The sequence below is a fragment of the Temnothorax curvispinosus genome, unplaced genomic scaffold (assembly GCF_003070985.1).
Source record: "Temnothorax curvispinosus isolate PA1 unplaced genomic scaffold, ASM307098v1 QBEX01004791.1, whole genome shotgun sequence".
NCBI classification, from domain to species: Eukaryota; Metazoa; Arthropoda; class Insecta; order Hymenoptera; family Formicidae; genus Temnothorax; species Temnothorax curvispinosus.
In genome coordinates this window covers 198,227-257,256 of record NW_020214571.1, presented here as the reverse complement: position 1 = coordinate 257,256, position 59,030 = coordinate 198,227, and the positions used below count along the sequence as shown (strand labels likewise).

General features: G+C 41.2%; 2 protein-coding genes across 2 annotated transcripts in view; both read right to left on the bottom strand.

Moving 5' to 3' along the window:
* LOC112454115 (otoferlin-like) overlaps positions 1–8,324 on the bottom strand; it is a 20,029-nt gene extending 11,705 nt beyond the window's left edge. The window contains exons 1-13 of the mRNA XM_025015333.1: positions 8,154–8,324; positions 7,255–7,399; positions 6,821–6,974; positions 6,531–6,699; positions 6,141–6,330; positions 5,246–5,448; positions 4,654–4,831; positions 4,003–4,196; positions 3,356–3,670; positions 2,441–2,773; positions 2,156–2,272; positions 757–891; positions 344–509 (exon numbers count right to left, since the gene is read on the bottom strand). Coding sequence (XP_024871101.1) covers positions 344–509; positions 757–891; positions 2,156–2,272; positions 2,441–2,773; positions 3,356–3,670; positions 4,003–4,196; positions 4,654–4,831; positions 5,246–5,448; positions 6,141–6,330; positions 6,531–6,699; positions 6,821–6,974; positions 7,255–7,399; positions 8,154–8,324 — 2,470 coding nt within the window. The remainder of the gene's footprint in view (positions 1–343; positions 510–756; positions 892–2,155; positions 2,273–2,440; positions 2,774–3,355; positions 3,671–4,002; positions 4,197–4,653; positions 4,832–5,245; positions 5,449–6,140; positions 6,331–6,530; positions 6,700–6,820; positions 6,975–7,254; positions 7,400–8,153) is intronic.
* A 22,394-nt stretch (positions 8,325–30,718) lies between these two features.
* LOC112454120 (LIM/homeobox protein Lhx9-like) lies at positions 30,719–45,072 on the bottom strand. The gene is made up of 7 exons (XM_025015344.1): positions 44,553–45,072; positions 43,161–43,430; positions 39,709–40,056; positions 38,197–38,370; positions 37,323–37,546; positions 33,821–34,056; positions 30,719–33,533 (listed from the first exon to the last, which is right to left on the bottom strand). Exons 3-7 carry the CDS (start codon positions 40,014–40,016, stop codon positions 33,282–33,284), a joined length of 1,194 nt encoding a protein of 397 aa, XP_024871112.1. The 5' UTR covers positions 40,017–40,056; positions 43,161–43,430; positions 44,553–45,072; the 3' UTR covers positions 30,719–33,281.
* Positions 45,073–59,030: the final 13,958 nt, after the last annotated feature.

Genomic DNA, 59,030 nt, shown 5'->3' with positions numbered 1-59,030 from the left:
ATTTCAGCACATGTCGCACAAATCAATCGGTTACAAGAAAACAGGATGGAAAATTTTCGTTAGCACTCCGTAATGTGTAAGTCTTGTTTTTATAATTTAAGCGAGTGTTTCTCGAAAAGTCGTATTTTGAAGTCGATAATTAGTAAAAATTGAAAATTAAAAAAAATTAGAAGAAAATTTTTCTTGGCTCACTCGGTATACATTTTATATCGAGTTTTACGATGTTTTTTCAAAATTGTAAAACAGAGATAGATTATTAAATAGAATGTATTGTATGAAAGAAAATTGAGAGATGACACTGTTGGAACATTGTTGACATTTGTCGAGAAGGAAAGTCGATAACTCACTTCTATCAGCTCGAAAGCTGCGAGGACTGAGCCGGTGCAATCTTTTTGCGACTCGAATTTGTACCACTCTAATTTCGGTGGAAAATCGGGCGGCGAGTAAGTTTCCGTGACGAGTTTTACTAATGGCACCGCGATACACCTGCCACAGAATTCCCTCGTGCCCTGCATTATTTTTCGTACAAGAGATATGTAACATTTAAATTCAGTTGGAACACTACTAAATCTTCTTTTTTTAATTTCTACTTGAAAACACCGAGAATAATTACATCTGTACATAAACAACAATATTTTTGACATTTTTACTTCATACTCGTATTCCTTTTTAAGACATACTATTTTATTTTATTTTATTTTTATTTTTTGGAAAATACTACTCAGAAATTTGACAAATTTATTGGTCTTTGCTTACGCATAAATCCTGCTGGAAAGCCTGCAAGACGACTTCGGGTGGTAGAATTTTAATATACTCCTTAGTACCGTGCAAAATAATCGGAGGAAAAATTAACGTCTGGTCCCAAAACGGGTCTAAACTTTGTCTTATTGTCTGGAAAAATTATAAAATTAGATTTAATATATACTTTAAGGTTTTACAAAATAAGTTCGAATATTCCTTTTTTAAATAAATGTTTTATCGTACAAAGCAATTTTAGTCTAATTACAAATAATTTTTTTTGCCAAATGTTATACGATTATTGTATAATATTTTGATAATGCAAATCTTAAAGATTAATTAGAATTATGAATCTTAATATAAAAAAAGTTACAACGTAAATGTAATTGCAAATAATTCAATTGTACATTTTCATATAATTTTGTATTGCATTATTGCACTGTGCATTATAATATAAATTGTATAAATGGTAAAAAGTTAAAAAATGCGCAATAATAAGTTTGAAATCGGCAGAAGTATAATAGTTGGGTTGTTTTTACTGAATAAAACTTGAGTTCAAAATTAAAACTGAAGATCGATCAGTTTGATTTAATTAGAAAAATTCGAAGTCACTTGACACATTTAGTAAATATAATCCAGTAAAAGTAGAGCAATTTGTATAAAAAAAAATAGATTTGATTTCTAACAATTATCGTCAGCTATAAAGTTAAATCGCCAGGGTGAATTCAGAATCTACATTTTCAAACGGTCTATCACGACTTAATTGATCATTAACCCGGCCTTATTAATCGCATTGCACAATATCGGGGTGACGATAATAAATGACGTTGCCGACGTCATTTTAAAACTTGTCGAGCGTGAATAATATTACCTTGTTAATGCGGAACGAATCGGCTTCGAGTTCAACGGTATTACGGCGCGCTTTTAAGTAGCGCAAATACAGCACGTGTAACTAACTATATTTTAATAATTGTCAACCACGTAGCACGAAACGGTACGAAATGTTGCGGCTGCAACATTAATCACGCTCGTATTACATCGGTCATTACTCTCGCGCGTTTCAAGTGAAATGTCATAGGAATACACGCCGCAGAAATTTCACGGTATCATGATCGTGTATGCATGCGGTATGATCATCACGGCGGAGATATATAGAACATACCCGGCGTGCGCGAGTGCTGTCGCTCGCTCAAAATTTCACTTTTTAAAAAATTAAAAAATCGGGAAAGTGGCACGTTTCCTTAAAACGTTAAATATTAATAAACAATTAGTTTGTCATGTTCGCATGATATAAATAATTTCATAAAGGGGCTATAGCGAACAAAGCTCGTACTTAGTGCTTATAATTATATATTACAAGCGACGAATATATATACATATAATTAAATATTAATCAATGTTATTAAATATTAATCACCTGCGTGGAAGCCATGTGTCCCTGAAATGCGACTCGTATAAACGAATCCAGCAAGCCGGAAGCGTCCATTCCGGGATCGAAGCGACCTTGGAATATGTGGGCTCGTAACTGGAACGTCTGTAACGATCACGTCGCATTATCGCGGTGTCGTTCTCACGCGCGTATATCGATGTAATGTTTGTCGAGGCACGTCAAACTGATTTCTCCCGCGAAGTCAGACGTCTCGGGTTATGCATTTCCATGCATCGTAATGCCCTCCCGCGAATCTTTTTACCCATCTCTCACCGAGGACTGATTGTACTCGATGTACTTCGGGAAGGTGTCGACGTATCTGCCGTGATCGATCTCGTATCCAGGCGGAATCGCGCTCCAACACGCTGCGGCGTACCTCGCGTTGCCGAGCCACAGAAATGCCTCGATTTTGCAGGCACTGTATTCGACAGGCTCTCTTTCGTCGTCCGGATTCCTGGGGAATAGATTTACTCGCCGACCGCATTTCCCGCCCATTTCCGTCGCTTCCTCGGAGTAGATGATCTGCTCGGCTGGCAGTCGTGAGTAAGCGACCCGTTTCGACCCGGCAATCATCCAGACGAAGACGTCCGGGAGACCATGTTGGGGCTAATTAAACAATACATCAAATAAATTAAGAAAATGTTTAACTAACAATAAGTCACTCGGTCAGCGCCTGACTTTTCTACACGCATATTAAAAATGACACATTTGACTGAAGCTCATTTTACATGTTTTGTTGTGTGTTGAATTAACACGTTTAATTGTATTGATACGTTCAACCGTGTTAAATGACGTCATTTAAAACGGCAAGAAATGTGTAAGAAGAGCTTCAGTTAAAATAACACACTTGGATTTGCAGTGTAACCGACGCTACATCGAAATTCTTTAAAACGTTTGTGAAAATTAAATACTATTTAATATAAAACTTTGAATGACATAAGTAGGTAACAACGTACATAAAATAAAAAATATATAATTTATACTACGTCATATTTTATCATTATATACACAATATTTTATCATTATATACACAATATTTTATCATTATATATTTATAATAAAGAAAATTTTACTGTGGTTTGCACGATAAGTCATAAAAATCGCTGAGCAAACAACGCGTTAGTTATTCATAACATTCTGAAATTTTACGAAAGGGATGTTACGTTAGACACGCATTTGTTAACTTACGTCATCGCACAGATTCCTCAATTTTCTTAAATACTGATATGCGTGGATCATCGCGATCCTCATATAATTGTTATTAGGGAGTTCGCCGTTGATCTTAATCCTCTTGAGTATGTCTTCGACATTTTTGCGACACAAGCTCACCCGATGGCGGTCGAGTTGGGTGGTTCCTCCTTCGTTTTCGTACCTGCCGATGTCCAACGCGTGTAAGTAACGCGTGCAGTGAGCTTTTAATGTGCGAATCGTTTCATTGTAAGCCTCGAAAGCTATAGGATTCTCCATAACCATGAGAGCCTCTAGTTTCTCTAATCTTATCTCCTGAAAAGATTGAAATGACTTCTGATGTTCTTAATTCGCACAAATAACACTTGATGCTTTAAAAAGTTCTGATAACTTAAGATACATCAAAACTTATTATTATATTGATTTTAGCTTTAACAATAAATTAATAATAATTTTACATGTTTTTTGAAAATTAAACAAGTTAAAATTAGTACGTTAAAATACGTTTGAAGCTAATTAAAGGCTCTGTAATTAACTTCTGATAGACTTTGAAATTTTGTCTTGAATGAATAGAAGCTATTAAAATGCCAAGGTCTACCAGTAATTAAAAGTTTACTCGCTTTTAATGTCATGCAATTACGGCATACCAAAAAGTTGGATATATAGCGCAAATTATTGCTGTTGTACATCCGCCATTCCAAATTTGGCCACCAAGATCTCACGTACAGACAGGGCTTTCTGGATCCCAAAGGTACATAATTATACTTGCCATCCATAGTGCCGGTCGTTCGCGGGGCTGATTGACTCTCGAAGTTTAATCGCTTTTCCAGCAACTCGTTTTCTGCCAAAGTCAAAAATAAAGAAGAAAAAGAATATTTTTATCATTTTATTGTTAAATGTGACCTCCTGATTCCCATCTCGCGTTGACGTTGAAAGCATACTTCACGTCAGACAAATACAGAGTGGCTGTAACCAACAGCGACAAATCCGTAGAGATGCCGTTGTAAGTTGAGGAGGAAAAGTAACAAGTCGCGCAACATAAATTTCGCCCTAAAACAGTCGTTTCTCCAATAAACTCGAGAATTTGTCTCTCTTGTCGAGGACCACCCTCTAGAAATCGCAATCAATGGCGACTGCATTGCCGAAATTGCAAAAGGTAAAAGAAAATAATTGGGTACTTGAAACAAAGTGTATCTAATTTCTCATATCCGTTTCCATTTATAGTCACATTTAGCGCTAAAATGTTTTTACGACAATCGCGATAATGTGATGAGCAAGAATAAAAGTTTATGGAGCACCTGACTGGCTGTCATTAGTGTTTTCGACGCATTGACTATACGGAAATTGTTGATTTCCCGCGTTTCCTAAGCTCAGTTCGAAGCTGATTAATTTCGATCCGAATCGAGAGCGGTCGATCAAGCACACATCGTACAAAACTCCGACCAGAAGATATTCCTCGGTCGACCACAGGCTTTTCTAAATTTTTTAAAATAAGATTTTTATAAGTCTTTTATTAAAAATTATTTCAAACTAAGAAATTATTCTTTTTTTTTTAATTCTAGTATTTGTAATTTTTTAAATTTATATCAATCTTTACATTTTATTTAATCAGTCTTTTATTTATTTAAAAAAAAAAGAAATTTATTAGAATAAATTAGATTTTGAAGATATTTTAGACATTTTAACTTGCTGAAATTTGTCTTTAACTGAGGTTATAAAATAAATTAAATTTACGTTAGGAATTTTGACAGAATTATAAAAATTATCCTTACCGAAAAACGATTTTTCTGTAATTTAACTGTAAATTGGACTTTACCATAAATGAAATTTAACTATAAATAAAGTAAATATATAGTCGTGAAATCGGAGCATAACAATAAATCTAATCACTTCGATAATGGGAAATACTGGAACAGTCTCAACTCCGATTCCGGGGGATGCTTCTGGGTCATCCATTTCAGTTTTCAGCGACAGAAGCACCCTTCCGCGATACAAAGGCATTGCCGTCAAGCATTTGCCCGAGCAGCCGTTCTTCTCCACCGAGCCGGATCCGTAAAAGTGGATGAAAGACGGCCCGTAAGTCGGCAGGAATCCTGTTGACAGGACAAATGCATGCTATCTTTCGCAATTTTTCACACGTCGCTCTCTTACTTTATTACTTTCTAACATTTATCTGAACTTTATACACATTTGCGAGTTTGGCTCAAATCAGGTTAAAGATGATTGATATCATACTTACGCGTAAATTTATATGTATAAATATTTATCTCTATTTAAGAAGAATTTATCATAATATAAAAATAATTTAAAAATATGAGTCTATTCCCGGGAAAAAAAACCTCTTATTTATTCACATTAGTTTATATTAGTTTATATTAGTAGAAATATGATTATATATGATCATATAAGAAATGGAAAATATAATCTTAAACAATATTATATAGCCATATATATATGAGAGTATATAATTTATATATGGCCATATATAAACATATATGATTATATACTCGGGAAAAAATACCTCTTATTTGTTCATATTAGTAAATATATAATTATATTATATATGGTCATATAAGAAATGGAAATATAAACTTGAACAATATTATATCCATTGTATGAGTTTATCGAATTTAAAGCAAATATATTGAGGGGTGAGAGATAAAGAAGTTTAAGACAAATGGAAGGCATGTAAAGATATTTATTTCAAATTTATTTCTTCCGGAAGCAATTGCGTATCCTCCACGCCGTTTTTTATTCTTGGCAAGGAATTATTTGGCAATCTTACCGTACTCTCCGGAATTCGAGATCTTCGTTGTGTCCAGGATATGGACTGCTACGATGCAAGTCCGGCAACTGTCGATACGGTGTTTTATGGTGATTCTCACGCGGTGGCGGAGAACGGGAAACATTTTCTTGAAAATGATGGCCTCGTAGAATTTCGGGGAGTAGGTTTGCCATGCCTCACTCGTCGATCCCTGGAAGCCTTACAGTTTGTAATCGTTTTGTTCGATCGCGTAAGGCCGTATCGGCTCTAAATAAATAATTCTCGTCGATAATAACGGGGTTACGATGCATTAAATGTCTGTAATGTTATATAATCATCCTCGTAGCAACTAAAGGCATTTCAAAACTTTATCGCGCGGAAATGAGAGTTCAGAAATTATCTCTTTTGTACCTTCATTCCAGCGAACGATATTTGTACATAGGGATTAACGTTCTCGAAGTCGGTCTTCCTGCACAAGCTGCTCATATCGGGCAAACCGTCGGCCCGATAAACGATGAAGATATATCGAGCGCGTTGCCTGAAAGGCAGCCTCTCACCACCGATAGGAAGCAGTAGATTCCTATATATGTTTAAACACAATCCCATGAGATTCAGGCACAAACGACGGAAATTCTGACAAGCCATTTAGTATAAATTACGGATATGTCAATAATGAGATAATTTATCTTGGGAGGGATTACCCTTCGATGTCGTCTTCATCCAACGTTTCTGGATGCACCCTCACTTTCTCATCCTTGACGTTCACCGTGATGTTGCATTTTACGTAACCCTTCGGGCCCGCCGTCAGATCCTTCGGGTCTGTCAACACAGCCCACTTGTGGTAGTACTGACGATCTATGTGCAGAAGAGCAATAACATATATCTGGCAAATGCTTCTTGAAAACTCGAACGTGTTTCTTTTTCATCTCTGAAGCGATATTTTTCCGATATCTAACATATTTCTTCATTTTTATTTGTAAACGGAAATGTTTATACTTTGCGAAGATAATTAAGCTGTTTGTCATTTAGGAAGAATTTATCTCTTTCCTTTAATTCACGTATTCAACTTGTAACAAAGCTCTAGGTAACATCCGCATTTTCTTTATCTCTCTTTTCATTTTTTCTTTTTAGTAACCTGGTTGCTCCCATACTGTGGCAACTTCGAAAGAAATGCTTCCGTGAAACTTTAATCGCCGAAGAAAGTTCCGCAGGTACACCGCTATCGTGATGCCCGTGTTTAGCAGATTCTCCAAACTGCACGTGAAGTCGAAAACGAAGTACTGTATTTCAAAGGGCAGGGGGTAAATGTGCGTACAATTCAACGCGAATAAAACATATTCGTTATAAAAGCGTCAGTTTATTCCGAAAGTCAAATGTCAGGAAATTTTAGAAAGACTGAAATCTACAATCTTGATAGATTCTGATGTACTTCTTTGAATTTTAAAGATTTATAACTTTATAATAAGGATACATATACTGAAGAACTCATTGAACTTCTAAAATGTTAATAATCAGTGATTTTTACTATAAGTCGTAAATGCTCTGAAGTAAATAAATAAACTTTTACTTAATTGAAGTAAATAAACGACTTTTATAAGTTAAAAATTTGTAATTTTGAAAAAGTCGATAGAGTTTACATAACATAAATTTACAAAACTTTGAATAGGTTTTAAGTTTAAAAAATATGTGAGTTGCATATCTTATATTGACAATATGTCATTTATAAGAATCAAAGAATTCCAGGAAAAGAAACTAAAGTCTTTAAACTTTAAGTATTAAGTTTTAAATTTTAAAAACTTACATTAACAAGGATTCAAATATTTTATTACTCAAAGACGTACAGATGTCTGCCAATTTCGGAACAGGAAAAGATTTTCTTTAATCTTTCAATTTTAAGTTTTAAATTTTAAAAACCTAAATTAAAAAGGACTTAAATATTTTATTATTTAAAGACGTACTGACGTTTCAAATTCTAACCGTTATAATTTCCAGCCGAGCGATTTAAATCAGTTTCGAAAAACTGAATAACTTCACCTCGTTATAAATAGGATTATCGGTCCTCTCGCGTATCACTGTCCTTCTCTTGCGATTTCCAACTTTGACGACGACCATCGGATTCGCATTTTGCGGCAAGTGCTTTACTTCCAGTATAGTTACGCAAACTTGGTAAATGGAGAACTTCGGCCTGAATTTCTTGAAAGGCATCGTGGGCCGCAAAATCGATCGTTGATATTGGCCGCACGCCAGATGCGATTTGCATTTGTTTAACTTGCTGTTTGTTTGTTTCTGGACACTTCAAGTGCGACGGCTTTGAATTTATGCACGGCAGGCACAATACAAGGCGGCAAACAAAATACGAGAACACTCCCAACGCGTTCGATAAGCTTTCTCGTCAATATAAACCTTTCTCCATTCTCCTTTGTAACTCTCAGTGGGTTCTTTTGATACTTAAAATATCTTTTTTAAATATCGCGCGAAGTGTTTTCTTTGTGTTTAATAGTTTCTTTATTTAATGTATCTACAAATTTTTACTGGCACAATACAAGGCGGCGAACAAAATACGAGAGCACTCCCAACGCGTTCGATAAAAGCTTTTTTGTTGTAATTCTCCGTGAAAGTTTATTTTTATATTTTGCTTAAAATTTCTTTTTCAGATATTAATTGTTCGAAATGTTTTCTTCGTGTATTCAATAGATTTTTTATTTAATATATGTATATCTACAAATTTTTTTACTGGCAATACAAGGCGGCGAACAAAATGCGAGAACACTCCCAACCCGCTCGATAAAAACTTTCTTTTGTTAAAACTTTTTTCATTCCCTTTTATAAATCTCCATAGAAGTTTTTTTGATATTTTGCTGCATAGCGAGATTGCATATTTTACATATATCTATTAAAAATCAATAATTGTTTTTTATTATTAAAATGATTTGAATTCTTTATATATTATATAATTTCTAATTATGTTTTTTTTATGCAATTAAATTCACAAACTTATATTTTTCTTATACATACATAGGTATATTTGCAAACAAAATAACTTATCAATTATAGATTTAAACTTTTATTTATATCTTCAGATGATATTCAGTGATCTTTAGATGATATATAGTGTGAGAATACTAACTGATGATATACTCTCGACTGTAATCGATAAATACAGCAGTCCTTTTATTCGTGCTTACCTACTGCTGATTTGCTTCAACTTGATTAAAAGTTCCATCGCTTGCCACTTCTTTCATAATTCTAAATTTATTTATAATTTTGAAAAATCTGATTATAATTTTATTTCTAAAAAAAAAATTTTGTAAATAGCTAATTATTTAATTTCGATATAAATTTAATAAAACATAAAAAGTTAATTTTTAATGTAAATGTGTATTATTATTAAATATATAAAGTTTAAAGACAAATTTTTGGGAAATAAGATTCGAAATTAATAAAATCATACTTACCGTGCGATATTATAATTCTATAATTTCACTTTTGAATCTGAAACTTGTTCTGCAGTGCGTATGTGATCAGAGTGCAATTCTTTTCTTGGATTCTGGAGAATTAAGTCGCTAGCTGTGTCACTTATATTAATTTTTTTATAACTTTTTTACAATTGTGAAAGTTTGCTTCATTCCTATTTTCAATTCGCCGTACGGCAAATAACTTGAAGACAAAATTGATTTATCAGTTTCGCTGCCTTTATTTGGAAAAAATAAGCAGTCTGGAGCTATTTTTATAAAATACGAATTTCTGATAATATGTGACCTTAACTTATTAAAGTGTTTCTTCGAATCGGGATTGAACTATGTAACACGTAATCTATATCTCATAACGATTTTTCTATAAACAGAAACTGCGCATATTCGGATAATAGATTCCGCTCCGACTCCACGTCGTTTCCCGTCGAAGGCCACCCTGTCAGACACAAGTGCGTGCTTCACACGTCAATTTTATGTCAGTGCGTGTAAATACAGGCCTCACCTGACAAAGTACTTATCTCACGTTCTGACAGCAATCGAAATGCAGTCGTAATCTAAAATATCGACGCATAATTAAACTAGGAATACCACACCTTGAATACATAAATATATTTTCATAAAAAGATAAGCATTTTATTGCGTGCTATTATAATATAGGTACATTATTAATTTTTTTCTAAAAAATTTCTTTTTTTTTCTTAAAACAATTTCATTTCAATCAGTGTAATATAAATGCATTTCCTCATTAAATAAGATCCATGAACAGCATAATATTTTATTAATTTGTTGAAACACTATTTTATCTTAAATATACAAGATTATTTATATAAAATTTAGAATTGTCATAAAATTGGAGATGTACGAACTTTAAAATATTTGCTGTTTATGGATCATTTTTAAATTTGAAGTTTTAGAAGCAAGAAATTTTTTATTCTTACACAGAATTTAGTTTAGAAAATATTTAATCTATAAAACTAATTTAGATATATTGAATATGTAAAATAGTTCTTCTATCCATTTGTCCCTTTGACAAAAGGGACTGGTTTGCGGCTAAACTTACAGGAAACGCACGCATAAGTGATTTACAACTTGCAACAGCACGTGGCGAAACATACGAGACGTGCCCGTAATAGTTTCCGAATATACACCCTCCATTATATACACGCCCTTACTACTGGTTCATTCGAATCGTTGTTCCTCCCTTACGAATTACCAACTATGCGAAACGTATTGACGACGTCCGTCATCGATATCGTGGCGCGTTTCTCTTTATTATTATGGAAATCGAGCGTGAAAAAGAGCCCTCGGCACGATAAAACGCGTACGATAAAGGCCGAGAATGCGGATTGTTGTTAATGAGAGTGAATATATATAGGTATACTCGTTCGGCGCATGAAATTTTCCCATGCGCATCTCCGCAAAATTAATTTTCCTTTATGAAGAACTCGCCAAAATTGACAATATTAAATTTTATATTAAAGACAATAATCGAAGACTTAATTAACCCTTTGAATTTATTTAATATAACAGAAAGTTGAAAATTGTGAACAATTATAACTTGAAGTCCAAGGTCAGTTATTTATCCTACCGCGTGTAACATAAATAGTTAGTCTTCCTAGGAGAGAAATTTTAATTATTAATAATATTTATAATAATTGAAGGATGTAAGAGTAATTTATTCAAACTTTGGTAACATTGATTTAATTGTCAAAATAATCTTTTACTGACTCGCCAATAAGTTTTCTCCTTTAAGGTTTCCTATAACGGATCAAATTATCGCTCTTCGTCTCTTGTCCAATTTTCTAGCATAATTCTGAATAGGGAAAATAATAGCAAAAAGTAGTTTCATAGGGTCAATTATTTGAGATTTCGCTCGGCGAATTCATTATCGCGTTACAACGTCATTATCAACTTAAAACCAACTTGGCTTTAATGAAGGTCCAAATTACAATGGCGCAATGCGCGCCGTAAATTTTTCGTCCCCCCGAAAATGCGGAAAGCGGGCGAAATTACCGAGTAATCGTCGCAATGACGCGACGGGGAAAAAAAGGAAAAAACGTAATAAAACGAGGGAAAAAAAGCTAACTTTCAGGGGTCGAGACAAGCGTGTTAGCCGCGGGGTTGTAAGTTAACCCCGCTAACTGGTCGCGGAACACGAGCGTCCCCGACGGGGGGCCCTCGCCGTCGGGGGTGTTCGTTATGCTACGAGCCCTTTGAGAGGGTCACGTGCCCGTGCGGCGGACCCCTCAAGCCGATATCGTATTTGTACAACACGCACGGTCATTATTGTAATACGTCTGTTTGTGTGTTTTGCGCAGTCTTTGTGCGCTTCCACCCCCTACATGATCCGTCTCGTCTCTCCTCCTCCTCATCCTCCTCCTTCTCCTCCTCCTCTCCTCGTCTCTTTTCCTTCCATATTTTTTCTCGTCTCTCTTATTCTCCGTTTCTTCTCTTTCCTGTCGATTTCCTTTTCTCACCTTTCTTTCTTCTCTCCCTGTTTTCTCTGCAGCCAGTGTTAGCGCGACTAATTTGCAAACACTTAACAAAAACGTGGCTCGATGTTTTACATCTTATTTTTTCCCACAAATTAATCAAGGCATTAATCAAGCTGCAAAGAAGCATTGTATTAATACTTCTGGATTAAACTCGTCTTAATTATTTTTTACCTAAAAACATTTTATCTTTTTATTATGTATAAGTTTGGCAATTTCTTTATCTTATGCTCATATATTTCTTTGTTTTCTTTCGCTTCCCCCTCTTTTTTCGACTCCTTGCAATTTCCGTTCGTCGAGTTTTCGCACACTTGTCGCACGGATTATTTTTACAAGCGGCGGATTATTATTGTTCTGTGAAACAATGAGCACTCGCAATCTGCAGGAGGGTGGACTCGGCCTCCCTCGCTTCGACGGATCACGTGGGAAACGTCGTGGCTTTTTTTGTTGGGCGCGACACAGCTTTTTCTCTCGAACATCGTGGGATGCGAGAAGGCGGCTGTCGCGCGTCAATTCTATTAACCCTTTCGATTCTCTTACTTGATGACTTCATCAACGCGCCATTTTTATGATACAATAATATCACGATAAATACCTAAAGGAGATAGATCTGATATCTAAATTACGTTAAACCTACGAACTCTTCTCATTTTTCTTATTCTACTAAATTAAGCTATAAACATTAGCATTTAAACAGAGCGCTCAATAAAACTAAAACTAAAAACAGTTAGATATAGCTTCCCTCAAATTTGTTCTTCAAGATCGGCCAGTGATGGTAGGATCCAAAGCTCCCTATAGTACAACAAGACGTCGTCATATTTTATATAGAAAGAGATTACGCATTCGTATACTAAAAAGAGTACTGGACTCGCGAGATCGCGATCTCTATGAGACGCGATATCGATTTCAGTCGTCCACGTTCGAACATCCGAATGTACCACCGGATTTAATTGAGCCGTTGCACGATCACAATGGCATGTCAATCGGACGGGCCGCGAGCCATCAGCGCGGCCTTCTTCGGGACTTCGCTCTTCATGGGTGGCTGGAGGCAGCCCCGAGAAGTGGGCCGCATCGTATAAATAGCGGAACATTATCCTATCTCCCGCGCGGTGGGTACACCGCGTGGCATACACTCGGTCTCTCCTTTCGGTCGGTAAACCCCCTTTCGTCCTCCCTACGACTTCGGCAACGGCTCGGCTCGGCGTGTCGTGCACGGCCGCTCGAACGTAGATGATGGGATGACGGACCGCGGGCGTGTCCGAGTAGCCGATACCGGGCGCGTGATCGGGAGACCTCCCGGGGGCCGACCACCCTCGAGGGGCCACGAGGGTCGACTTGTTAGCCAGACACAACGGGCTCTCGAACTAACGGAGTGCTCTCCGCGGCCGACGACAGCTACAAGCCGACAATGTTTCTCCTGCGCCTCCGCGTATATCGCCGCGCGCGCGCGCGAATACGCTGTATTTGCATTTCCAATACTGTCATCCTTTCTCTCATCTCGTTCAAACTAAAACTATATATAATCTTTCTTTTACAATAAATTCTTTGCATCTATTTTTCATCCAAACCATTTAAACGCTCGTAATTTCATTCTATTCTTCGCTTGACATATCTTGTATTATTTTTTTTATTTTTAAACTTCAAGCATAAATCATTTCCTTTATTGTTCCTATTATCACTTTTATTACTTTACTGTTTGCGGTTATTACCGTTACATAGTTCGCATAATCTCTGTTTTTATCTTGATGTCTCTGATATGATCGTGACTGCAGTCATTATTATAATGATGTACACGGTGACCTATTGGATCATATCTGACATTTCAGCCGATAGCTGCCAGATGTAAGATGCAAGGTTTATACGCTTGACGTACTGAACGCAGAGTAAAGATGCGTAAAAGATCGCGTTTAGCTTTCCCAGAATATAATATTTTTTTTATCTCGCTTCTTATCTTATCCGCACGAGTTTGCCAGTCTATCCAGCTGTCTGTCATTTCGTGAACTTGATGGCCCCGTTCATCTGCAAACACGTGATTACTCAAGGTTGCAATATAACGAATCTCGATCGATCCTTTTTGAGGATACAACGAGTAATAGTAACACAGTTCTGGAAAATTATTAGAATATCTATGCAATAATCTTAACACGTTGACCGGACACGTTGATCATCTGTGATCGACGTCTGACTTTTCAGTGACGTGGTCAGTGATGACTACGCTATCAGAAAATTTTTTAAAACGTTTGTAAACAGTAAACACCAGCTAGTATAAAAATTTTAATGATACCAGAAATTAGATAACAATATAAAGTAAAAATGCGCAATACTCATGAAGATAGAGTCTTATTTAATCATATTACACAATATTTTATCATTGTATATGCTTACAATGATGAAGATTCTATTGTGGATAAACTGTAAGATAAACAAAACTTACACGGTAAGATGCACAAAACTTTCTGGCAGTGTATTAAAAAGTAGTCAATCGTTTAACAATCTTTTTTTATTACATTTATATTGTAACATAAATTATTTTAATTAATATAGATAAACAATTATTTCATTTACATTTAATTCTATCGATTATTATGCTGTCGTACATATTCGAGAAATTTCCGCTGCAGACGCGAATTAGCTTCTGTCGCGGACCTCGTGTATTCCGCCTCGTATATTCGTCCTACGTTATACCGGCGTGATTAAACAAATTTTTCGGATGATTCTTGGGACCGCTATGTTTCTACGAAAAAATGTCATTATTGGTCTGAACCGAGAGCGAAACCGTGTACGTTCGGGCTGCCTTAATGAAGGTACATTCTTCCCTCGACCGCCGATCAAGATATCCTCCGTATAAATCGAATGCTTTTCACCGAGGCTCAATCAAGCCATACGGTAGCCTGAAAAATGCCACGGGTTTAGGTCCCGATTAGGATCATAAAGAATTAGCGGGTCGAGACCGCGCGAACCGTGTGATCGATCGTATTGAAACGTAACATAACGAGGAAAGAATGGAGAAATGCAAGCTGAAGTAAATTTAATTTTTGAATTACGATATCCGAGATTATTCTAAATTTACACAATAACAAAAAATAATTTAATATATCTTGAACTTCCAGACCTAAAAAAGGAGTAAAATTTTCAGTATATTAAAAATAAAATTTAAAAATAAATATGGTTAAAAATGAAGTAAAAAAAAAAGTTTTATTTTAAGTCTAAATTTTATATTTATATTTTTATAATATAATAATAATTAAAACAAATATTTTATCAATAAGAAATAATTCTTTTTGTTTCCTCTTACTGATGCTCTCAGAGAACCGTTAGATATATATGATTCTATTTCGAGAGTGCAAGGAGCACGATAGCTCCGTCGTCGAATTAAAAATTTCTCTCGGCGCGATGATAGAGTAAAGGCGGAGAAGAAGGAGCAAGGTACACGGAGAGCAGATCGGTATAGCGAATGGAATGTCTTAGGACACCGCCCACGGGCATACTAACGAATCCAGGGGTCGTTATCCTCCTCTTAATTAATGGCCATTCTTGTCTTCTTCCGCGCGTCCTTACTCTCGCTCTCGTGTCGACGATGATAGTGCCCCTGCTATCCTCGGTTCCCCTCTTCAAGCCCGCTCATTCTCTCTCTTTCTCTCCCTTCTCCTTTCTCCGTCTTTCCTTCTCCTTCTCTCTCCCGCTTTCTCCCCGCATCCTCGACTTCCTTTTCAGCTACGCGTTTTGCGAGACTCCGCCGAGTAGCGACCTAGTAGCGTAATCAGGCCAAGCACGCAAATTAAAGTCTCGTCAGCCGACCTACCTCGTTGCGTTCCACTGACCCCATTTCCTCTCTCGCACTCCTCCCCACTTCCGTCGAGCGAAAAGGACGCCGAAGGATTCGAGTCGGTCAGGGATCCATCCAGTTTAAAAAGGAGGGACGATCGTACAACCAGAAAAAGATGCGAAGACCGATATTCGAGGAGACTCATGGATCTTTAGCTTTCCTGAATAGTCAGATTTTTGGATATCCCAGAATATCATCGGACTTTTCTATTTTTGTTGAATAAGCTCCAGAATTCTTTTTTGAAACTATAAATTTCACAATTTTCAAAACTTTACATTGTCATTCTCGCGCATATTTCAATCATTAATCTTTAAATTCCTGAAAACTGATCATCATTGAAGTCATCATAGAATCTTTCGAATCTATAGATTTCGAAGTTTTGCATGGTCTGATTCTTAGAATTTATTTAGATAATCAAATCCGCAGATTCTGAAATAATGCAATTCTTAAATATTTGGACTTTCGAATTCTTAAATCCTAGGAGTGCTTAGAGAAGGATGAAAGTAGACGGATACGAACGAAGAAAGGAGAGACACTTGGCGGACAAGGACGTACGCATGGGGGGGAATCGAGCGGGAGAGAGAAGGAGGCAGTGACAGACGAGAAGAGAAGCCCGGAGCTGGAGGAACGGAGAAAGAGAGAAAAAAGGGTCAAACTCGTTTTCGTTTTCGTCGCTAATTAGACTCGTTAACCGCCTCTTCTGGCGTAGCAGGCGTAGCCATAACCGGGCGACTTCTCTCTTCGGCTCCGCGGAGAGGAAGCGAACACGGCCACCACTGATGCTCGGAGGCTAGTTTGTTCTCGTCGCCCAGTCCTCCAGGGTGCGTTTGCCTTGATCGCCCCTCTCGGCTATCCGACATGCGTGCCGACATTCGCGCGAAATTGCACCTGCGACCCTCCGCCTTCGCTCTGCTCGTTTCGCTATCTTCCTCCTTCTTCCCTTCGGGTGTTCTTCGACGGCGCGTGCGAGGGAAAATGTTTTCAAGATGGTGGTAGTGGTTGTGCCGATGGTCGTGTTGGTTGTTTGTGAAACAAACTATTTGAAACGATATCCGAATGTTGTCAGCCCTCAATATCTCCGTTTGTGATCTAATCGTTCGAAATCATTTTGGGGAAAAAAAATTAAGGGTCGATGAAATAGTCTTCCGATTCCTCGTTAGATTTTACTTGAAATCTTGTCGTCGTTGGAAAGTTTCCGATAAAGGAAGTGTCAAGACAAAAAGAATATACTCTGATGTTTTCACATTCGCCGCGGAGGTCAATGAAGTTCCACTTAAGTGATTTGCTTGACAAGTACAATTGCAAGAGACTCGCGAGGAGAGGTAAGAAAAAATACAAAACATTAAAACTGAATTTGTTATCTGAAAGATCATTGATAGTGAAAATGGCAAAGATTTATCTATATATATAATAATCATATTGTTTGATTTCTTATTAGATTTGTTTTAAATTTTTCCAAGCGTTTGAAGGTGAAATTTCAGAGATTTAAGTATCTCAGAAAAATTCTTAAAAAAAAAAGTTGATCTCTTGATTCTTTGAGATAACTTGATTCTCTCTGAGAGTGCACAATCTTCGAGATATTTGATATTTTACATTTCATGTTCTCGTACACCTTCGTGTTCCTCGTTTAACTTGACTCCTCGTTGCCCTTCCGCGTCTCTATTCCACCGCGACCGATGCGCACCGGTCCACTCACTCAAGTTCGCACCGTGGAAAATCGCGGTGAGTCGCGACATGTTCATTCATCATGCGGCCCCTTCAACGTGTAACGCGCTGAAAAATGATGCTTATCTCGCGGTCGACTCTTGGTACACCGATGTTCATTTTACCATCGGCCTATCGACAATCAGTTGGCCGCTCGGTGTCTCAATCTACCACGTCCTAGGAAGAGAGAGAGAGAGAGAAAGGAGAGACATCCTGCCGCCGCGGTGCTGATCACGTGTGACCCGTCACTTTTCCAGATTGGTAACGCCGATTCTCCCGGTTCATCCTTTCGTCCTCTCTCGTCCTTTTTTGAGTTAGGTAGCCGACCATTAGTCTCACATATTCTAGATGGCATCCCGATTCCTCCTTCCCCTACGGCATAACTGGTGGATCAGCGCGGAGGATGCGGCATGCCTCGTGAAACCAATCCGCGCCTGTCAGCATCGACGGTCCTTATCGGCGCCGTGATTAATTATTTTCGCAGAGGATACCTTGCTATTTGCTCAAGACACTCGTCCCTTTCCCGCCGCGAACCAGTTGTCGGCGAATCTCCGCACGACGAGAGACGCGGCGCGGAATGTTTGGGAGTTTGCCTTTTTTTTTATTTTCCGAGAGCCACCTCTCGCTCAACTGATACAAGACTACAAGACAGAAAATTTTTAAAGCGCTCGATTACTTCCCGTTTCGGACTTTTTTTTAACTTTATAGTACTTGAACGTAGATCTTTGAGTATTATTTTGACATGTGCGAAAAATTAATATTTAGATTGGCGTGCGAGAAATATCCCTTTTTATTATTTTCAATACTGCTGCACATTATCATCATTCATTTAAATTTTTCCGCGTTTGAATTTTATGGCTCTTATAATTTTGAACCGATGACGAAATATACCGTGCATCATTGCCGCACGCAAATACGATCGCCGTGTTGATGCACGCGTGTCCTTGGCTGTCTGTATTGTCGGGCGCGATGCATGATACCGTATTTCTTACATAAAGCGGACATTGACGTCCGCCACGGGGTCTAATACTCGCGGTGGGCGGCCATATTGGATCGTGATATGGGCCTGCAATTAAGGCCGAGTAGGCCACCCGGGCTCGGAGGAGCGCGATAAGGTGAGCTTTGCCGTGGCCGCATCTCAGGGCTAAGCTTGACCTTCTTGGCCCCCCTTCGTTCCTCGCTGTGAGCTGGAGGTTAGGTCACGATTAAGTACCGATTGGGTGGGCCTAATAACCGGGGACTGTATGCAGAACTTTCACCGAGGGTACGTCGACCTGCGACGGATCGAAAAAAATCATTTTATGATCGTTTGCGTAACATTATCCGTTTTCTATGGTATGAGCCTTGAGTCCCCGATGCGGTTGCTCCATCGAACTGTCGAACGATGATAGCAAAAACAATCGAACGTTTTCTATTTATCTAGTTGTCTTTTTGGTACGTTTTTTAGTTTGTAGTATTTTGAACTCTCTCCAAAAGCGTAGAACTTTGCTAATTATTAAAACTTTTGATTGAAGTTTATATATAGATTTGTATATATATTTAATATTTAAACTTTTAAATTCTAACTTTTTGTTCTTGAGCTTTTGAAGTTTTTGACGTTCTCTGCAGTTTTCAAAATTTCAAATAGAACATTAGATCTTGCCGTCTTTAACCTGGAAGATTACACGACATTTCTCTCGTCCCATGGAAATTTTTGGATCCAGGACTCCCGGTTTTTATCCCGATGTGTTTAAATATATTTTTCGGGAATCTTCGGGAACAGAAGAGCTCGACGACGAAGGCTCGTCCCTCGCTCAGCGCGATCGCGTTCCCCGATCAGATAAACGACCAGAGCCTCGGTATGCAAATCCTAAATGAACTAATGAAGATTAAGAATGGTCGCGGTGAAAGAGTTCGCCTCATTTCGAAAACATCTCTGCCCCCTAACGACCCCGCAACGCCGCGCATTCTTGCGCGACCCAAGGATCTCCCATTGTCCGTGCGGGGATCTAACAGTGTCAAGCCTGCAAGACCTCCTAGGGCGAAACTTTGGCCATCCCCGAGGTTAAATCTATCCTGCGGCCGTCATCGCGGAACGGATACGGGACGCGCAACGGTAGCCACCTGAGATTATCATCTTCAACGGTAGCGATGAAGGATTCCTCTTAATAGCTCGACGAATTTTTTGGACGTCTCTCAAACGCTTCCTCGTGTCCCTTCCTGGAATCGGACGTCTTGTAATATTTCAGCCCAGAACCGTCGCGAACCTCTTAATAAGGTTACGGTAACGGTCTCAAGAGTTAACGAGAGGAATATGGGCGTGAGACAGAAGGAGATCCTGGGAAGAAAAAGGATCACGGTGAGAAGAGCGTCGGTATTCCTTTTCGAAAGGTAGCAGATGTTTTATTTGATAGGACCCCCTTGCCGACGCCACGCAGTGGTATTATATGCATATTTGTTAGTGAATGAAAGAACTTTACAAATTTTAATAATAAATATTGTAATATTACAAGTTTGTACATTCAAACTTTGTTAAAATTGTCTCATTTGGATAATTTAATATATATAGCTTTTAGTCCTTAGAATCACGGATTTTATAAATATACTGATCTCTTTGTAAATGACAGATTTTTGGATCGAAATTTTTAGTGTTTGTAATTTAAGAATAAGTACACTTATTACATTCTCTGAATTTACTTCAACATTTTAGTGCTTTGCAAATACTCATAAAATGCTCCATATTAAACCTGGCTATTTAAATAATCTTGAACATAGCTGCAGGGAAGGGGGGAAGAGGGAAATGGAAAGAGTAAATGATGGACAATTATTAGAGCTCTCCCCGGTGAAATTTATTCGCGTGCATCGCGAAACAAATGCGCGCGTCCGAGCGCCCAAACGCGCTTCTAAGCGGCGCGGCGCTAAAACGTGAACGCGTCGGCGGAAGATCGGAGCAGGAAGGGGGAGGGGGGAGGGAGCCCCGTCCGCCCTCGGGGCCCATCGCCCACTCCCCCTTGTTCCTTCTAGCTCGCTCGCGCCAAATGAACCATACCTGAACTTATTTTCACTCCCAGCCCATACGCCAGGCTCGTCCAAGCGCGAGGTGATAAATCACCGCGCCATAAACAACCAATATTTCTCGTCGAATGTTTACCGAGTACGCTTTAAATGCCTTGTTAAAACAAACCTACGCCCGTACGATGGTGGACTGCGCCCTTTTTGCCATGCCCCTCACCACCTCCGCCCCTGCACACCCGTACCCATCCGGCGAGTATATATCACGACCGGGCACACCGACGTAAACTCTCTCTCCCTGACCCCTTCGCGAAACCTCGCCTTCGGATGGCAAGGAAGGGCGAAGGTTAAGGAACGCAAGTGGTTACCACACATGGAAGCGATACTTTATGCGCGTGTGCACGTTTAGAGAGGGATTAGAGGAGAAAAACCGCGGAGAGAGTGCATTAAATTGCCATTAGGTTGCGTAAATAGTTACGAGTTAATCCTTTCGGTATACATTCCTTTTTGTTTAAGAAAAACTTCTGCACTTTTCTCGGATGAAAATTTTCATATACATACCTTTGTGCATATATTTCCGACAATAAGATATTTAAATATTCATATGTGTTATATACTGCGCTTGGTTCATTTATATCTTAAGTAATTCGCGAAGTAAAGAGTATGATTCGCGAAATAGTTTTTCCTTGAATTTAATAATTTATACCTCTTTACAATGTCATCATGATTAAACACATTTCATCATATAAGGACAAAATTAAAAATTAAGAAGGTCGACAATGAAAGAATCAATGCACTATAGGGTGGGGGGGGGGAGGGTTGCGCAGGAAATTTACCGTTCGCGACCGCTGCGTTTCTGGATTTACCATCGGGAAAAGTCCCAAAGTTATGGGAAAGGCGCAGGGTCGGGGCGTGTCCCATATTTCATCATCATCCGATTGAGTTATAGCGCGTTAAGGAAGCCGAACTTCTCGGGACCGCTCGCCTCGAAAGGGCCTAAACGCCAGTTCGGAACAAATCGCGCCCACGACGAAAGGAGCCGGTCGGAAGGCGAGATGAAATTAGTGATGAATAGCTTCTCGTCGATGACCTACCGCTCCCCCGCGTGTAAATGCTTCGTTAAACCACTCAAAGGAGAGACGGCAAGGAAAAAAAGACTGAAATGAAGAGAGAGAGAGAAAGATAGAGAAAGGTTGAATTTCTTGACTCGTACGGGAAATGAGCTGACCCGTCTTGGCTTAAGGAATCACGAGTTCTTGATATATGTGAGTTGCACGTGTCAACGGGTTATCGAGCGGTATGGTCAATCACATGAATGTTGATGCGTCTCAAAGAATCAATGAAAAATTCTCTGATATAATCTGTTGATTCAATAACGATCGATGTTGATAGAGATATTGGCAAAGATATATACTCATATATTTTTGAATTGAAAATTTGTACTTCTGAATGTTGAAAACTTCTAACCATCGCGACTTTGAATTACAAATCATTAAATCTTAAATAACCCTTTGGAATGTTAATTACATTTTATTAAGGCAAAATTCTGATATTTTAATCGTCTAAACTGTGGATTCTTTGGGAGGTTTTTTAAAATAAAAATTTAAACTTTCGAGTTATCAAGCTTTCCAAAACTTAATCCTTTAAATTTTATTTTTAATCGAAGTTTCAAATCCTCTTTCGCTTAATTAATAAACGATCGTTCTTTTAGTTTGATGTTACAGCCTTTTCATTTCATCTCCAATTTAAAAACACGGTTCAATTTTTCGTATTTATATACTCAATCCATAATATTTTTATGCTCAAAATGCATTTAATCTTATCGACATATATTGCAATTCTATTTCAATCGCACTAACATAAATCCTCAGCTCTCTAACGGACACTGACATTTATTGGTGTCACAATCGTGCGTTTTGCTGTTTTACTTTCACGACGCGCATTAACAAACGGCGAATGAAAAAATGCAGGATATTTATCTACGTCCGTTTAGTGGCCGGTCGAGTCACCGGAGGGTATATTCGCGCCGGAGGAGCGTTGCTTGAAAAACACCCTGTAGACATAGCAGACATGGCCACTGCTGGGTTATCAACCGATCGGGAGTAAATCTTTCGACCACTGTCAGGCAGCGTTCGACAGGCACGATAGCGAATTAACTCCGAAATAAATGGTGCCTCCTAGGAGGTTCCATTCACGAAATTTCTCCCTAGCGACACGGGCTCGCCGATAGAACGCATCTTTCAAGAATCGAAATCGATCGGAAGAGACTTTGCATCCAAAAGAAATAGCATTTTATATTTTGTTATATTTTATTTCATTTGTCAACAAACGAGTATTAAGTATAACAATATAATTTTTTCGTAACATCTTCTATTTATATTATCATTATTTAAGTTTAAATCAAATTTAATTTAAAATTCTAAAAAGTAAAACGTTTCATAAACCTTTTGTTCTCCGAAAATCTAAAGTTTAAAAAATTGCATATACTAAAACTATTAAGATTTAAGACATCAAAAATATAATAGAGATTTACAACAATTTAAGAGTAATTAAAACTCAAGATATTGAAAATTCACAGTTCAAAAACGAATATATATTTTTTAGATTAGGTTCCAAAGTATAAAATGCCAGACACTGCAAACTCTTTGCGCAAACATAATAGATATTATACATTTCGTAGTTTTAAAAGAATCCTTTTCGTTCTATTAGAGACAACGCGCCCATTCTTCGCGAAAAGCTCATGAATATTGTGCCAGCCAGTGGCGAGGAGAGAAAAAAGCTTCAATTTGCATCGGCCGCCATTCTTCAGCTCCTTTGAATTCCGTCGCTATAGCGACTTTTGTCCAGATCGTGCTACAATGGCCACTATCTTCTCTCCCCCGACCGGCTCGCCTGCTCTTCCTGGAGAGAAACTCGGTGCAAACAAAGAATCCTCCCTACGCCCTCTCGGGAGAGAGAAAAGGGCCAAAAAGGCGAAAAAGGTCGATACACGAATAAGCGATGCGCCGGTTGGATAATCCGAGAAAAAAGACGCGAAACGTGAACTCGCACTGTGGCGAACCATCGCCCACCCCGTCCCTAACCATCCGAGATAGGAGCATGTATAGGGTGCATCTTCGGAAACCCACCCAGATTTCAAGATTTAGATGATACTTTTAAAGTTAAATCAGCTATATGTGCATACTACAATCACTTTATATTATAATAAGTGCTTAAAAATCTTGCATAATACGTAAAAAATGGGAAAATATTTAATTTTAGCATAAAATATAGCGTAGGGTTTATCTAATACAATAAGTGGTAATTTTATAATACATGCCTTTTTTTAGATATGGATTGATCTATAAAAACAGACCAGAGACAAAATGCACTCGAGAAAAATGATTCAACAATTTATCTGAGAATGCTACGGCGATTACTTAAACGGACGACTATATAAATTAACTGCGCTAACTTCAATGAATTAATTGAACGCTACGCGCGCATCGTTAAAACTCCGATAGCGTAAAACACGACAAACACGAAAGACGCGTATATATCTACCGCATGTTTAATGCATTCGCATTCAACGATATGCAAAACGGTACTGCGACGAATATCAGATTTGTTTAAGGAAGCTGTGGGTATCGTTATCCAAACGGCACTCTCGTACTTTCGCACGACAGATTTTCCAAACGGTGCCATAATCGGCAAGTACTCCATGATTATTCGTAACATTAACCAACGCAGTTTGACGCTCGAAAAGTTGGATGCGAATCATATTCTGCTAACAACTGGAGTATGAACATTTACGTAATGCCTTGAGTCGGTCGTTAGCTCTAAATTGCATTTCACAAATTCCTATTTTTGGAATCCATGATAATATTTAATGACATTTTTGAACAGATGGGTTGTTAACTTATCTTATCGCGAAGTATCTCTTTATTCTGTATAAAGCTTTAGCTTCAATTTAGCACCTTAACTCTCTGTTCAACGTTCTGCAGTTCGGTTTTCTCGATTATTCGATTAATTGCCACGCGCCCCTTGAATCGAGGGCTCGTTCCGGACCTTCGAAGGTTCACGCTATCTCGGAAGTGGATCCCGGAGGACCGCGAGTCTGGCGAGTGATTCGTTAAAGGACCGGAGAGTCCGCTACCTTCCCGCCCTCTCGGTAATCCTCGGCGACGAGGATTTACTCGTCGAGGACCGTTTGGTCACGTAACTTTCGCGGATATTTGGGACCTTGGGGGAACGAGAAAAAGGGTGGTCTTGGTCCCGCGGGGTGGCAGGAGGGGCAGAGGGGAGCGATGAAGCGAACAAGGCGAGCGGCGTGACTACGGTGGCCAATGGGAGTCTCGCGCGAGGAGACATCGGGATGGAATCAGTTTATGCGCGACAGGTTCCGGAGAGAGATAGGGGACAGGGAAAGAGAGAACGGGATACGCGACGGAGGTAAGAGGGTACGCGCGGGAGCGACAGAGGGTAACCAGGAGAAGAAGGGAAGAGCGAGAGTGAGATGGCGAGGGGCCAACCAGATCGTACACTTTGCCAACTCTCCCGACCTTCTGGTTCGCCGCCATGAAGAGGCATTATTTACAACGAAGTCCCTGGTAGACAATGCCGGGTAGCCGCGCGGCCATCTTTCGTTCCTTTTCTGTCCTCTATATGCGACAGCATCTGCTGCGACCGTTCCTTCAGGAAGCTCTGCCTTCCTATCCCCCTCCTCTCTTTTTTTTATTCTTTTTGTTATAAATAAATAAATATCATATACTTTCAACAAAATTTGAAAATCGTTAATTTGGAATTTTGCTTACTGTAATCTATCTTTTTTTATCTAGAATGTTAAAGAGAACGGCCATTTGTGCAGAAATATCTTTAGAAAATTCTTTTGCTTTTCTATTCTTGTGTATGGTTCTCTTTTCTTCATTATTGCACGAAGAGCAGCCTATCATACATTGCTCACTATCGTTAAACTCGCGAAGAATCACGAAGAAAGAACACGTCCTTACTTGTATAATATGCACTTTACCTTACCCGCTACCGGATATTAACGTAAAGAAAAAGACTCAGACTTGTCGCCGCACGTTTCAACCGCAGATGTTACAGTCGAAGAAATGAAGGAAGATGGCAATAAGATAGCGATAACACCTGGATTATAAATGATTCGAAGTTAAAGGGTTTCTGCGTGTTAACTTTCGAACATTTAAATAAGTAATATATCTTTTTCCTCGAGGGATTTACCTGATAACGAGAATGATATATCTCACTTCTCAAACAGACCTGACATTAATTCGAATGTAACGCGTAAAATTAATTAAAATGGTAGGCAGATTACTTACACACTCGTAAAATTTAATAACTGTCACCACGAAGTAATTCCGTAATTTCCAATTAAATTCTTATTGATGAAAACTCGAGTCCATCGTAACGTTCGCAGGCACGGCAGAGGTGATGACTCATCTTTGATATTGATATTTAAATATGGATCACAATTTTAATTAATCATCCCAATAAAATAGTGATTCGAATTACAGATACTTATAAATGATAATTTGTATCCTGGAATAATATATACAAGGTATAGAGAGAAAAGAAAGAGTCTTTTTTTAGAAGAGCAAAGAAACAAAATGGGATGCTGTCGCCCATCCTTTCGAAGGGGTATCCTGTCGGGATAGATTCTTCATGAGCGCCCATTAAGTGTATTCCGGAGGCCGCGAATTACGCGAACATAAAATGTCATGCATATTCATAACGACCATTTCGACGGGCGTATATTACACGTGTATAAAATATTCTCTCTCGTTGCAGATATCCATTAAACCTGCTCCCTCCCCTGCAATATATACATGCATGATAATAATTATTATCGAACTATTACGTCTGCCGTTATATATATTCTACATTAGACCCTATTATTCCGCCGTTGATCGTCAAAGGTTCTGTCGCGCCGTGAAACGTTTGATCGAGAAATATTCGCGATACCTTTCAGTTACATCGTTTTTGAAACCTGACGCTTCAGAAATGTGCAGTCTTGCAACTGTAAACACGCGCGGTATTTATCCTCGATATTTCTCGAGACCGTCGATCTGTGTGTGCGGGATGTCAGTTGTGCGACAAATTTGGGTGGATCGGTTTTCGGATCGTCGCGACCGGGCTTTACCGAACGAAACGGAGCGGATTTTGCCTCGCGCTGATCATCCTGAATGAGCAAAAAGGGCCGAATGTAACGGCGATCGGGCCGGGTCAACGCGCCCGGCTTTTTCCCGACTTTATGAGCAAAAGGTACGACGAGCGCGCGTTGCACCGCCTCGTCGTTCCGTGCACCGAGGGAGATGCGCTGGAGGGTCCAGCCGCACCGAAACAAGAAGTTTCCGCGCGCTGCATTTTCTTGCGTACCGACATACATTGGTAACGCGTGCCTCTGTCACCCTCTCGGCGGCCATCTGCCGCGTCCAGCAGCCTCCATCGAGCAATCGAATTCGCAGAGGTAGCGGCCGCATCACGACGACCGTGCTCGTCGTGTAAGAAAAGGAGGAACGATCTACAAAATAGTCGAAGAGGAAAATAGAGAGAGAGAGAGAGAGAGAGGGAAAAGAGGAGAAATGAAGATGAAGAAATACGTCCCAATGATATCAGCGGAAGCAATGGCGCTGAGTAGCAGCTGACCGGTTATCCTTTTTGCCCAGGGAATCAAAAGATACACATACACGTTATATATATTTGCACGTGCAGTGATACGTAATTAACACGCGCTTCTCGATAGACTTCCTTCTTTTAGCGTTCATAACCGTTCGCGACCGCGAGATCCTTGATGCTTCAGCGGCCCGAGATTTGGAGCTTTAAATTTTTCGAGCTCGCGACCTGAAAACGGAATTTGCGTGCAAAAACATGTCCGAATCCATCCCGTTTCTCCCCCACCGAACGATCGCGATTCTTCCCGCTTGTACCATCAATTACCAAACACCCTGTATGTATCGAACCGACGATGAATGCTCGCTGGTCTTACCGCTTTCACAACCGCCGCGATAAAAACTCCTCTAGTCTCGTTCCTCGTTGTCCCGTCTCTCATACCCTTTCTCTCTCGCTCCTTCGTCCTTCCTCTCTCTCTTCTTCTCCCTCGTTTTCCTCTCTCCTCAAGGCTCCCTCACGGCCTCATGGAGCAAGCGCGTCTGACGTTTGACAGAACAAAAGACTATCGACCGGACTCGTTCTCTCGGAGCCTTCCTTTTCCCTCAAAAATAGACTCCCGCGAGCCTCCCCTGCATGCGTTCTCTCCCCGTCTTTAATTCTTCTTTCTCTTTGCGCTCCCTCCGAGCTGCCACACGTCCTCGCCCGGCGATCTCGTCTCGACGAGAGGAAGGGTTCAGAACGACTGCGGAGGGATGCCTTTCCTCTGACCAGCTCTCTTCTCCTGCGTGCACATCCAATGAGCCATCGCGTACAAATTACCGAAAATTGGTCCACTTTTTGAGGAGACTCCGGGATACCTCCTGACGTCGGTATAACCGCCATAGTTTCTCCCTATTGTCCCTTCGTCCTCGAGACGCGTTTTTTATCGGCGGGGTGGCGCGCGGTAACACGGCCCGGCTCCCTCGGGTGCGAGATCGTTTTTGTCGGTTTGGCGATTTTCGAAATTTAACACTAGTTTCCGAGTCTTAGAAAATTGGAGCGGCTCGTGCGACTAATTTGCCGAGAATCGGCGGGTAATTTTGGACATTAGATTTGACCGGATTTCGTCGATTATCGAACAAGAATCCGACGGTCCATAACGATGATTTTAAAGACGCTCGGGATTCTAACATTTCGTATTATATAGTTTTAACTCTTATTTTGAGAACTTTAATATTTTATTCGATATATTCGAGTCTACTTACAGAAAATTCTTTTGAAGACGCCAACATTTTCTTGCAAGCGTTTTTTTTTAGAATACGTTTAATTCTATTAGGACCGTTTCTTTACGGAAATACCAATCCGCTTGAACGTGTTTCTCGTTACAAAGGGCCCTTACTCGTGACACTCGGACGGCCTCGCGTGTGACTTAACGACGCTTGGCTAATTAACGTAAAATTCGATCGGTCATGGAAGGTGGTCGTTCTTTCTCCGTTTGTCTGACTCTCGACGGCGTGCAAGTGATTGCGAGCTCTGTGACAACCTGTTACTCCCAACCGTCACGCCGCTATCTGCATGGAAACGCCAAAGGTCGGGCAATCTTCAAATGACGCTGACAACTTATATAAACGCTTGTAAATAATCGATTAACGACGAATCTTTTAGAGATATGCATATATTTTGATATTTGTTACGCTGAATTTTAGATATTACAGGACGTCAATCGTATTTTTGATAATTACTTCTTTCAGTATCTTCCCAAACGAATGTTAAATAGCTTCTCTTCGTAATTTACGTTAATGCGAGCCTCATTCGAGGCATACGCCTCGCCCAGCCTTAAGCAGGCACGTTGAATGCGTCGTTAAAATAAAAAGCAACCACGCATCCCGCGATATAGAGCGTACAAATATTTCTGCCGTCAACGAGAGGCAACGAGATATTCGTTTCGAACAAAGCCGAGATGGGCTCCGAGGGGAGAATCGGCAGAACGCTCCAATCGCTTATATTTCACGATCGCCCGTCGAAAAAGGAGAAGCGCGATACCTCCGCGCGCACCTGCCGTGTTGCGGCACCGTAAGAAGGTCTCCCTTGCCGGAGAAAATACAGCGGGAACACACGGATACGACCGAAACTTCTTATTCGCTCGAGAGTCCGCCGAGAGCCGTGCGCATGTAAATGCGCGACGCGACTCTCGGAGAGGTGATATTTCGAGGTCCGCCGACGTCGGGCCTCGGGGACCGACAGCCATTGTATCCGCGTTCGCTCGCGCTCGCGCTCGCGCGCGCCTCTGCTCATTAAATATTAACGAGAGTCTCAATTTCTTCATTTCGTTGATGAGTCGCCGCGCGCCATCCGAGAGAACCCGCATATAGATTGAAAATTAACTTATATGAGCGCCGACAAAATATATACGGCATGCGGTGCACTTATACGACTCAAGAGGCCTACAATTTACACGAGGGCTCGCTATGTTGGTATAACCCCTAAGTAGAACCCTCGTCCCCCCAGCACCCCTCTTCCTGTTCTTCTACTTCTTCTTTCTCTTCTACTTCTTCTCCTTCGTCGTCGTCGTCTTCTTCTTCTTCTTCTTCTTCCTTGTCGTCGTCGTCGTATCTTCCTTTCGGCTTATCCGCTTCTGACCCGAACGTGAAATCCTTAAATACCTAATTTGATGCTAATTACAACTTGCACTTGCGCCTCGCGAGAGACCGGCAAACGGTGTGCTCGCGTGTGGCGAGAAGGTTTAATGGTGTGCTTGGGATAGGGGTATATGATGGATGGTGAAACATGTCGTCGGTGAAGCATCAGGTTGAATCTTCTCAGCTTCAAACTTGGAAGTGTCTGTAACTTCGGAGTCATCGATTTTCTGCGAGGCTCCTTGAAATCTCGCAAATATTCGACACCTATACCATATACGCTTACGTACCGAAAGCTAAATTCGATTCGCAGTTGCTGAGGTTTGTGATTTATAGAATCTTAAATTTTTCAATATTTATAAAAAATTGGATTATAAATACCTATTAAAAATGCAAATGCAAACGTAAGAAATTTTTCGAGATCTAACTTTGAAGTATTTAAATCTTTATGACATTCTCCCAATATCTTCAATCTTTCTTTCTTCTTCCAGACAATTTGTAGAAAAACTTTAACTTTCAATATTCAATTTAAAATGATTAAAATCATTATTTTGTTAGTTCTTGACAAAATTTATTAAAAAGCTATGCATTCTTGTAGATGCTTGCAAATTTTTTATCAATTTAAATATATAAATGCAAATGATAAAAATAAAAAATCTCGAATTGTTTTACATGGACTTTGACTATCAAGTTGAAAATTTGGGTATATTGTAATAAAATATGCAAAGCTAATTCGCAAAATACTCAAATAACCATGGAGATTTATTGGAGAGGCGTACATGTCTCGTGTTATATTTCGTACTAATTAGAACACAAACTTACCTTTCTTCTTGGTCTATACTTCGGGGACAGAGAAGGTACAGCAAATTAGAGAAGGGAGCAAGTTGCGTCTGAGTCGAGACGTATGTAACTATTTATTATGCGATAATAGTTGCACTCGAACGTAGCACATTAATTTGTCTACAGAGTTGGAAATAATTGCTTCGCTCTTTAACATGTACGCTTAATGATCGCTATGCTACACATTATCTAACGTGCGACCTATCGATTTTCCCTGCCGAGCATTACATGACAAGAGACGTCGTAAGAGATGCCCGTAAAGTATTTGGACTCACTTTATTTTAAACGTGAAATAAAGGTGAAATAAAGGATATAAATGTAGCAGTGTACAAATGCATGGAAAACGATACGATGTAATGCATTTTCTTCTAAAATGTTATTAATTTTTGCAAAGTTATGTAGACGTTATGAATAAGTTTATTAAATTAATGTTTAGATATCAGTCATATATAATTAAATTGCCACTCTGATGCTCTCAACAACATACTCCCAAGTTTTCGCAAAACCTTGTTGTTACCTTGTCCCTCAAGTATAGTTTTGAATTAAATGTTAAAAATATAAACAGAAAATAAAGACGTTATCGACGATTGAAAGAAAGACCGGAAGAAACAAAATGATTAATCAATGGCATCAATGTTTAACTTGAATAATTCTCCAATATTTCAAATTTCACATATTTGAATATCAGAAAAAATATTAAATCAAGTTCCTATGACGCACTATGTATACGCCCGAGAGATTCAACGTAATTAAAATTTCACGAACTCGTAACAATCTAATCTTCATTACGCAACCACGTGCGCGGGATTGCGTCAAACTTGCGTCAAAACACGTGCGTATGTGTGTGCCTTCGTACTGCTCGAATTCAAAGATGACGATTTGGAGGGGAAACGTGAATGCAAGAACGCATAATGTGAAAGGCTTGATCAAGGCGAAATATCTCGTCCTCCGAATGGCATGCGGTAATTCGGCACCGCGGATTGCAAAAATATATTATGCCCTTTGAATTCCAGCAGCTCGTTAAAAAATTTTTCTTTCTTAGCTAATTTAAGTTTTTTGGCACGAGCAGAGGAACGCCGTTTTTCCTTTTTTTTTTTAAGAAAAACTTTCGTACGTTTACGCCGCTAATATAAAATTCATAGACACTCGCCTACAATTTTATCGAGCTTTGCATAATTTTATTTATTAGATTCAATTTTATTTTGCAATTTTTGCCTTTTAGCAATGATGAAATTATAAAACTACATTTAACATGTTGCCAATCATCACCGCCTGATTATAAGTTCAATTAATCAGTATTCAACTGATTAACACTTTGGCCAATTAGTAATAGCGCGAAGTCGATAAAAGTTAGTCGCGCGCGAAGTCTCGTATAAAATCAATGAGGACAAATTAAATAATTTCCCTACGTGATTGCACATGTAATGTACGTGTCCGTCCGCATGGGCGAGTCTTCATTTAATTTAGCGGCCCTTGCGACATCGTATAGGGTGTTCTAAACAGTTGCATACATACAACACTTACAACATTTTACAATTTACAACATTTTAACTAGAGAGAAAGCCTTGATATATTTTATAAAACATACAATTTGAACAATGTTCAAAAAATTCTTTGTGCGATTTTCTTGAAACTTACGAAGATTTTCAGATCTCATTAAAAACACCGACAAATCGTTAGAAATACTCAAATATCGTCTGGCAACTACTTGGATGTCTAAAAATATATTTTCACCCCACGTCTAAAGTTTCAAATTCTTAAGAATGCTCGCTAAATGTTACATCGAAGATGTAAAAAGATTTTCGAAAATTCTAAATTTTTAATTACTTTATACCTCAAGTATCAATCGTGCGCGATATATCTAATAATATCTAATATCTTATAAATAGAACATCAAAATTAAACATTCAATCGCATTAAAAGTTTATTAAGAAAATTTTCTTCTAAATTTCTTTAGATATGTCTGCCACGTATCTGGTATACATCTTTCTGGAACACCCCATATGTCGAACAGTGCCCGAAATTTCGTCGTTAATTATCGATACAATCGCTAATGAAACACCCTCTTTGCATACGTACCTAGATTACATTATTACTATTCTCGTCTAGTAATCATTGGTAATTCGGATGTGCATGGAACTATGATTATTATCACTGATTATTTAACCATAATCGTCCTTGAAATTACCCGCTAGATTCTATCTGACTAGGCTGCCTTCGGGAAAGTCCTCCGCGGACGAGTCACTTCCTTCGTCAATACGGTTTCGTCCAATTCTTGGTGGAAGGCCAGGTATTTAATCTTGACCGATCTCGCGGTCAAAGTTTATTTCCCGCACGAGATTAAACCGCATTTCGACTTCCGCGAAATTTAAGTAATTGTTCTCAAGACTAGCAAGGATCACACTCTAGACTTTTGAAAGTAAGACCAGGCTTAAATGACCACTGCCACGATACGTCAGCGACGTCAATGTTCATCAGAGAGATTTCTTGCTAAGACCACCGTGTCATCGACTTGCCGAGTTCCTCGTCGGCTCACGAGGAAGTGCGATAATCCCTCATCCAAGATGGCTGGAGAGGCTACTGTATGCGTCCTCTTCCATTTCAAGCCGTCGTCAGTAGATGTCGGAAAAGGAGACCTGAGAGGAAACGCCTGAGTGCAGCTGATGAAGGGCGTGTAACTCCTCCATCGAGGTCGAGGGCATGCTGTTGCTGTCGCTGAGCATGGCGGCCGGCCCGACATTTGGAGAATTGCCGGTGCTGGAGGACACTGCCGTGCCGGAACAGCCGATGTTGCTACCGGCGTTGCTACCGTCCTGCCGCATCAGGTTCCGTCGCCATTTCGCGCGCGCGTTTTGGAACCACACCTGAACAGAGGCAAGATCAAGATATCACATAATTTCAACTGAAGAATTTAAAAACGCAACTGATTCTTCAACATCGATCACAATTGAAGTGTGACTACTTGTTCTATTCAAGAATTAGAAGTAGAAAGAGTGAAACAATGTGAAGAGTTGACGTCGTTAATTTTACTTATATATTATACTCTTGCGTATATATACTTTGTCAAAGGAAAATCGTTAGGAAAGAAGTAATCGTTAGCAACGATCAGTTAACTTCTTATAAACATTCATGTAAACGGAAGACTCCGTACCTGCAGCACCCTTTTCGATAGACCGGTCTTCTGCGCGAGTTGCTTGAGATCCTTGGCGTCCGGATTCTGATTTATCGCGAAGTAATTCTTCATGGTTCGCAACTGATGGTGCTTGAAACTGGTGCGCATACGCTTCGTCCGCTGGTTCTGGTGCACCGGTCCCGGGGAGCCCACGGACGCGTCGTACGCGGCCAGCGACTCCATCGACGAGGACAGCTCCGTGGGGTGCAGCAGTTCTGCAACGGCGACTTGCAACACATTTCCGCTAGAAAGTTTCTTTTTTCTTTTTCAATTTCGCGTTCAACCATCGATGTCGCGTGCGAGCAACGTTGGATCGCATCGTATTTTAAATTTATTTATCAAATCCCTTTTTTATTCGTGTATTTTCAGGAATCGCAAGCTCCAGAATCAGAAAAAAAAGAATTAAAAAATGTGAAATTTTTAAAACTCGGAGACATCGGATGCTGCAAAAATCGCGAAATATCAATATTACTACGATCGCCACGTTAGACACCCTCTTCTAGTCCAAAAGAATATATAAAAATCGAAGTAACTTCTGCGACGACTTAATATATATTTCTCCATACTTCCGCGGTCTTATTTAATTCACGCTTATTAATTGTTAGAAGAATTTTAGCTCCGTGAAGTCCGCGCGAGAGGAGTCGACCCCTTTTCGTCGACCCTTGCTGTCCTTTCCGATCTTGCGAACATAACTGTGCTTTCTGATCGTCTTCAAGAAAAAAAAGACGAAATTCGTGTCGTTCACCTCGATCAAGAAAACGAATTCCGAAGGTGCCGTGGAACCATTCGCGAAAACAGTTTTTCTCCTTTTCCTCTCTTCTCTCTCCATTTCTCTCTCTCTCTCGCTCTTTCTCTTCCTCTCTCGTTGGCAAACCAGCAGATCGTCGTCCGTTGGGAATGGAAGTTCGGAACAATAAACAGTAATGGCGCATACGTGCTCGGGGATTTACTTCTGGGATCCCTTCTCACCCCCTCGCCCCTCGCGTGGCCGCTTCGTCGACTGGAACCCGTTCTTCTCCCGATTGAATTCAATGGTTACCCTCGTCGTCTTATTTATTGGATGCGTTCCTTCGCTCCGCCGGCGCGCAACAACTGCAACTGCACACACAACCGCAGCCACGCTCCTCGTCTTTCCGCCGACTCTCTTTCTCCCTTTCCGCGCTTTTTTATTTTCGTCCATCATAATTCAGTTAAATTCATACGGAATGGTATGACAGCTAATTGATCAATTAAGACTCTTCCTCCATAGTTAAAGAGGGAAATTTTCGTCCGAAAAATGTCGCAAGCCTCTTCCTGATCCCGGAAAGTCCTACTTTCAATTCGATTCTCGTTTCTCGCGAGTCTATCCGCCAAGAAAAAAAATACCATGAAACGTTTTACCATCCCAACGAAAATCTATGTATTTCATTTTGCATTTAAAAAAAAAGAGCAATCAAACAAGAAGAAAAAGGGAGAAAAGAGACCTCCAGTTCTAGCGCGTGATTTTATACGCGAATCGAATCGAAATTAGAATTTTCCCAGCGCGCCTCTCGACTCCGGCGGGGCCTCTCTGTCTCTGTAGGAAGAGGAACGGCTCCGGGCATCGGTGGACAATGACAGATAGATATCGGCACCGGGAGATGCATCGATTGGCCGATCTGCCCGGAAAAGAATGCTGCTGCGGCCAATGCGTGGCCGCTGCCAGCAGAATGGCCGGCCGGTGCGCTATAATGCCGCCTGCGCGAGTTTCTTGCCGCGCCGCCGGCATCGGAATCCCTCTCTCGTATCGTCGTCGATTCTCAGTCCACGGCGATTTTGGCTTCTAACTCGCCCTGACAAATTGTAATCTCATTCTTAAACCGCCAAATCTGCCCCACCCACCCTCCCGCCGTCGAGCCGCTCGGGAGAGAGAAACTTCCCAGGGCTCGCATGTGATCCTTCCCTCGCAAGAAAGGACAATATCTTCTTAATTCCAAGATATACTAACATATGTTCTTGCTGAAAGGATTGTGCCAAAATTTTCGCTATAAATTGTCTTGACAGAAATTAATAATCGCAGTACATCGTATATCCTTCAACATTTAATATAATTTCTTGATTTTTATTATTCAACAAAGAGTATGTACTTTTCTTAAGGATTTGTATACTATAATTTCTCATATATAAATGAGAGTTTCAGAAAAATAAGAAACTTAAAATTCTTGACTTTTTAGAACAGTTTTAATGACTTTAATTTTCCGTTTATCGTAATCTAATATATCAACTGCTCCGGTGTCAGGCATTAGATGTGGCATGTCTCGCGGCTCGGGAATAGTCCGGATTATCGTTTTCTTGCTTCTGTACTATTATCGCGAGAGTGCCTCTGTGATCCGCCGTCGGTCGCTCGGCGTCTCGCCATGGAATCGCTCCGTTCGTCGTCGGCGCGTCCCTTTCGCAAAAACTGTCCCAATTATATATAAAGACAATAAAACACCGCGAGATGGTCTCTCTCTCCCAGGCCGGCCGTTCCCACCCGTGGCCGCGCACGCAGGACTTCATGGACGATTTTATGGCTGTTGGTCGTAAATTCCGGTCGGTAGTCCAGGGAGAGTGATCCTCGCTCTTCGTCGATTATAAAATAACTGGGAATCACGCGCGGCTGGGAATCACCGGTCGATCGCCATCTTGGCCTGCGCCCGAAGCCGAAACGATCGTAAAATCCGGCGGAAATCATATCGAAACGCGATACGAGTGCGAGCCGGCCGGCAAATTACACGAGTCGAGCGGAGAATCACTATTTTTTTAATTTCTCTCGATCGCCAAGTGCCGCGAGCCACCCGTCCGCGTTTCATTGAGGTCGTAATGCCGACATAAGTGCGATAATTAACTTCGCGATTTACGTGTGTCTAAACTCATGGTATTACCACCGGGATTTGTGGACCATCGACGATCATTCTCGCACGATGACGATTTTCATCGCGCTGTAACTATACACTACCAATTGTTATTTCAAGAAATGAAGTTATTAAGGATGAAACGAGTGTGCTTCGAGATTACGATAACCCTTTGTTATCGGGGATATTAAATCATCGAGCAATTAGACATCTGCGTGGCGCACGTGATTTCGTCAAAGAATCCCGCTCTCCGATGTCGAATGCTCCAGTTAACGAGCCGAATAATCGCGCGGGCGAAATGAAATAACATCTGCGATTCTTGCAGGCCCGAGCAAATGTTTGCACGAAGGAACGCCCCATTATACCCGTTGCTCGGTAAATAATGCAACTCCGCCGATTAACTCGTTTGCTGTAGCGTGGAATAAAGAGAAGATATAAGAGAAAGAGAGAATGGGAGAAGGATGAAGAGAGAAGAGAGAGAGAAAGAGAGTCTAGTAAGTTAAAAAAAAAACAAATGCCAAACTGAAGAGTCTAAAGGTGACTCTTGAAAAGAGGAGGAGGAACAGGGAGCGAAATTAAGAAGATCATGATCCATACAAGATTGCGGAACATACATTGGCTTGACTCACCGAGCGCTCCAGCGGCCAGTCTCATCGTGACGGGAAGCTCGGAGCCGGTGACTTCCGACAGCTTCCGCTTCCGCGGCCGGCCCTTCTGCACCGCGCCGGTTGCGGCAATCCCGCTCTGCTCGTAGTAAGCCGGTAGCGGCGACACCCCCGGCGAGCCGAGGTCCTCGATGCCGCCGGCGGCACCCCCGTAGTCGCCGGCGCAGCACAGCAACTCGTAGTGTGGTCTTGGGAGCGACGTGCTCGTCAGTCGTCAACCTCTCTGTCAAGTAGTCGATAGACGACCTGACCTCCGCGTTATGCGTTCGAGTTCGATGAACGAGTTCGACTTATACACCGGATACCACGCAGGGCGGAATTTAGCGAGAGCGGCGAGATTATGGTTAGTCAAGGGGATAAGACGGTTAACGGTAGCGAGTTGTTGGGTGGTACGAATTCGAGGCATCCGGTTTCCTCATTCCGTCGCGGTGAAATCTCTCGGTCTTTGGAGTGTTGCAGGGAATCTTTTGATCGTCGTAAAATTCTATATACAGTGCGCACAATCTTAAAATATTTCATTTCGTAAACGTTTGAGGAAATCACGAAACCTTTCTCACAAGTCTCTCGGCATTCGTAAATTCTCATTCTCACATCTCGCGGTATATCTGTCGTCGCGATCGTCTTCCCGGAACCCGAGACCCGAATCCCGTTCGTTCCAATGACCATCATTAGCACTCAACAACCGTCATTAGCGCGGAGATAGGGGAGGTAAAAGGGGAAGAATGACTCGTTGCGACAAAGCGCCTCGTGCTCCTGTCAACCTCGTCATCGAACTCGTTGATAACAAGGAGAGACGGCCTTTGAAGGATAGTAATGATCAGACACTCCTGTTTCTCACCTACAATACACCAGTCCGTCACGCTGGCCGAAATGATCGCCTTTGTTCAGCGGGGTGCCACACGAGGCGCAAGTGAAACACGCCACATGATACACCAAATCGCGCGCTCGCATCACCAGCTCCGAGGCGGAAATGCCGGCGCGACATCGGGAGCACCGGGACACCGCGAATAATCTGCAATCAAAACAGTTAAAGAGTTATCCTTCGGTATACAGATTGTCAAATTCGGGAAATGTCGCTGAATTTCTTTAATATCTCTAGTCGTCGGAAGACCATCTCATAAGAAAGATATCGCAACTCTCCGAAATATATTTGATTTTCCTTAAATATATTGTTACACAAAATATCTAAAAGACACGTACGTGCCTAGATTTATGGCTTTTTATGAACTTTATAACTGTGCATTTTTATTATTAAATTTGCAATGTTATATAATTTAGTTCGTTCTTTCGATTGACGCCAATGTGATGGCTGAAGTACTAAAAATCTCAAAGTCTTTTGCATTTTATCTTTTATCTATTGCATGCATTCCTAATTTTATATTAACTTTGTTTAAAAATTGGAAAAAACTGTACGCTTGGAAATCTAACGATATATTATATGTTCTGTGAATTCTGTATTCCTGAACGTTCTCGCGAACGTATTGCGAATTCCCGCTTGAGGTGAATTTCGCAAAGGATCGAAGCAGACCGTTCGCATTCGCGTAGACGGAAACAAAGGGCTTGTTGCATATTGCATGGAGGACGGCTGTTGAATTCCTCCCCTGCTCGCTCTAACGAACTCGCCTCTCGGCCTTTCATTCCACCCTCTCTCGTCCTGAAATGTCGGACGTCATCGCGTAAGCGCGCTATTTCGCAAAATAAACAATATTTATTTCCTTGCTTACGCTCGACTCGCGTTCCAACTTTCAGCTTCTCACAGGGATTTCAAAGCTATAAATGTTGAAACTTTTGTCAAATCTTTAGAACTTGATTTTTCTAAATCTTTCGAATGTAATAATAACTTAATAAGCAATAGTCTTCAGGATGTCTTTAATTCTTTGAAATTGGCTTTTTTCTCGTTCTTCTTACGACTACCCGCATTCTTTATCGCCGAGTATATCGCCGCGCCGAGTGTGGAATTCAAGGTCCAATTCCTGAATAACGACTAGAACTGTGTATTTGGAAACGACTATTAGTGGACATTTTGTGTGGTCTAAGGAAGAAGGCGTTTTAGTAAAAGAGAGCAGAAGAGAACCGCTTCTCGTATGTAAATTCAACGCTATCCCAATAAATATCGAAACAAGGGAGCACCTATTAATGGATCCTGCATCAGTTCCATACGCGTCATTCAAGTAATTCGTCGCGGAACATCCTGACGTGAAGTCAGATTCGTTTCTTTCCGCGAAACCGACAATAAAAAAATTTTCCGGCAAATATATTTAGAAAATAAACTTCAAACTGCGTGATTGCTATTTTCACTTATTCTAAAAGACAACGATTTTTCTTTTACATCATTCGTGCTTCAACTAACCTGTAGTAATCCTCTTTGCAGTAAATGTTACCGTCTCTGGCGAAACAGGTGAGCTCGGCGGCCAGGGGGACCCGGCAGTGACAGCAGCGCAGGCAGCCGCAGTGCCATGCGCGATCGGCAGCCCTTAGGTACCAACGCTCGGCGATCTCCCTTCCGCAGCCGCCGCAACTCAGGACACCCTCGGTGATACCGCCCCCGCCGCCCCCGCCGCCGCTGCTCTCGTTCGCACCGATCTGCCGACCGTTCGCCCCGCCGCCTCCGTCCCCCGGCGGGGGTGTGGTGCTACCGCAGCCGACTTCCTTCAGCATCTCGCTTCACGCGCGCCGCTACGACGCATGCCGTTGCATTCTGTAAAGTGGTTATCGCAAGTCTTCGTAATGTATGACGGTGCCGTAGACGTTATCTGGACGAGGCGCGATTCCATGCAGGGGTACGAAGAAAGTTGCGATCGATCATTGTATTTAGTAAATTTTCAGGAAATGAAATCTCGAGTTTCTCCGAATGATACTCGCGTGAAAATAGGACGGAAGCTATACGCGTTTTGTATTACATTGTAATTTCATGGATGACGAAACTGCAGTCGTCGACCTTGACGCAGGATTGAGTAGTATATATGGCACTTTCAGCCCTTTGCATGTCGACTCTTCAACTTAAGAAATCCATGTGCAACTTTGAACTATATCACAACTTCTCCATTCTATAAATGACAAAATTAAATTGCAGAAAATATCAGAATTGTAATTTGATAAATAAAGTTTATTCGTGTATTAAGGGGTAAAGCCACTCTAGAATTTTCAAAAAATCGATTTTTTTTGCTTAAACGATGCTTTAAGGTCTTAGAAATAAGGTACACTTGGTTTCAAAGCTCGGAAAAATCTCTATTATCTCTTTTTTGTAATCCGTCTGCCGGCGCGTTCGGAGCGCGCTTCGAGCGTCTGAAACTTTAAACGCGTTTTTCTCGAAATCGCTTTTTTAAAGTCGGGCGGAATCAGAACTCGAACACCTTTTATCCGATTGACTTGAAATTTTGAGTGAAACTTTACAATAACATTATCTTTAGAAGTACCTAGGGATTTTGCGATAAGTTGAACAAAACTTTTTTTATAAACAATTTTGTGCGACATTTTTTAGCAAAAAATGAAGCATTTTTTTCCAACATGCACCATTTTTACAAAAAATGATATTTCGCAATTCCCCTTGGTACTTCTATAGAAAATCTTATATATTTTTCAAAAATCTTTGAATTTTTGTTCCAGCTCAAAAATTATAGGAGCTTTGATTCCGCCTGTTGAATGCCTTCCGCAAAAAGGCACTTTGGAGCAATGGCTCTGGCGCCGCCATTTTGGCAATAAATAATTAATAAAAAAATTTTTTTTATATTTTAATATATAGATAATAAATAGAATTAAACCGATTTTTATTTATGATTATTGTATTTCTGAAAAAAATTATCAAAAATTGGCTTTTTTTTTACTCTAGAGTGGCGTTACCCCTCAAGGAGTAATCTTTCTGAAAAACTTTTTCTAAGAGTTAAAAGAGATAGTCCGATCGCTTGACCACCAGCCATGTTTATCAGATTTGAGCCTATTTGAATTTCTTTCTATGGAAACATATTAAAATTATTTAAATCTGTTCCTAAAACAGGAATTATTTCTCATGCTCTTTCATTCACAATCTAATCGACCGCTCTCACGCAAAGCCACGCGTCACCTGTATTGTTTATTCAATAAAACTTCTCTTTGTAAATGATCTGTAGACTGGGATAGCTAATGTGATTCAACATATCAATTGCTAAACGTAGAATTTCAGAATCACATCATGATTTGTATACGCAATGATGGTAAATATGTTGAGAGATAATCAAGAATAAATGTATGTAAAATTAAAATAAATTCTTTTCCCTTTTTAGTCCATCTCTTCCAACCCTTAGAAAAACATTTTCGTAAAGATTACTCTTGACACATATTAAATTTTACTAGCCAAGTTGTAATATTCATGTTTCTTACAGATTAATTTTATCATGTACAAAAAAAAGTTTACAGTTATACAAGCACTTTAAAATCCCCCTCCTATAATAAACCCCATTGTATAATTGCAAGTAGAAAAAAAAACCTCAAGTCCTTCCTCTTGTCATCGCCAGGTGAAGACTCGAAAATTCAGGATCAGAACCTTTACAAGTCGTTCCACGCGCAGGTGAGTTCATTCAGAACACGCTTCCCAGGTGACGAAAGTAGAAACCGATGAATGAAAACAATTCGTGATCGACGGTAATGAATCCGTTAACAAACGACTTTCGCCTTCAAATCACGATTTACGCGAACGCGAGGTGATTCGCTTGCAAAAGCATCGTCACGATGCTCGTTAGATCTCCGCGCAAATAGAAATAATTTTTCCACTTCCAAGTAGCATTTGTAACAATTAAGTTTTAGGGTCAATTATTCAGAGATTGTTGATTTAAAAAAATTGATCAGATTTAGATTTAGGTGAAATGGATTTATATTGAAACAGACAAACATATACACATGTAACACATTATTTTGTCATTTCTATTCAACGTCGAGTACCGGAAGCATCATCTCAAGCATTGCCCGCGCGTAACGCAACGTCGATCGCAACGATACGACTCGTCGATGTTAATTAATTCATCCTTGAAAACAGCATTGTTTGAGGTGAAAAGCGAAGTGCTTACCATCCCCGCGGATTTGCATTGCGGTGGCATTATGTCTGCAATAGCACGCGGATTCGATATTATCGCGAGCCATATTTCCATAAAATCGATTCGCTTGATCCCTCGATAACGGAATCTCCGTAGCGAGAAATACACATATTGACATATATATACAGTTATACATATACATCAGCAACTGTATTTGTATCCGAATGTCTGCTGCAGGTTGCAGCGACTGAAGAATCGTGCAATGTGAAAATTATGACGTTATTTAATGTCCAAAATTCTCACAAATTGATCCATTAAAATATTGGAAGATAATATAAGTATCAAAAATAAATTTACCTTAATAATTATTAAATATTTAAATACATAAATTGTTACACATTATTAAGTAAAGGTTAACCATAAACTTCTAGAAATATTTAAAATACATAAAATATAACGTAATATATTGCATATATTTGTATGTACCATAACATATCGGCGAGTAAAATAAAACAATTAATAAATTATTACTCAATGCAATAATACTATATCTGTAAATATTGATAATTGTATAGTTTCTCAGTAATTTGCTCAAATTTTATTTTTGTTAGCATATTACATTCATGTTCATACATTTAATACTTCTAACACTGGTAGTTTCTAAAATCTATTATCAAACAGCCAATGTCCTATCAAAATAAAAAAAAACCTTTGATTCTTCCATTTCAGATAAAATAAAATACTTGGATTGAGAAGTTTTAACGATTATTAAATTTATCTTTCATGTTCTGCTCACCTGCAATCGATTAAATAGCTGGAACGCGACGGCGAATCCTACTGTCGGCCGTCCCTCGCTTCTCTCCGCTCGCCGGCGACGAAGCACCCGCGGCCAAAATTATTGCCGCTCGGTTATTTTCATCTAAATCGTGGTCATCTTGGACCTGCTAACTTTTCCAGGGTTCGGTTCGCTCGCGGCGCGGCTCCAACCCCGGATATACCGGCGCTCCGACGATCTCGGTTGCAGCCTCGAACCGACCAGGCAGTCGTTGCGGTCATCAATCATGCTCTGGACAAGCGAAAAGCCGCACGGAGAAGATAATTTCTCTACGTGACATCGGTTCGACGATAATAGAATCTACACGACGAGAGAAGCGCAAAATTGTATCTGTTCTAAAGTATCGCTCGCGTATGAATTACTTCGAATAAGAAATTTAACGCACGGTTAAACTGTTCTTTAGAGAAGCTTTAATTCTTTTATACATCTAACTGTTTGATCATTTAAAACTTATCAGCAGATCAGTTTGACACTAATTTGCCGCATAAAATTCTTTTAGTTTAGATTCTCAACTTCTATGGTCTGATTTTAATGTTGAATAATATTAAACTTAAACATCCATTTCTAAAATATTAAACCTAAGTAGAATGTATATATTAAACTGATTTAAACCGAGTTTTAATCTAAAAATAATGAAAACAAAGCAGTATTTTCGGCTGATGAAAGCTTGAATGAGATAAGCTTCGATTGCGGTTAAGCAAAAGAGTGACCACAGTGATCATCTAGAGTAAACTGTTGGTTAATCCTTTCTTACAATTAGAGGCAGCTGCTGATTGAGTCACACAATTGCGGTTAGCAGAGTTTCCGAATTCAACTTCTGTTGCACATTCATATCGAATATAATCTGTTGCACAACGATGCAAATTCTATTCTGGCGCTCTGTATTATTTTCCCTTTTATAATTATATGCATTAGCTAGTTTCTTGAAAATATTCCGAAACAGAATTTTTTAATGCGGTTCTGGGTCTATAAATCTTCTTTACAGAATCTTTCGACTTTAGAATTTTTGTATTTTTTAAATCAAATCACTGAGACCATAAATCTTCAGATTACCTATTTTTATCTCACATTTCTGGATCAATAGAACCGTGTGAGCTAGTGATGGCCTAGAACCTAAGAGCTTTAGACAATGAGACGTCGTGACTTTAGATTTCTAAATTCTCAAGTCGAAGAACGTATGTCATTGTTTTGGTATTTCGAACTACGATATTTTAGGTTTCTAGATTCCTGATCTTCGAATTCTGGATTTTTTTCACGAGGAATAACACACAACAAAGTTTCATTCGTCATTAGCATGATTCGTCGGATAACTGTGCCACTCAATTTTTTAATTATTTAATATTTTACACCCACCAGTTCATCCCTTTCTCAAGGCACAGCATCCTCATTAGACTTCTCGATCCCTTCGATTCACATTGATCTTTCCTTTCTTCGGATCTCAAGATGCAAGTCATTAGCACGTCACAATACTAATCACCACCTTGGATTTGTTTTATTTGGTTGGTTTCGAGCACTTCTCTCACACTTTTCCGACGATTAAACGGATTCTTGCCAACAGCGACATTACCGTCAAAAAATTGATAAGAACGGGATTCTTCTAAATTCGCAAGCACGAGAAAAACTTTCGGAAAAAAAAAACTATCGAAACAAAACTCTACGGGAGCATGAGAGTTGCGAACGTGAGAAGTCTCCGCGGCGAAATAGAAATTTGACGAGAGAGAGGGACATTTCTCCACGAGCGCGCCGAAAACCTGCGTGTGGAAAACTGGCGCGCCGGAAACTCGCGGTGCGCGAAAACTCGCGAAAGCGTCTCGCCGAAGTGCGAGAAGGAAAGCTCGAAGGACGCGGTAGACTCGTGCGGGATGGAAGCTGCTCCCCGTCGGCATAATATTACGATCCTGGGACGGCTACCCAGGGCCAGGGGCGGACGTCGCCGCGACAGGGAAGCGGGGTTGGCCCCCTCGTACCGCGATCTCGCCGGGGTGGCGACAGGGTGGGGTTTTCGATGCCGGCTCGAGGGGTAGCGACGTCGGGACGCCGGGCGTCTGCGCGCTGCGCCGGCGCCTTCGCAGCGCTTTCTCCCTTTGTCTTCTTCTTTCTCAATCCCGCTCTTTCTCTCTTTTTCCTCTTTGTCTTCCGCGGGAAAATAGTTCGCTCTGTCTCTTTTTCACTGGTATCGGCTGGTGGTTGTCGTTGATATCATGTATATATGATAATGGCATTGGTGTTGATGATAATGTGGTTTGTCAGGTACATCGCTGCGTTTTCTTAAAAGATTTGAAAAACATATTGATTGAAATATTTTGTGGTTTTTTTTTATTTTTATGTACAATCTGCTTTATCCAATTTATCTCACTCTTTCAATTTAATTCTGCTATAGTTATTATTATAATTATCCACATTATATATTATTCGTTTTCTATTACTTTAAAATTTCATTTAAATGAAAGTTTCGAGAATACAATGTTTAATGATTTGGATTTCTATATAATTTTAAATTACTATTAAAAACACAGAATCACTTACAATTTAGTTTTTAAAGATCAAAAAGTTAAGGATAGAAGAAACGATAGAAGAAATTTAGAAATACATTTTACATTCTCTCTGTAAAAAAAGGAAAATTTGAATTAAAATTTCAATTTTATGAATTTTTTTGAAAATAAGATCAGTCGCAAATGTCAATTTCTTTATCATTATTAATTAATTAAAAATGTGCTCGAGAAGAAAATTAATTTTCGCTCTCGGAAAAAAAATTTTTCACGTCGAATTATAGCAAATTAGTGTAACGTTTGTGCGAAAAGAGATATCACACAAGACTCGAATCCTCCTCCCAATTTTTCACTTCATCCTCGTCTTCCGGTGACATCATCGATTTCGTCCGGAAACATTCTGAACGGTGCTAGAGCGACATTCATTATTCATGATTAGCCGCGACGTCTCGCCCGCAAAGCACTCGCCCGCGCACGCTCACATTTCACTCTCAATTAATTTGCAATCGGGGTATCCCGATGGGAAGAGAGGCGCTCTCGGCAAGAGAAATGACGTGACATGCGAGTGGTTAGTCACGCGTCAGTCACGCGTACAGGTACAAATTATTACTTAAACGACGCCAGCTGGCGAAAAACGTGTTTCCGCGGCGATTTTAATATCGCCACCAGTTTGTCACTCCGTCTTTTCGAGCACCGTCGATTGGACTCGTTCCTAACAAGAGTTCCCTCGCGCGAGAAATCACATCAAAGACGTAATTGCAACTTCCAGCACTCGAGATAAACGTTAGGATTCTAAGAATTTTTTATTTTTTATGAGACCTTCAGACTCTTAAAATAAGTATATAAAATCGTATATATATATTTTAGTTTTATTAGAACTGCGTGAAGCTCTTTCAACAGTTTCACGTAGCAACTTTTAGATCTGTGAGAGATAAAACTATTTGTGTTTCTAGCTTCAATTTCGCACGATGTAAATTATATGCTACTGCAAATCGCGACTGTGCGAGGCGCGCTTCCGTTCCAGACGCGCGTGCGCAATTCGCCGCACACGGCGTAAGCGCCTTTTAATTGCAGCTAAAGAACGCGAGTGACAGTCAGATATACATTGTCCGTTACGACCAGTTCTTCTAGATTTGCCTGGTTTGCGCGCGGTCAACTATATTTGGCCGCACCGACGCGCGACGCGACTCGACGGCGCGGAATCAGCGAAAATCCATCGCGTCTAAGGTGCGACAAAGTCGTTTCTCTCGCTTCCGATGTCCCATTAGGCTCATTAACCGCGGGTGGCATGATCAGGCCGTCGCTACAAATCGAACCCCCCGTTAAACGGCGAGCTCTCGTTAATCTCGCGTGCCGCGCCGGTGCTCGCGATCGTAAGCAGCGAGGCGCGAGCAGCGTTCCGGAATTTGTCAAGTTAATCTCTTAGCTGCAAAAACCGTAACTCACAACATTACGTGCAATAAATTAAAACAGTGTTTTGACTTTGATTATCCTGTTTAGAATAATATTTAGGATTATTTAGACTTTAGAGAGACATAATTTTTTTATTTAAATTTTTTTTACATTTGGAATTAATTGAAAGTTACATTTTATTTAATTTGAACCACTTCCAAATGATTTTTATTTTTGTTGAATTAAGCTTACTAGTCATCGTGATCTGAATGTCGTGCATAATTTCCGGTTGAAGAATCTCCGGGCAAATACCTTTTCCGCTGCCGCGAGAGGTCGACTCCGAGGAGTGCCTCCCAATTCAATCAAATCCACCCTAATTCAATCACATACTGTTGCCGCCCTCCTCCCCCTTCCCGCCAGAGCCCTTCAAGTTCACAGATGGTTGAGTCGGCGCGAAGGGGTCGCGTTGCGCAGTGCGCCAAGGAAGAGAGCTGTCATTGTGGCGAGGGAGGAGGATGCTGTCATATCGATCAGAGACTTTCTGGACGGATAGACGGCTGGAAGCGATACTAACGAAGAAGAAGAAGAAGAAGCAGTTGGTAGTAATAGAACAAGAAGAAACGGCAGCAGCAGCAGCAGCAGCCAAGCGCTGGCTTATCTCCCGCTCGCCCCCCCCCCTCGGCCTCCTCCTCCTCTTTCTCTCTTTCTCCTCGTCTCTGTCTTCCTCTCGCGGGAAGGGGAGGGTGGACGAAGGGTACAGTAACCTCGGCGGAAGCAGCCTCCGCGAGGCGCGGCCCTCCGACGCCCGCTCGATAGAAGCCCGCCCGATGCCGGCCAATAGCGATCGCCGTGAGACGACGGGGCCGTCACTCCATTGGCTGACGCGGCCGGTTCGCATCGACATCGCAGGGGTGGGGGGTGACCGGGAGAGTCGGATGGAGATGGAAGTAACGCTCCCGCCAGCATCACCGAGGGGATCCTGCCGAGAATGGGAGTCATCTGGCGAACGCTGACGGAGGCTGCGGCTGTTCGGCACGAACGAGCGGCGGACATTCAGGACCTGTCCTATACTCCTGTGTTTCTCTCTTCCTTTCTGATTGGGACATTCAGGACCTGATCTGGTTCTCTCCGGTCGAGAAGAACGCGAGAAAGGAGGGGGATGGGACGAGGTGTCGGAGGGACATGTCGTATTATGAATGAATGAAGTACATGTGTAAGATTGAGGATCGGTCTTTGTTGGTCGACCGCGATTCTCTCGTCTCTGAATGGAGAGTGGAAGCCTCTCGAGAAGTTGACCAGCGCGGAAAAAAGATGGTCCTCCCGGAGCGCCTCGGCAACTCCGGCGGCTCGCGAGTTATCTTTGATATACCATCATAGACCGGTGGTATATTACGAATGTAAGACGCCGAACAATGCCACAATTACGCTTACGGCGGCCCACTTTAGCACTCCGATCGAGCTCGCCGTATCATTTAGGGCTATCGCGATGCGGAATTGATGTGATAATTAATCTAAGCGAACAACTCGCGCGCGCAGCGCACTCGTAATCGGACGTGATATATCTCCGTCGTCTGTTTATTCGCTCGACCGTGACGCGAACGAAGTTATTTCTAGGCGTTCTGAGGCCCGGGCCTGAAGTCCCCCCCGGTTTTAGCTCCGCTAAAAAGATCGGCCGCGTCACCGCGGAATCCCCCGGACGCCATCGATCATCGAACGGGGGACGACACCGAACGGAGGAACTTAGCGCGACCGCAAAATGGAGGCTGTCGGGCATCGTTAGCGGGGTCTCGCCGCGGCGCGGGAACGGCTCTGGTTCCCCGTTACAGTCTCCGTTCGGCGAACAAAAGTGGGTCTTTCCCTCATGCCGCACGCGGCACGAAAGTAATTCAAGACACCTGGCGGGAATGGTTTTAACGGATCCTAAGATCGTTCCTCGGCGTGCGTCTACGAGATGGGGGGCGGGAAGCGGCCCCTCCGCCCCTCGATTGCATTATGTTAAGTACGGCGCGGCGCGGAGGTTATCTCTCGGCGTTAGAGTAAATAAGTGCAAAGATATAACGGTTAATTTCCGCGTTAACCGCGTTTTATCGCGACGCTCTATCCGCGCGCGGCGAGCGGCAGGATGCCCCGCTGCTTCCACCGTGAATTCGCCGTGTGCTCGCCGCGCCAGCGTATGCGTGTCGTTTCGCACGCACGCGTAGGAAGGACGCGGCGCGACGGGGCGCGAAGGGGAACCCTTGAAGAAGACGCTACGTGCGGGTACGTCAGAAGGAGTTAAACGGAACGCACGTCCTGCGCGTCCACTGCCCTCGAAAATTTCCACGACTAATCGAAACGGGTGTTAACTGGGTTCTTCCCGTTTCCCATTCACGTTTGTTCTCGTTTATTCTCGTAATATGCAAACCTTGAGAAAATTTATAGGACTTCTACGTATATTTTGGAAAAAATGCGAAAGAACATACTCGATATTCTTGAAAGGTTATTTAATTCGGGTTTCAAATCAGATTGGACACAATGTGAAATGTTAAGATCTTTGGAAAGTAATACAAAATTCTAAAGTATTTTGCTAGGAATTTATAACAGCGTTTAATAAAATATATAGTAAGGTATACGTTCGATGCGTCAGACATCTCATCCTAGCAGCATTCCCAATTTGTTCCTACCGCTTCATGTGCGCGCTCAAAAGCATATTGTTTCCTCCCGAGACCGTGTAAATATTTCCGTATATTATCCGCAAATCTATTCTTAGTTTTTCCCCAAGTCCCCTCGCTTATTCCGCGGTACGCAAAAGCCTCGCCTTCTCAGAAGGTGAAAGAGCGAAGGGAAGAAAGAAGGAAAGGACGGAAGGAAGGAAGAAGGAGGCACAAATGCGTGCGCATGAAGTGTATTTATGCGCGGCACCGTCACGTGGGTAAGGATCGTAGATTGCGAGTCGGCCCCGGCGTGCGTGTCGGTGAATGAGGCTGACGTGGATAAATGGCGCGTTTCCCCGCGGGAGACGCGCGCCCAGGCGATCTTCCGGGCTCTCGGTGCAACAGCCGATCGGGCCCTCCGTGCCGCGAGAGATCTTCAGGAAGCATCACGAGGACGTGGGGAGAGAGAAAGAGAGGAGGAGGAGGAGGAGGGGGGGAAGGACAAAGAGAAAGAGGAGGAAGACGACGAGGACGACGACGACGGCGCAGCGGCGGCGACGCTCTTCCACGGCTGGCTCTCGCAAAAAACAGCGCCGCTTGTCGTCCGGGTAATTGACGATCGCGAGAACATGCGCACCCGTAAAAAAGGCCCGCCTTTCTCGGCCTCCTCGCTCTTACGCGGAATCTTGTCAAAAAGACGAGACGCGCGTTCCGCGCGAATGTCAGACGGCCTGTTCCGGTAGTCGCCGCGGTCTTCCGGAACACGCGTTGTTGCGGCTGTATAAGGGCGATCCCGATAGCCTACGATAGCTTCAATTGTACTTTAGCTTCTTTAATTCATGGTCCAGGGTCCAGCGCGCGATATATTTGGTACCGCTTTCCTCGACGTCCAATACGAAAAAATTAATAAACATTTTTTTGAATGTTATTTTACAGTATATTTATATAATAATAGAATAGAATTTATTTTAGTGTAGATTTTATTTATTTAGATGTTATTAACATATATTATATATAAAATAATATCCATATCTAAAAAAGATATCTTTGAAAAAAAAAGATCGGCAGAACGAGCGTATTATGCAAAATAATAATAAGAGAATTAAGCAGAGTGAGGTAGCTGATATGAATGGGATCGCGTTAACTTTGTCTCTCATTGTTCGCATAACTCCCGCATAATCCACGCGAGGGAAGAGAGGATCGACAAGCGGGCGGCGGAGGGGGGGCGAAGTGGAGGAGGCGAGGGGAAGCGAGGTAGGTCAGACTTTGCAAGGCAGGCTAGAGGAAGGGTTATCTGATTGGGAGCGCGCGAATATCTTCTCGGGCTTCCGGCGCCCAACCCGTGATTACCGCGTCGATTGTCTGCAAATGGAAGCTGAAAAACGCATCTCACACTCGGTAAAGGCGAGCGAGGCGCACGTCAACGTCGACGAGGGATGCTCGAAGGCCCGCGGATCCCACGATGCCACACGGTCGACGCACGGTCCCGCTCTTCATTTTGTCGTTATTAACGCCCCGACTTCTCGAAGACGAGAAGAGGCGCGACGATTGGAGTAAAAAGAAAAAAAAGGGAGAGGGAACTTCCATTTTATTATTTAAACTTGGACGCTTTGCTTATCGATGACCTGATTCGAAGGAGCGACGAATAGAGAATTTTAAAAAAGCTGTCTTAAATGTAATTGTCGCAATGGTTCGATACGTCAAGATTAACGATACGTGACGGTCATTTTATCGGTTCGCCGGTATAATAAAGTAATTATCGGCCGCCTGAACGTATTTTAAATTCGATCTACATCGCTGATTAATCTCTATCGGTCATATCTCACGGAAATAAGACAGCCGGGAAGGGGGGTACTTTAATCGGTAACGGAGAAATCGCGGATCGCTCTCGCCAGGCAACGGCGTTCGCCATCTTTGATCAGACGGGCGTTCTGTATTTCTACACACGAATAATTATACAGTGCATGTAAGATTCATGAGATCCGCAGATACGAGCGTTCGGCTAGTACTCGCCAGGCAATAAAAACGACACGAACGAACGGAGGAGAAAGAGGAAAAGGAGGGAGAGATGCATGGAGATAGAAAGAGAGAAAGAGGAAGAGAGAGGGGAAAAAGGAGAAGGAAGAAGGAAGAAGGAAAGACATCCGCCGACTAGAATGATTCCTTTCCCGAATCGCATGCTCCTCATCGCACTCTATCTAAATGAGCGAGCAGACGTATTATCCGTTTAATATGAAGCGAGACGCCTCGCGTAACGCCGTCTCACCTGCCTGAACCCCGAAGTCTCGGCCGAACAATCCGAAGCGTTGTGTAGTCACTGCGCCAATTCACGCGATAATTGTAACCAGGACAGACCCGGTAATTGATTCGGTTCGATTATCACGCGAGCGGGCAAACGAGCGCGTATTACGGAAGCCCCATCTGAGATGGGTGGAAGCAGATTGTCGATCTTATCGAGTGATGGACCATCGTGTGCACGCGGTCTTGCGAAAATCTTGGACATTGCGAATTCTCAAAAATGTAACAAGAAGCCTAATTAATTGAGATCAAATTTACACTGTTAAATATTAAAGAATGAAATTTAAACCAATACCTTGAGTGAAATAACATTTTGTTATTTTGAACTACCACGTGTGTCAAAATTTATTATTTTAACACAAATAGTATTATTTTAACTCCATTGATTTAGTTAAATTAACGACATATTGATTAGGAGCAGTGTGCAGTGGCGAAATATAGGAATAGTTAAAAATGACTCAAATTGAGTATAATTTGACAATATAAATTTAATAGTGTACCGAGATCGAATGACAGGACATCTTGAACGCAGCCGCAATATTCTTGAACTCGCGTACTGATGTAATCGCGTCTTTCATAATTCTGGAACAGCTCAGTATACAGCATGCATCACGAAATATCTTCGAATTCTCGAGTACTAAGAGCCTTATAACGTGTACATGACGCAAAGATGCGTTGTTAAATAACTAGGCGAGTGTTGCTGAGCCTATCTTCCTGCTGAGCAAAAATGACGTTTCTATCACAGTCGTACGATTTCTCATTAATAATGAAAGCAAATTACAACGATCGTCATTCATCAGAGAATATAATAGTAGAATCGATCGGAAGTGGCCGATGGCAAAACGCGATCGTGTGTTAACAGCTCGATAGTATGAATGGGTTAACCGGAACGGTCATTCTAACACTCACGGCCGTTAACCTCCGGGTCCCAGTAATTTACGTATTTGTTCTTGGAGCCTGTAAATCTCGCCGGGGCCTTCCGCGACGGCGCGGCGCGCGGCGGTACGAGGGGGAGGCGCCGAGGAGGACCTCGCCAGCCAATATGGATAGGAATGCGTGACGTTACCATAATATTAATAGTTTATTTACCGAGGCCCATACGTCACTGGGTCCCGGGCCGAACCCGGGGTGTATTAGTTAACGTCCGTTGCTCTCGCTCCGGGCGACTATCACTAAATATTCCTCTTTGCGAGGACGCTGACAGGCGCTTAGACGCTCGCGGTTGCACGCGCGTGTGGGTTTGCGCGCTCGTGCGCGTGTGTGCGCGCGCGATGCCTGTTCGCCGACCGTCGGGGTGTTCGACGGTTAATATTGATGGCAGGATGCAGAAATGAGTTAAACGATACGAGGAGCATCGCTAAAGTAAATAACTCGCTCGCTTGTCTATCCGCCATTATTTATGTCGTCGGAGGGTAATCGAGACTGAGTTTTTCGCGCGGTACCCCGGACAGGGTGGGGCCGCTTCAACATTCGGACCCTCCCTCATTCGCGCGAGCATCATTTCTCTGTTACGCGCGATATGTGCATAATTTCACTAATGAGCTTGTCGTTTGTCGTTCAGATATGCTTCTCTGAGCGACCATACACGGCACATTTTTCATGAAAAACTAAACTAAAACTCAGCAGAATATCACTATAATGTTGCCTGTATCGAAAATACGCCTCTCTATACTGTTAAATTCGTAGTGTCAATTGTATATTCAATCTGAGTCATTTTTAATTATTCTTATAAGTCATCACTGCTTCTACTCAATATGTTGTTAATTTAACTGAAACAATGTTAATTTAATTGAAGGAGTTAAAGCAAAGGAATTAAAATAATACTGCTTTGTGTTAAAATAACAAATTTCGACACACATGATAGTTAAAGATAACAGAATGTTATTTAACTCAAGGTATTGATTTAAATTAAATCTTTTAATATTTAACAGTGTTATTGTACAGAGCGCAACGTCTCTAAAATTTCTAAATTTTATTTGAGAAATTGCAGAGATTCTTTTTGTCATCTTGGTTCAATTTTGTGTTAAATTAAATATCAGGACTCTCATAGATCGAAGCAATTGTCTCTTATCTGCCCGATCCTCATTCTGTCTCCCCTCCCCTGACCATATTCAATCTTCACGGCCGTGCAAAAACCTACAAGACCCTCGTAACAACCTAATATTCAAAACGGCGCGTCGCGACATTAATAGACGCGTCTCCATAAATCACGACGTGCTCTGGGCGAAAAAAGATCGCGAAAAAGGGCGAGTAAATCCATCCCCGGTCGCGGTTGGGTCGAGCACGCTGACGAGGATCCGAAGGTGGAGGGCCGAAGGGAGGGAGGGCGGGAAGGAAGGACGGTGGACCGTGGGAGGGAGGACGGGGGGGACAAGGGGTAGGAAAGTAAATTGAAATAATTCTTAGCGAGGAGAATAGCCGTCGGGCAGTCCGAAGTGGAATCGGACGGGCTGGCAGGAGTGCTTTAAACGCGCGTGAGGAGAGGCGAGCAATGGACGCGCGGCGGAATAGGCCCCGTGACGATGTAGCCGTAAATCGAGGCGAGTTGATGGCGCATTGATTGCCTCGCATCTCATCACGTTGGCTTGGAAAGCCACTGCCGGCACACCGGCGCTATTCCTAAGTCATTCCAGTGCCATGTTTACTCGGCACTTTTGCGCTGCCGCGCGATTCTCTCTCTTTTCACCTCGAGAGCCTCCGCGCCGCGCTGCCTTCGTGATCTCGGGCTCCCGTGTCTGTCTCGCACACCCCATCCCTCCTCTCCCCCTTTCCACCTCTCTCCGCCCGTTTTACGAGACTCTTCATGTACCTTTTTTTCTGTTTTTGCTCACGTGAAAGACGTGAAGGGGGAATGTCGTTATGGAAATCTGCACGGATTGAAAAGCTGTCGCGAAAAATTTGCGCGAGGAAGATTTATTTTGACGATAATAAAAATGAGGCAATAGTCAAGCTATGCTGATTTCTTTTAAGTCTCGCAGTTCGAATCTGTATTAAAGGTTACTTCAAATTGCTGATATAGAGGCACATTTCAGCGACAAAAGATTTCACAAACGTGCCAATTCATCGATATTCTTTCAATCAATTGTCGCTTTACAGGAAAATAATTGATAACTTTCAGAATATTCAGTTTTCTAATTTATTCAATAAAAGTAAACTCACTTTCAATCCAATTGCTTAGATGAACAAGAACACTATTTGTATTGTTGCATTCGCGTAAAATTGAGAACGCACCGCTTCTCGCCAGCATTAAAAAGAAGAAAGGACGCTCTATTAGCGGTGGGAAATGAAAGGGGCTGGGTGCACGTCGGGGCAAGGGGGGCGGATGGGGGGCAGGAAGGCAATAACTACTACTGGGTTCACAGTTTCCGAGACCGATGCCGACGAATATTCCCGCAAAAAATGCCAACGCCACCCACACTGTGTCAAGACCCCCGGTTCACGGGGGCCAGAGGTTAGTCATTCATGCGGCAAGGCGCCACCGCAGAAGTTATTCGAAGCAGACCGTGCATCCCTAACACGCATACCTAAAGCGATTCTAAATACACTCGCGTGCGTGCCGATATCCGCTAATTTCGCACGCCGCTAATTCCGTCCTAATATATTTTCATCCTTGAAACAACCATGCAGTTATTAGCATTTTCCTTCTTCGTAGATGAATCTGACAAGAATTAGCCATTCTGAAGCTACAGCTTGATACTTTGTTTCTTTCAGCATCAAATTTTACCCACGAACATTTAAATCTCCTTTGAACTCCATATTTTTAAACTTTTGAAGCGATCTGGAAAGGAATCTGAAAAAAAATTCGATTCTCTTTAAAATTTATAAATCTGCGGTTAATTTTTCTAGAAAAAAATACCATGCTGTTAAAATGTACAATGATTCAATATCAGGAGAAGACAAAATTATATAAAAGTCTAAAGATTTAAAAAAATTTCGAACATGTTAAACCTAGAAAACTCGAATCTTTTATTTCATGCGATTCTACGATCGAAGGAAACGTTTATCTCGCCATTGCTTCATAGTTCAATCGTGCACATAGAATTTACTGTACGCGTAACGTCGACTTCAAAAAGTCCTTCCAACGGCGGTCGCCGCCGTCAAATAAAAATGCTCACCAAACTGCGGACCGTCCATGCAACGAGATGATTTATCGTTTCCTCAAGACGTATCCGTAAGAAATCGAGGCGGGGCGACCAGGAAGAGGGTGAGGCACCAGGGGGACCAGTAGGAATAAGAAAAACGAGCACGAAACCAAGCCGGCCCCGGAGTAACGTGGCTCGTCTGGTTCGATGCTGTTGGGAATATCGGTGCTTCGTGTTTCCGCGCAACCGCTCTCTCGAATCGATCAGGCTTTCAGCTTGATTTATCATCCCGCGAGACGCCCGGGCATCGCATCGGCAATGCAATGCCCGCCGTTGTCGTTATATCTCGGGATCCTTGTAGCTCGGATGTTTCGTTTCGCTTTGCATGCTCGTAATAACTGCACGCCACAGGTCGCCCACGTAATCATAGAAATTGGAACTATGCGCTGTGGTAGTTAACTGTTACGTTTCAAAACGCGAGTCTTCAAATTTCTTTACTTCGATTTAATCCTTCAAATCTCTGTATATATAGTATTTCATAATAAATTCTCAAATCCATATATACCTTATACACCGTTAAATATTGAAGGATAAAATTTAAATCAATACCTTGAATTAAATAACGTTTTGTTATTTTTAACTACCACGTGTGCCAAATTTTATTATTTTAACACAAAACAGTATTATTTTAACCCCATTGGTTTAGTTAAATCAACATTGTTTTAGTTAAATCAATGACATATTGAGTAGGAGCAGTGCATGACGACTTATGAATAGTTCAAAATGACTCAGATTGAGTATAATTTGACAGTATACAAATTTAACAGTATAAACCTCACAGATTTTTATAATTTTAGACTTGCAAACATCCACTGAGAAAAAAAATTGTTAATCCCAAGAAATATTTAGTCCGATACGTTCAACTAAACATTTTAATTAATTAACTAAATATTAGTTGTTTCAACAATATATTTCGTTTCCTTAATCAAGAATTAATTAATTCAACTAATGTTTAGTTAACTAACTAAAATTTTTAGTTGAACGTATCGGACTAAATATTTCTTGGGATTGACAAATTTTTTTTCTCAGTGTCTGCATTAATTGTGAAACATTTAAAGCTTTGAAATTCTGATATTCCTCTAACTTGAGTTTTTAGATAACGAAACTCGCAGATTCTCGCATTTTCTTACGTATCGTTTTATAACACGTAATCGTCTCGTATCTTTTTGCAAGCCGAAATTCTCGAGGCTCTTCATTGAAGCGGGAATTGCAGAACGAATAAGATAAGACCGAAATATTGAGAGTTAAATAATCGTCGAAGTAAGTTGCATCTGAAATTATCACAGAAACACTACCCGGGATTCGGATCCACTGTGTGCCTTTAAATAATTACGACCCGAGGAATTCATTTATGCGGCGTTTCGCTCTGCGTGCTGACGTTAAGCCGCATCAGTGAACTAATAAAGGATACAGATAAGAAGCGGAGAGTGGCATATTCCTTCGGAATATCAGCGCGAGATCCGTCCTATCTGTCCGCTTATTAAGGGCCTCGATTAAAGCTCGCGTGAATTCTCGCGCAATGCATTAAGCTACGCGTCGTGCCGCTTCAAGCGCAAGTAGAATTTAAAAAAATGTATATCGGGGAAGATAGCGGCGCGAACGAGGGCGCCGCGTTAATATCGCCAAATGAATGCGCAACGCTCGAAATAGCTGTCCTCCGCTCGGCGACTAAACAGACTTGGCTGCCTGATAATCGTCCAGTTGAAAATTAGCTTTAAAAACTTACCATTAAGTCCCGAAGTCAAGTTAAGAGCTCGGTTGTCCTTTCGACCGCAGGAGAGCGATTAGGGGGTTCGGTATTAATTTCCTCGAAGCGACTTCTCTCCGAAAAAGACCTTTCGTGGAAGCGAACGGAAGCGTCCGGGCCGTATTTTTTTTTTCACGTGTCGTAAAGTCGTCGCGCGCAAAAAAAAGTGCGCGGAGGCTCCGGAGTGACGCTCTCGCGATATATTCCTTCCCTCCTTGCGAGGAAACATTAAAATTAAATATCAGCAGGTAATTTAAAGATGAAGGGTTTCGAGATTCTAAAGAGGAGAGTACCGGCGACGCTACTGCCGTTCTGTCCGAGAAAGGGTGGTCAGGGAACATGGAGGGGGACAGAAGGGAAGATGGCGTTTCTAAAAGTTCGAGACGCCGGCCGATACTACCGGCAGGGTCTAAATCAATGAAGCGGAAAGGTAAAATTAAATACGCAGTAAATTGTATCGTAAAGTCCCCGGTACGTGGCAAAAAATCGGTCGCGCACACACGTCGTTAAGGCTTTATAACTCGGCTGAATGCATTTTAATTATTAGCCTCGGAGCCTCTCGCATCAGGAAAGAGTGGGACCCAGTGTCCCGTTCCGTCGCTTTACTGCGCAGGAGTGATTTTCCACGCGTTTTGATTTTGACCCGTCTTCCAATCCTCGTTTTTTTCTTATTTCCTCTTCATCCAGTATCCTCTTCATTCCTATTCCCATTCATTCATTCTGATGTACCGCGTCTCGAGAATAGATGGGATTTTTTACAATTATTTTTTATATAATTAAAGGTCCGTAAACTTTAGTACAAAAATGCAGATGTATTGCTTTAAAAAAACCTTCAAAAATTTTAATATTTGATGCGATATTAATTAAAGCATAGAGACATTATAATAATTTTCTAATATTTTTTTATATGTATATTAAGTTCAACGTTATGTAGTAGAGACTTATTTTCTAACTATCGCAATGATAGAAAAACTCATTCAACTTCCTAGAAATCGTTTATGCAATCACATGCAATTAAAATTGCTGTATTAGTATTAATAAATCCGATTCACTTTGCGTATATTAAATCCTTACCTTCACATTCTTTATAAATGTAAATAATATAATCAAGTATAACATGGACATAAAAT

Bases quoted from the DNA above. Each gene is read 5' to 3' on its own strand.
- LOC112454120 (XM_025015344.1), bottom strand. From the start codon at position 40,016: ATGCTGAAGGAAGTCGGCTGCGGTAGCACCACACCCCCGCCGGGGGAC. The intron at 38,371-39,708 runs GTTAGTTGAAGC...TTTTGATTGCAG, and splicing joins TGCAAAGAGGATTACTACAG to ATTATTCGCGGTGTCCCGGT. The intron at 37,547-38,196 runs GTGAGAAACAGG...GTCGCTCCCAAG, and splicing joins GACGGACTGGTGTATTGTAG to ACCACACTACGAGTTGCTGT.